Source organism: Polyodon spathula, chromosome 4 (assembly GCF_017654505.1).
Source record: "Polyodon spathula isolate WHYD16114869_AA chromosome 4, ASM1765450v1, whole genome shotgun sequence".
Taxonomy (NCBI): Eukaryota; Metazoa; Chordata; class Actinopteri; order Acipenseriformes; family Polyodontidae; genus Polyodon; species Polyodon spathula.
In genome coordinates, this window is record NC_054537.1 from 61,294,980 (window position 1) to 61,367,068 (window position 72,089).

Here is a 72,089-nt window from a genome sequence, read left to right on the forward strand (position 1 = left end):
AGCAGGGAGAATGGATGAGATGTGGAACAATGCAAGATCGGCTGGCAAGACCTATGGAGAATGGAACAGAGCAGGATCAGTTTCCCCGTCAGATCAACATATGATGTTCTCCCATCACCACAGAACCTAAACCTCTGGTTGGGTGAGGATCCCTCATGTCCTTTGTGTTCATTACCTGCAACATTAAGGCACATTTTGACAGGATGTAAGGTGGGTCTTAGCCAAGGATGGTTTATTTGGTGCCATGATTAGGTGCTGCGATGTTTGACCTTAGCATTGGAAGACAAGCGTAACCTGTCCAATAAGTTGCCACCAGTTCCATCAAAGCATTACACAAAAAAGACAATATTCCTCCATCCAGGAGAACAACCACAAAGAAAAGGTGTTAAAACCAAGCCTCGCCCAGGACAATTGGAAGCTGCTAGAGACTGGAAGATGCTGGCAGATTTTGGTCAATGGCTTATTTTTCCAATGGAGATTGCCACCACTAACCTTCAACCAGAAATTGTCTTGTGGTCTGGATCAGCATGCCTCGTTCACCTGGTAGAGTTAACAGTGCCATGGGAGGATGAGGCGTATGAGAGGAAGAAACTTTGATACGCTCAACTAGCTGCTGAAGCAGAACAGTGAGGATGGAGAGTCTAGGTTTACCCAGTGGAGGTGGGTTGTCAAGGGCACACTCTACAACCCGGTTTCTCAGAGACGTCGGAGTCAGTGGCAAAGAGTTGCGTCGCACAGTGAAAAACTTATCTGAAGCAGCAGAAAGGAGAAGCAACTGGCTGTGGTGGAGACAGAAAGATTCTGGATGGGGATCTCAAGCACAATAGAAAGAAAGCAACGCTGATGTACAGGTAAGTAAGCTGGGCTGAGTTGAGTGGGGGATGGAGGGGGGTGATGCTGGGACGCCAGAATCACTGTTGAGCCCTCTTGAGGTATCGTGGGCTAGTTGACGAAACACAGAGGACAGAAGATGCCCACTTGAGGACCCCGGAGATGTACCCTATTTAGCTCAATCCATACAGTTGTCTTGCTAATGCGCTGGTGACACCGCACTATGGTTGATCCCCGCAGCCAGCATCACAGCCGTTGTGTGTGCTGATGCGCTGGGGAAGCAAAATAAGCTGATCCCTGGAGCCAGCATTACACTTCAGCCATCAACAACAGACAGAAGGATATGTACATCAACAGATGGAAAGAAACGCAAATGGATAGAGATGCAGATGGATCACATTAGTTTACTGTAAAGCTACATCTTAGTTGGTGCTTATCTTGGCAAGAGCCGAGTTCAAATCAGCATGAAGTTTTAACATCTACTCTCATGTAATGGAAATCAATCTTGTTAATGCCTGTGCATTTCCAGTTTAAGTCAAAGTCCACAACACAATGAAAATACCCAAACAGCTTGGAGAATAAAATTTGTTTTTTACTGTTCTGTCACGTAAGAAACTAGGCTAGGCAACCCGGATTATTTGTCTATGTGACAATGTCATAAGGTTAGCAGATGCCCTTGATTGTGAACTGTTCCTGTTCTAACATACTTCTGCACACACAAAAAATAATATGTATTATTCAAGGAAGCCTGCTAGTTTTCCTTATAAAATCAATAGTTGTCTTATTACCAAGTTTCAAGAACAATGCTACATGATAGAGCTGAAGACAAGCATCGTGGTCTGGCCTTATTAACACTCAACATTTCAGCTAGGATGTCTCTAAATAGAGGGAGGCTGATTTTATTTTTTCATGATCCTGCACTCCAGCATATCTTTATGAACTATGGTTTGTCTACAGGAAGAAAAATAAAGAGAGTGAAAAAGCATCACGGTAGAAATAGTGGTGATCCTTTAGATTACTGTCAGACAATTAGCCCCTATAATAGGATTTTTGCGATTTTTTTTTCAGTATGATGAACAATCAAGACTAAACAGATTATAGATAATATTAAGTTATTTGATTATTGTTCCATAGGTATTCCTGGAATAACCATGGATAGGTTAACAGCATCCTGGGGGATACCCTTAAGTCAGGTAAGCACTAGCCAAGCAAAACTGTTAACTTTAATAAAAGAGTTTAAAAACACGGCCTCACGGTTATACTGTTGTTTATATTCATATTGTATATAAAACTATATGCAAAGTAATTCTTAACAAGAAAAAAAAATGCATAAAATAACTGTGATGTTCAGACCCTTATCAATACAAATTTTCAAGGAGACACCAATTCAGATGCATTGTTTTGTTATCAATGGGATGTCTTTCGACCTAAATGTATATCTGCATGGAGCTTAGTCGCATTTAAGTCAAGTGATGTACCCACACACTGTGGCAGTTTATTCTATACAATAGAAGAAAGTAACTGTATCAGAGAGACAGACTTGGCTTAGGGGCTGTGTTCATCATTGTCATGTCCATTCCTGGTAAACTTTAAGATTTGGTACATTGCTGTACATTGCTGAACATTGTTGCATTAGGCAAATTAATGTGAATGGTAAAATATGACACCTGCCAAATTCTGATGTTTATACATGTCAAGTTTTGGCACCTTGTACTAGAATCTGACAGTGTACGATATTCTGACCTGATAAAGCTCCAATAAGGTGGAGGGTTAGGATATTTTCTGACAGTCATTTAGAAGCTTTCAGATTCCGTCAAGACTTCTTGGAAGTATAGCAATAGGGTTCTGAAAAGGTTCTGCTAAGGCTCCAATACACCAGAGTGTTTGTCATGTACAGTCTCAAAACCACAGAACTTGTCAATAATAAAACAATGCATTGAAAGGCATCCTGACTGCACTAAGGACACATTTCTTAAGATTTAAAGTTAGGGATGAATTCATTGTGTTCTACGCAATTTGAACCAATGGAACTATGGACACATTACTTCTCCCTAACAGAACTTGAGAAGCTGAATATTGAAATTTAAAATTAAATATATTGTGTTCATATTTCCCAAACCACAGATTTATACACTCTTGTTGTAGAATACAGTATAATGGTAAATGTTATTGTAAAAAAAGATTTACAAGTATGTTATGATGTGGGTGTTTGTAACGTAAAGGTTAGGGTTAGAGTTAGGGTGAAAGTTTTAAAGAACATAGGTATACTGTTTAATGGTAAATAAAATCGACATAAGGATAACAGGTATTCTATAAAGTTGTAGTGGTGCTTGGTTACTAAGCACGTGTACTTTTCTTGGTTTACAAATTATTGCCTTTTTAAATTTAATGGGGACAGATATCTGAAATTGCAGTTTATTATAGAATTATTGTAGATAATGGAATGGCTAAAGGTATTTTAAAAGATGTTAAAACTATTTTGATTTCAGTCAGGAATAATGGCAAATGGATATTGGCACATGATACACAAAACCCGTCTGTTTCAACGCAATTGCATAAGCAGTATAGGATAATGTAAATGTTGTTAAACCAGACAGATACATCTGTATCTTTATTCTAAAGGGACTTCCCTATACAGAAGTAAGCACCTGTCTTGTGTAGACCACCCTTAATCGACTACAACTGGTACGATCTCAAATCCCCATTGTTGGCTACTGGCAGTGGTGGTCTGTAGCGTATCATCTATTGACACGGCAAGAAACGTGCCATTGTCTGCTGTAAAGTCGGGCGCTGGATAAAAAGGTTGCAAAATGCCTTGTGTGAGTGCAGAAAACTAAGCAATGTTAGGCTGGAACGAGGAAGTGGAGAGAAGAGGGGAGGGACTGAGGGCTGATTTCCATCATGCAGCCGCGGCGCTGAGAACAGCAGCACATGGAGCTGGGGAGGGCTGGAAGAGCTTCATCTTACAAACCCAGGGAATAGCAGGTAGAGTAACATTCACGCGCTTTTTATGTGCACAGCGACTGTCAATAACTTTTGAAAAGGGTCACTGGCAAAACTATTGGAAAAATATGTTAGGGGTTCCACTGCAAGGGTAAGGGTCCCGGAATTTAAGACAGGTGCAGAAAGAAACAAGACTTCTATATCCAGCCGTGAGGAGAAGTGTCAGCCGGGACCGCTACTTCGTCTTGCATTAGTTATCCATAAAGGTTAAATGTCGCGTTTGGGTTACTAGTTAAGGGGGTTTAATTACATGATCAGTAAATAAATAAATGTGGGTAGAAGTGCATTGTTGAAAATTACAGGAATATGTCCTAGTTTTTTTTTTTTTTTTTTTTTTTTTCCAAATGGACTTCGTTTGGAGTGCAGGTAGATTTTCCATCTTTAGCCTATTTGTTAGATTTATCATTGATCAGGGTGATATGCATAAACAAAAACACGAGGCAAACATATAATCACCATTACTGTAAATCAAAAAAAGTTAAAGCAAGGATTGCACTAGTTTCTCTTTCAAAGGAAGACACCTGTTACGAGTCTATTGCACAAGTGCACACTGCCGCGTTACCGTGGGTAGGCTTTTTTTATTTTCTGTGTGAGCAATTTATAGAATGTATCATTTAAGAATATTGTTTTGCCATATTTTGTTATTAAAGTTTACTAATTTTTGTTTCAGAAGTGAAAATAAGTCGTTGTTTTTTTCAGGAACTAGTTACATTTATTCGAACATATTTTTCGACTATAAAAGATATCTTAGAATATTCGAAAATGTATAAGGTAATTTAAATTCGGAAAAAAAAAAAAAAAAAAAAAAAACGAGGAGTATCGTTCTGAATTGTATATGTTGGAAATACGACAAAGGGGTTACTGTGGTCATTTGAAAACGGAACAAAAGAAAGTTCATTATAAGGAAGTACTTAAAAAAAGGTTTTAAAATGAGTTGATCAGTTTAAGTAAATGTTAATTAGATAAATGCCTCAATAATTAACAGAAATATGTTGGTCTAATGAATGTTCTAACATAAACAGACTGATAAGGAACAACATACCACACTGAACTACAACCGATTGTAGGGTCATAATTGCTTATCTTATCTTAGCTTATCTCTGATTTGGCAGATTGCATGTCCGGAACGATTGCAGAGTACACAGAAGCGTACAGAACTTCGATACCTTCTAAGCTTTTGATCTATTAATACGCCTAAATAGATTAAGGCCGTTATAGTATACCCTTTATCCAAATGATTTGTGAATTGCATATATATATATATATATATATATATATATATATATAGAGAGAGAGAGAGAGAGAGAGAGAGAGAGAGAGAGAGAGAGAGAGAGAGATAGAGAGATAGATAGATAGATAGATAGATAGATAAATATTAATGACTATTTTTGCATTTATTTTCACTTAAGCATTTACTACAGGTACCGATATTGCATCTTTTCTTTCAGGAATAATACTTTTTTATATCAGTAAAACTTTGAAAAAGCTGCAGATATTTTTTTTTCTTTCGTTTTTTGTAGACTAACGATTAAACAAGCGCATTTCCCTTTTTGTAAGTTTCAGTAAACACATTCTAAAACGCTATCTGCGGCGGGGGCATTGCCTCCACGTTTTGAGTCAGTCGTCTGAAGGGAAAGGACTTACTGACTAGTTAAAGTAGTCAGGTCATCCACAAACAAGCCTGTTATTCTCGGAGACTAATTTTAGGATCTAGTGTAGGCTATATACTAAAAACACCAACACCTTTTCTAAGTCCTGAATGACTAAACTAAATCATTAAAAGTTTTAATAATGTTGAAACCTGATGGGTGGGCGCTGGTGTGGGGGCTACTTAACACAGTATTCTAGAATTAGCCCACACTGCACATCCCGATTGTTTTTCATCATACATGCAACCTTGTATGAGTAAGGTTCTACTTTTAACTTTTATTTTCCGTTGCACATTAACTGTAAATAATAACTTTCTGTGTAAGGTCTGAACAATCTGTCAGTAACTTGTCAGCAAAATGAGGATTTTTTTGCAAGCTATCTTTAAAAATAATATATCTATCAGTAGATATATAGATAGACATATATACATTGACCTGTGTGCATTTATAGTGTACAATGTTTTGGCCAGTATTTACCACATATCTAAAAGTATTGCATAAGGAAGATGGCAAAATAACAAGTTTTCCCTATACAAACGAGGTAATATTATAGCAATTATATGACATTGTTAAAAATAAAAACACCTGTATATTGTAGTATGTAATACTGCCTCACACAAACCCGTCAGTTACTGGTGAAATATTATCAAAATGAGCACAGATAGGCGGGATGCAACATTACATTGCAACAACAGTTAAGCGCTCAGACCTATTTTACTGCTGTAAATGCTTGGCGTTACTAGGTTACACTGTCCCCTACAGATGCGCTCATGTTCTTCATCCAACGAAATATCGTTATGGTTGCATTTAACATTCCCAGTTATAACACGCCCAAATAAAACACTGCTGCACTACTGTATAATACAAAATAAGAGCTTTGTCTTTGGGACTATATAATGTCTAGCTTTCTATCCAAATAACCAATATCCAAAGAATATTCTATTATTTGTTGAAATGTTGAGTCTGTACTGTATTAATTTATATATATATATATATATATATATATATATATATATATATATATATATATATATATATATATATATATAGTTGGTGCCGTTTCCACTTGTTCCAGCTGTATATACTGCTAGGGACCTTGCAGGTCGATATGATTGCTAATGATTAATTTGAAGCTTTATGAAAAACATTTTTTACAAGCTTTAAATACTGATGTTCCCCTTACTAATGATGTGCTTGTAAATTTTTAAGAAGTATGTGAATCGACAAAACCTGTAGTACTGATCTTCTATAAATATCCTTGATAGAGACCTACTCCACATGCTAGCACGGCCCATAATATCCTTGATAATGTTCCCTTCAGTGGGCTCATTCTAATCAGACCGGGTGGGCTGTAGAAAGCATGTCAAAACTATGTTGCTCCAATCCAGTCTCTTGCCCAATAGATACTATACTCTGTACATCAGTCTACACAGGCAACATCATACTTTGTTTTTAGTTGAAGCCAAATTAGCCACATGCTTCCACCTGCCCTAGTATACAGTATATTGTTTTAGTTTTATGAAAACAATACTTACCTAAAATAGATCTTAACTAATTATCTTAGAGCAGTATATTTAGACATCTGATATGTAGTCACGTTCATCTTTGCAAAGACCTTATATTTATTGGCAAAAACTATTTATGTATGAGATAGATTTCTGATGCGTTGATTTAATTCTGGTATGTTGTGATCTGTTATAGTCATGTGCATTCATTTGTGCTGTAATGCTCAAGTAGCTTAACCTGCTGTGCTACAGTAATGTGTATTCATTTTTGGTTTTTGATTGATCTATTAATTTGTTTGTAAATATTTACCAAGATATATTTACTCACGAAAACTGGAGCTTCGTTTATAAATTTAACAAAACCATACAACAGTAGTCCTTTATGGTTTATTGTTTTCTAGTTTTAAAAATATAGGCCGACATTTAAATTTAAAAAAATGGTGTCAGTTTTTGCACAATCCGATTATGTAGCCCGTTATCCATTTTATATTTCACAGAAGCTAAGAAAATCCACAACCGTATACATCTTTTAGAAAGTTCCCTTTTAATAAATACAGAACATAACAACAGGGAAGTTTTAAAAATTCACACGATAATTCTGCTTTGCTAAACTTACTGTTGAATGCATAAACTGTTACCCGTTTTTTATGTGTGTTAAATTTCTCCACTCCACTGTGTCTCACTCCCCATCCTTTATTGATTCCTCAGTCATTTTGCCTTGCTACAGCAGCGACGCAAGTACTGTGTGGTAGGACTGGTGCAGCTGCAAGTTACCCACAGCTTCCTGTCTCTTTCTGCGCCTATCTGCAGTAGCATGCCTTTTCTCACACCCTGCTTTTCCTGCCTCTGGGGAAATCCCCTTATCCCCTTCATCCCCTCACCTCCATTAGCAGTGGAAGCAAGCTGACCTCTCAGAAAAACAAGCCTGAGACCCCAAGTGTTTTACATGGCAGCCCTTAGGAGCCATAATAGTACAAGGTCTTGATAACATGTTACAGTAGGAATACAAATACAATTCCACATGATTTATTGAATTCAATTTTACCCTGGATACCACTGTTGTTTCTAGGGTTATCTTGGGTGTACAAATCTCTTCATAGGTTTGGCATCACCTTTTGTTTCCAATTCCCCCTTTGGTAGTTCCACTGTAACAAAAAAAGGAGGTTGGGGTTTTACCTGAGATACAACAAAGTTGCATGATACACCACCATTTTTTAAAACAAGTTTTCTAGCCTGACATAAATATGGCTTTTTTAAAGAGCACTGGAAAGCAACTTAAACCAGAGGCTCAGTGCAGATCAGTTTAGGGTCACTGTTGGGGATGGAAAAGTGAGTTTTGAGAAGCAGAGCTGATGATCACACTTTGATAAATTGTGCTTGTGGGTATTGTGACAATAACTTAAACCATTAAACCTCATAAGAAGCTTGAGTCCCATTCCGTGTTAGGTGGCTGACTTCACCCTGAGCTTTTTGCTCATTTTTGTCTTGATATGGGAATACCTTTTTCTTTTTTCTTCTTCTTCTTTCTTCTTTTTATTCTTATGCAACCCCTACCTCACCCTTTTGAAATAATTCACCAGCTGCCTGGCAAGGGTCACCTGAGACTTTGTCTTTTGGCTCTTATTTTAATTCCTAGCTAGAGAAAACATACACAACTGATGCATACAGCACAAAACTTTTTCTTCTCTATAATTCTTCTGTGCCACTAACCTTCCGTTCGACTCCCTGGCGTTGTGGTTTAACTTCTAAAGATACCCTTTAGAGCACTATGTGTTGCAACAGAAGGGGCTGTTGCTTCCCACTATTTGTTCCAAATCTGTGGAGCCATCTGTCAGCAAAACAGGAAGGCCTAGGTTCCCTTTCTCTCCTGGGCTTGTTTCACTATTTTAGGGAGCTGTGTGGCACGGAGAGCTGGACAAGTTCTATGCTAGGAACTTCTTGAAGTGAAGGTTTTAAGGCTTGGAGCTGCTGTTCTGCCCATCTGTCATATGCTAGAGGTGTATGTATTATTAATGGAAGCAGAACTCACTGGTGGCTACTCAGATATGCTGTCCAGCTTGGCTTAATGAGACATTCTTTAGTAAATTGCTTCTTCTTATTTTTCATCATCTTCTTTTCTTACCTCGTTTTTTTTTGATTGCCACGATTGTAACACATTGTCACAACACAGACTCCACAGTTCATCGAAGCATGTTCAGTAAATTAGAAAGAACATAACTACGGATCAGCCAGGGGAATGAATTTCAGTGTCTGAGGCGACCCAGGGCCATTTAATTTTCTGCTTAATTTTGTGGCTGTCGGTTTGCATTTTTTGGATTATTATGCAGTGGGAAATTAACAATAAATAACAAATGGGCTTATATACATTTATTTATTTATTTATTTTTAAAAATATATATATAACTGGAGGGTTGCACAGTGGCTCGGTGGTTAGTACTGCTGCCTCCCAGCGCCAGGGTCTTAGGTTCAATTCCAGCCTGGGGGGTCTGTCTGTCTGTGTGGAGTTTGCATGTTCTCCCTGTGTTTGCGTGGGTTTCCTCCCACAGTCCAAAGACATGCTGTTCAGGTTGATTGGTCACTCTAAAGTGTGTGTGGTGCCCAGCAATAGACTGGCATCCTATTCAGGGTGTAGTCCCACCTTGCACCCTGTGTCTGCCAAGTTAGGCTCTGGCTCACTGCATCCCTGTAAAGGATTATAGAGTGGAGATATATATATATATATATATATATATATATATATATTGGATGGATGGAATAGTTACTACTCTCCCCCCTCCTCCAACACTCCCTCAACCTCTCATACCCATTGTAAGGCATGTTTCATATTACAGAGGTTAGGAAACTTTAAAGGAAAGGCCACTCCACTTATTCATCAGTTATCTTTACATTATTGCATTTCAGCCTCAATTTAATTAAACTCCTTTCTTCCTACTAGAATACCTGCAAAGAATGGAGACAGAGGAGGCTCAGGACATGTCGCAGGGTTCAGGTGAGATGCATTTTCACTCACTCTAGTGGTAGACTCCTGGTCCATCAAATTGATTGTGGCCAGAAAAATGACAGTTGCCTGTCTCTGGACAGTGCTTGGGGAAGTGGAAGCACAAGCCAGTTTTGTGCTGGTGCACAAAAAATCAATTTGTTTGTACGCTGTTTCAGTCTGGCTGCTGTCCTGCTACAGTTTCAAAAGTATAAAAAACAAATCACTTTTTTTTTCTATGGCTCCATTCTGTGCTATAAAAACAAGGTTCCAGTTGAGAATAGCATTGAATTATGCCATCCCTGGTATTTACAGCACATTAAACAACTGAACTGGAGATTTCCTGATTGAGAAAATCATATGAACAATTTTACAGCGATAATCTGATTATTCCAACAATTTGAATGTGTCATTCGTGGCATTTTGCTTAAAGGGTCTTGACTTACCTTTTAAGAGAAAGATTCAGCAACATTTCAAAGGAAAAGTAATTGATCTACCCATATTTCAAAGTGAATCAGCCATTGATGTGTCTGCATTTTGAACTAATGATAGGGTTGAAGGACAGAAAGATCCTCAGCAGTCTGTACAATACAGCTTTTCCATTAGTGGCATTAGTTCAAAATTTTAAAAATATAAAAATTTAAGGGTTGATTCACACCTCAAACAGAGTTACCCATTGTGTCCTAGTTTACATAAACTAACAGTAAAGCATGCAACAGGACGAGATGATGGGGATAGAGATCACAGAGGAATGGTATTCAGGAAGCAGAATGAAGAATACAGCATGCACACCACTGCCACTAAGGCTTTGTGCACTGCGAGCGAGTTGTAAGAGACCAAAAAGAACAAGACAAAACAACAACAAAAAGCACAATGTTTACCACACTATATTAAGCGTATCAGAAGATGGGGATGTAATGAGGAACATACCTGTTCATCCATACATACACTATTTCATACTTACATTCTTACATGCAAACTCTATGTAATCTAGGTTACAGGGATTTAATTTCATTACACTAATAGCTCTATATACAGCTGTGAAGGGGCATATGTGTTACGAACTTCCACAAACATTATGGTCTTTTTTGGTAAATTTCAATAACTAATAACAAATAATAAATTGTTTTGGATAAAATAGAGCAATACAAAAAATGAAAATGAATATGGATACTAAATTTGTATGCCTTATTATTAAAAAATACACTGTCCATTATTAAAAATGCATTGTAATTTATTGTCTGTCTATTAATTAATAGCAACTGCTTCATTTGAAAAGATGGATTCTTTTAAGAACCTTGTCATAGGTTGAAGTCATATCCTTTCTCCTTATACTGTATATATTGTTTACGCATTATTAAAAGTGTCTGTTATTAAAAATACATTGTCTATTATTGAAAATAGTGTATATTATAAACAATACTGTGCATATCTATGTCTTGTTAATTAAAGCAACTCCTTAATTTAAAAAGATGCACATTTACGTCTCTTTTTTTAAATGAGCAGCTTGTATTTATATTCTTAGCTCGGTTCTTAGTTACTGTTGCAATTCATGACTGAAGTTTTGAATACTCTAACAATAGTAGTTCCTAATGTATTTTATGTATGTTTTATATCCTCTTTATATTTGATTTATGGATATCAAAAGATCATCCCACAGGAAAATGAAAAGAGAGATATTACAATTTTTTTTCAATATTTCCACAACCTCTGAGGCATTATACTGTAGTAATATACTAGTTATTGTCTATCCTTGACACCCAAACAATGGCCAGTCTTGACAGCTTATGAATATGCATGACAGTGGAAATTTCTGATAGCACTTCAGCAATAAAAACCTCTTGTCAGGCCATTGATTATAGAAATAATAACACATATGTGTTAAGGAGGGGTGGGGTGTCTCTCGAATCGCGTTTAAAAATGCTATCGTTTTAAAAAGAGAAGGTTTGGAATACGAAATGAGGCACATGTTACATTATACAGATAGGAGTTATGCCGCTAATGGAACTCTTTGGATTCCCATGATGCACCGGTTTGACAGGGATGGAAGAAAAGGAAGAGTTGACTATCTTGTGTATATAGGTCTATGACGATAATTGCAATTACTGTGCACATTTCTGTATTTACTATTACAATTTTATTCATTATCTCAAGAAATAGTGGGCCTATTATGGGGCATACTCATTTTATTGTGCCATACTATGGTAATCAGAATGAATATGTGGTTTGTATGGTAATGCATGCTAATGAATTTAAATGAGCATCCAGCTCATCATAATAAGATGAGCTGTATTCACATGGTATTTACTAAAGAACATTAATTTTAGTGCAAGCATTAAAGTGATCATTTATTAGTGCTATAGGAACCTGGCTTTTTTCTGGCCTGAAAACTAGTGATGTGCAATTCGATTTGTTTGATTCACTAATGGGAAATAACTGTCTTGCTGAATTATCGTAACGTACGTGAAAATTTTATGTAGGCTAATATACTCAAAATATACTACTCAAAACACATTGCCCCTACTGTATGATTCCTTGTCAATAAGTATGTTGGCATGGTTTCAATCAATTAATCAATATATTACTTAATGTATTTTATAGTACAGAAATAGGCAGATATAACTAGAAGCATCTTTTCTAAACACTGACACAAAAATTCAATATCACAAATGTGATATAATGGAGGAAATAGAAGACTATTTTATTTCAATGGAAATCCCAAACAGTATATAATTTATACAATGCTCAGTCTCAATATTTAACTAACTTATATTCCAAAATATAACGTTTTTAACAGCACTGAAAAAAAAAAAGATACTGACAAGCTGTGAAAATGCAAAATAGTAAATAATACCACAATGAAATATTTCTATGTATGACTTCTGGCCGGACTCTTGGCACTTCATTTTCAGAAAAAACCTGTCTTTGAGAATCCATGGATTCTTTCATTTCCAGTAAACTCAAAATATGTTGCTTTGTGCTTCATATCATAGTGACGTTGTATGTTATAATCTTTCAGAATTGCAACCATTGCACTGCAAATCAGAGATATTGCTTTGCCGTCAAATTTATTCATTGAACAAATAATCATCTGGTTAACGATTTTGAAATCTTCTGGGTTCCGCCTCCACCTTTTGCGTCTGTGACATCTCCAACTACTTTTTGGCTACTGATTTAAAATTTTACACAAAGTAAAATAAATAGTTAAACAAGTCTTTGCTTCGCTAGCCTAACCAAAATTAATGTGAGCTGTGAGTGTGATTAAACAGATCCTGTTCATAGGCGCCTAACCTATGGGGCATGCTCCCCCCACACTTTGAATATGTTGGGGTCAAACTATATATTTTGCCCCTCCACTTTTTTTGCTCATTATTTATGTATTACGCCTTGTTGTGTTTGGCTTTAAAAGCTTTAAAATAAAATATAAAAAATGGAAAAGTATTCAGAGGATGGGCCACATTTATAAACAATGACAATAAATTCTTCCTACACGCAGGAACACATTGGTTTGACCCAAGGTCTGCACCCTGGCTAACGTTAGCTAACAGCACGAAAAAACGTCAGTAAGTGAATGTGAACTTGGTAGGCAGTCGGAGAGACTACTAGAGATGAAATATTAACACATAAATATAGGCTTTTTTAAAATGTGTTTATTACTCGTAAAAATATCTGAAGGAAGAGAGAGTATAAGACCATTATTAAAAGAAAAAAGGTAAGGAAGAGAGAGTATCAGACCGTTATTAAAAATTAAATAATGTTGAGTTTTAAAATTAAACGTTAGGGTAATATTTCCGCAGGGCCATGAACAAGTTCCCCACCAACATCTTTTATTTTTAACTTAGATTAAGCAGTAGTAAATATATCAAAAAGTGCCATTTTACAATCACACAAGCCTGATTTTACATTAGTGAAAACGTTGACTACAGTTGTTTTTTTCATATAAAACGTGTAACTTAGTTGTTCTTTTTAGGTATGTTATGTCTCTGAATGAGTAAAAAACTTAGAAATAAATGCTGATTGATAAAAAGGGCGACTCAATATTTACTGTAGCTCATGATCACTAGCGCAGCTACACTGTGGCCGCCTGGGCTGTTGCCCCAGTAACCACATCAGGATGAGTCATGCAATTTTATTTTTATTTTTTTAATTATTATTATTATTTTTTTTTTTTTTTTTTTTTTGGGGGGGGGGGGGGGGGGGGGAATAGCAGCGATCCCACTGGCTAGATATCCCCATTTCAGCCAGGGAAATCGTACACTGTAAAATACAATTCCTTAAAAATAGTGCCTAATAAGTGCTAATCTGATTGGCTGGATGTACGTGGAATATTCGTTCAGTGCGAGTTCACCCAGCTTAAAAACACATATTTACACAAAGTACAGTATGGATGAGGTTAAATGTGCATGTTTAGAATTTTTTTTTAATGTGATCCAGTGCCAAAAGATCGCCTCCTTCAAGAACATTATAAACGTGGCATCCATAGTTCCTATAACTTATTTTACGATAACAGAACTGCTGTACATCGCAAGGAAAGACAAATTGGTCCCGTTATCACTGTTGCTTTGCAAGCAGTGCTGCTTATTGGATACTTGCTACCGTGGTCTTCTTTTTCATGTCTTGTCTTTAGGGCTACATATTTTTGGATCATTATTGACAAAAAAAAAAATTGTAATTAAAGACTAATTAACATTCTAGCTTTTTGTTACCCAGTGGCTTAAGTTTGCCTGAAACTGTAATACAACTGAATGTATTGTTTATTATGTGCTTTCAAATAGGGTAGGATGGGGTAAGATGCAGTTTTGTCACTCATACAATGTCACTCATACAATGCAGACTGCACATGTTGAGTACGCGTGTGATATTAAAGAGGCGGGCTGTTTTAAAGAATTCCAAAACGATACAGTACAATCATGACCGTAACTAGCTATGAGGACTCAGAGGTCGTATCCTCGGTTGTTTTTTTGCGCCATCAATGCTGATGCTCAAGTATAAATTCTGGTAAAGTACAAAATACTCCTTAGTTTTCTTGTTGGTTTGCTTTGTAACATAGATTTGGAAGCATAGTAAATGCCAAGTCAAATACTGCCAGCTATAGCGTGAAACCTAAGTTTGACCTTGGTAGAATGTCAGCTATAGTTACAACGCTGAGTACAATGCAATTTTAGAAACTAATGGGCAAACTTAGATTTCAGTCTATAGCTGGCAGTATTTGACCGCTTGGTGTTTACTCTTCAACCCCTGTATGCATTAAAGGAGAAAGGAAAAAGGCATTAGCGATTTTTTTTACATCGGTCAAGGAATACATGTTAAAATTAAAAGGTAAGCAGTGCAGTTTCACTTTATGTTGCCACTGCCTGTCCCTGCTGAGTGCTGTGTCTGTCGATCGCTCAGTTACGGTCAATGTAAGCCAACTCCACCTTCACAATAAGCTCCTGACTAAAAGATACTCCTAGACTACTGGGGCTTTTGATTTCTTGGTAGTCATGGGTAAGTAGTGTGCACGGTATGGTATGTAAATTAGCTAAATACTGTGCACGTAAATTAATGCGTGCTCTGTTAGTAAATGGGGGGGGTAAATTTTGATTTATCGCTCATGTTAGGCTCACTACTTTACGTGTGTGCTAACTAAATGAGGCCCCCTGTCTCCACTCTGCTGCAGTGCTCAATAGACTCAAATCTATGCATCTTTGGCTTTATTTAACCTAGCAGCTTGAGATTCCTTTTTTATTGAATGCTTGTCAAAAGTAATGACTGATGTGATGGGAAAATTATAGTGTCGCGAGTTAGAAAGAAAATTAATCACCAGATTACTGACTTTAAAAGCGTCCCTTGAATTGTGTATGATAGTCATCAAAAGGGACAACGCTTCTGCCTCTTCCTGTATGAGATACACACAGTTACTGGAACCCTGTCTCGTTTTCTTCTTTTTGGGAATAACATGCAAAGTTAACCACAGCAGCCTCGCAGAGCCAGATTCAAAGCTCGTTTTCTATTTTAGCGCTAAAACCATAAAAGATCTGACACATGTTCAGTCAAACAATATCCGGTACAAAAGTGTCTGAACTAGAGATTCTTATCTATACTGCTAACTGGCAGATGTCTTCCTGTCTAACTAGGAGCTTTCAGCCTAAAACTGCACATATAAAAAAAAGAGAGAGAAAAACCGTGAGCAAGACCTCCAATGCAACAACACTCAACATGCCTTTTACAGAGGTTTGAAAGTAATGTTAAAGGAAATGCTTCTTCTGTTTAATTATTAGTTATGGTATTATACTTACCAATGAAAATCAATTGCTCTTTAATCGAAAACTGACAGTACATTCAGTTTTAACAGGTAATGGTATATGGGGCGATCTCAGCAGACCACCTTTGTTCTAACTACTTCTTTGGGATATTTAATGCTTTACCTGTTTAATATTTATATAATTCTCTACTGATGTTTCTTCTTAGATTACTGTTTTCCAGGCTTACTGACTAATGTCATTTTTAAACCACGTGGGCTGTTTCTGAAGTGACGCCTCAATTATGGTTGTTTGAAAATGACCTCTAGGGATGTGTAACTTCTGCAACTATGGCAATTGTGCGTTATTAAACAGAAATTTCTCGATAAAAAATCATAGAGGGGGCAGGAATTACATTAACTTTTGTAGGCGTTCTAGAAGCAGACCTTGTTGTTAACAAAGCAATGAACAGTAAGCATTCTGGTCTTGATCTAAACAGGCACAATATTAGGAACATGTACATGACAGCCCTTCAACAAGAACTTTTAAGAAATATGTTGTTTTCTAATGAATGTGCATTACTCATTCAGGCTTCCATTCCAATCTTTTGATTTAAAATGCTAACTGCTACTGAAATTAAAGAGCTTCTTCAGCGAGCATTAGCTATTTTGAAAACATGGCTCTTCTTCTTGAATGCTGCTAACTTGATCACTGTTATGGGTAATATTTGGTTCCATTTGTTGAAAATATTCAGTCACACTAAACCCAAGTGCCTGATCAATTCCTTCATTTAACCTGGATAAGTGTGACATTGAAATCCATATTTACTTCATACAAAGGGAAATACAATTAACATGTTTTTATACTAGCAAGGGAGACTGTTGTCACCAAGTACATTCAATGTGCCCTCTTCTAATAGCTGCAGACTTTGGTCTTTCCTTTATTAAGATCCTGGCTTTCATTCAAAAAAAGTCTGTTTTTTTTCTGTTCCACTGTGATTTTTACTTTTAATTTTACCTTTCTGATGTTTGTTTATTCAGACTGTACCATGTCATGTGATCGCTAGATATCAGGGTTTGGAAAGTAAAAGTGAATAGCAGGGAGAATAGACTAAGAATAGCACACTGCCCTTAGCCCTGTACCATTATCACTCCTTGTGTCTACAGGACAGGACAGTCCAACTGCAAACGATGTCCCTGAAGAGACAGATGAGACGATGCCTGTCCCTGAAGACCTCTCCGCGACCTCTGGACAGCAACAGACCCCCAAGAATGAGAAAGTGTTAGGTGAGTATCTGAGCAGGTTTACAGCAGAACTCAGCTTGAAGTCATTCTCAGTGTCACCAAACCCTGTATGTTTTATAGCAAAGGATGAACTCAACGACACCTGTCACCACTGCCTCACATCACACCATACACCATGTAACATGCCATACAGTTGACGTGAAGATAGCAAAACCATATGTACGCTGTGCTGTTTTTAACACAAATTAAATTATATTTGCATACCACTTTTCTACTTTATAATTGCGCAAATACTGTAGATGTTGTTCTATGAACCTCATTTTAAGGAAAGCTATTATTGGGCTTTAGTGATTTTGGGCTGTAGGTCTTAAAGAGTAAGTAGCAGGTTCTGAAAAATACACTGTTACACATCCTGACAGCTTTTTACAATTATAACTTTAAAGTCTATTTTCAAAATGTCTGCTCTAGTGCACTGATAGTGTAAGTATTATTACCCACATTGTTACATAGGTAACACAGCAATAACAATCCATGTGATATGAAACAGAAAAGCCAGATCACTTGTTATCTTCCTGCAGTGATTTAGAGGACAGATCTCAAACCCCAGTGCACTAGGGCAGCCATTTTGAAAAGAGCTTTGAAACAGACTTTAAAGTTGTAAGTGTAAAATGTTGTCAGGTTGTTAACAATGAAAAGAAAAATTACAGGTACATTATTTAAACAGTTGTAGCAACACGTGGGGATGTGTAACACTATATTTTTTGGAACCCCGCTAGTTGCTCTTTAATGGAAAAATAGAATAACACTACGTTCCATACCGTAATTATGTTTCTACAGATTTTCAGTGTTCTCAAAATACTATGTTTAGTGTAGTTAACTAGTTCTTGAGATTAGATATGTTTACTTTACTGGTGCTTTATTCTATCACAAGAAACCATTATCCTTTTAAAACCACTAATTTACATAAAATGTTCATTATCTTTTCATTTTAAACAGGGATGTAAAAACATGGTAACAGGTGTTAGTAGTATCAGTAAACATTTATAGAAACACAATGCTCATGGAAACTGTGACACCTGAACAATACTAAGGGCTAAGGGCTAGGGTGAAAACAACATGTACTTGAGCATATCTGATATCAAAAAAATAAATAAATAAAAATACCTGTGAACCTGAATTCACTTTAGAAGATAAAAAAGACCTACAAATTAGGAGTCGATAAATCATTATCAAAATATGAAGGATTAAGCTTTTGCTCCAGTGCAAAGTATTCAGTACATGGCTTCTTTCTAAAGAAAGACTTTGTAGGAAGCTGCATGGAAGGTGGTGCATGGGCATCCTGACAGCAGCAGTTCATGGAGGTAATGTGATGATTGAACCCCAGGGTTAGACACCAACATATCAGAAGAGGCGGGCTTTATCTGAGGAGCAGATATAGAGCTTGTTGTATTACTCAACTTGCTTACTCAAATCCACTATCAGAGAGAAATCATTACAACTTTACTGGCCAACATACTATTCACCATTGAATTTCAGTGAAATGTGTTAATTCATATGTAAGCCTAATTCAAAATCCTATTTAAGACCCGTCCCACCCCACCCCCAACAGGATGAGGCACACAAGATATACCAGTATCTGGGGGTTTCAGCAAAATAATTAAATTAACCTAATTAATCCAATAATCTGGGAATTAATACAACTTGTTAAATTTAGTATTACTGGGACTTAATGTGGGCATTAGGAAGCAGTTTGTAAAAGCTTAGAATCTAAACGAAATGCTAAATCTGTTGGTCAACAAAGCCTATAATCCAGCCATGCCAAGTCTCATTTGGAGTGACACCCATTCATTTTCAGAAATTTTGGTGTCAATTATAACAGCCTCCCTTAAAAAAAGTGGGTGTTCATGCATTTCCACATTTGATCTTGCCATCTCTGAATATCAACAGAAACATATTGTAGTGTTGCGTGGAAATGAAGGCTGACGCACACAGGTTTTTCAGATTCTCGAATACAGTGGTTTATTAAGCCTGGGACTCTATACTTAATAGGTAAAGTGTATTGTGTAGTGCTACTCAGACTGTGACAAAATAATACAACAAAACACTGTTTTGGCCGTGTGCTACAGCCAACTAAGTGCAGTCTCCGGTTTCTAGTCCTGCTTCTCTCTGGCTGTTTTTTGCTGTTTCTTCTCATATACAGCTCTTTAATGCTTTCATCACTGACACTCACCGCCTTAGAGTTGGTTGCTACCTGGTTCCAAACAACATGGCGCTTTCAATGTTTCTGACGCTCACTTTTTTAAAGGGAAGAACAATTTATTAAAAATAGAGAAAACTCTCTCATATGAGGGAAATTTCAATCATTCTTATATGGCGGTACACTTGGTGTATTGAAAGTTAATGCCAGGATAAAGGCTAACACACGATGCTGAGGTAAGTTACCCGCTAAATTGACTCTCAGACTTTATCGTTTGGTATAAAATGATTTAAAAAAAACTATTTTTAAACAAGAATACTAATAATAGTAGATCATATTAATGAAAAAGACTTGGAATAGCTGACACCGATTTATTATTCTGCTACACAGTTTCACTTTGTTGTTCTCCGTATGGACACATTACCTCAGAATATTGTAAATACATGTTCTGTATCTTGTTTAAATAAAAAGCAAAAGCCTTTTTTCTACAAAAGTTGAAATGTCTTTTTATTTAAAGGTGTAGTGCCCCATAAAGTGGTTACCGTTAAGCTCACTGCACCATGCTGTTTACTAACTGTAATTTGATTTATATTAAAAAACAACCTCTTATACAATTTTACAGATGTTTTAAAACACACTAATTACTTTACTATAGACTCACCTGTTTGTTTGGAACCACCTAGCAACAATAATGTGACGACGCGAAAGTGACGTCACACTAAGGAAGTGCATTCTCTTTGTTCTTCAGCTCTCTTTCCTCCCTTCCAAGGCTTCCCGCTGTCGATCCCTTGATTGTTGCAACATCTTCTCCCCTGATTTGTAACAACAATGTTGCAAGCGGGTCCTGCTCGCGCAACAAGCCGAGCTTCTGATTGGTGGCGATTCTTTCGTCTCTGCTGTCCCTGAGCACTTCCTGCAGTTGAACCTTTGACTCGGTCGAAAAACCTTCCCAACGCAGTTACAGCAGACCCAGGGTCGTTACACAGCTCACCCCTTGAAGTCCCTCATCCCAGAGGGAACCAACAGTCCCGAGAACGATGTGGAAGTCTGTGTTGGTGTCTGTGTCTGCAGGTGGCAGTCTGGTGAGTCCATGTCAAGGGGGACTGTCAGGAAGGTCAGGGCCAAGGATGAAGGGTGGCAAAGCAGGACTATCAGGTAAGGGGGAATCAGGTACTGCCATGTCAGACTGCATGGTGTCCCGTCATCGGTAGGGAGCGAGCCAATCCCTGTGGAGTACTATCCGCCGAGTGGTAGCTGGATCCTATATACGACCTTCCCAATGCTCTCCAAGACATGGCAAAGGTCCTAGTCAGTGGCTGTCCAGCTTGGGGAAGTGGCCCCACTTCCGTTGGGGGCTGTATACACAGACCAGCTCCCCTGCTGTGAAGTGTCTCCCTCATGCCTGGTGCCATAGTTTCTCTTCTGCCAGCAGCCCACAGCCTGCAACTGGTTCCTGGCGAAGCGGTCCTGCAGCAGACTGGCATACTTCGGTCTGGGTGGTTCAGTGGTGGCCAGCGAAACACCATCTCTGGAGTCCTGAACTGTGGAGCGACAGGATAGGAGAATAAGGCACAGTTGGGCATCCCAGTCACGTTGGTGAGTGGCGGTGGTGATGGCTAGCTGGACCATGAGCGTGCAGTTTAATCGCTCAACTAAGACATCGCTCTGCAGGTAAAAGGAGCTTCATCTGCATCTTGCCGTTGGCACATCCCTTCAACCACCCTTGATTCTAAGTTCCGTCCCTGGTCGCTGTGGAGCTCCTGAGGGACCCTGAATCGGCTGAAGAACCCCATCTAGCAGTGCTTCAGCCACCGTCTACGCCTCCTGGTCAGGCAGCGCATAGGCTTCAGGCCACTTTGTAAAGAAGTCGAGGGCTACCAGGAAGTATCAGTTACCCTTGTCTGAGCGGGAGAACGGGCCGAAGACATCAACCCCAAGCTTTCCATGTGGTGTGACCGATCCGTGGGTCCTTTGCCGGTGGTGCAGCTGTCGCTGTGGCAGCCTGAGGGACCACCACCACCCGCCTCTGCTCTCCTGTAGCTGGCTCCTTCCATTGACGCTGCAGAATCCCAGTCCAGTCCAGCCCACTGCGACCACAGGCACTTCAGTTCAGAGTCTGAACTGAAAAAAAATGGTCTTGTAATTCTTATTAGGAGTCAGTAACACTGAAATCAATTTTCAATTGCAGTACAATGAATATTATTATACATTTAAAAATACTGTGCTTTTTTTTTTTTTTTTTGCACAGTTGTAAGGGAAAAGTATACATTGCAGATGAACGGCTCTAGAATGTCCCATGCTGATTACAACGACAAAAAAACATCAGGGTTACGACTGGCTGAACGTAGTTGTCAAAACGACAAGCAACCGGACATAATAACATAGGGAAAAAAAAGTCTTAAGGTTCCAAAAGGTTCGCACAAGCGTGAAATTGTATTTTTAACAAAACTCAAACAGTATACATTATTCATTAAATGACATTCTAACTGAAGATTTATAGCAAGTACTATTCGTTTCATGATATAAACCGGACCAAGTAAAATTGTTCTTATAATATATATATATATATATATTATAATAGATATATATATATAGATATATATATATATATATATCTATATATATATCTGAGATATAGCTATAGATATACACACACACACACACACACACACACACACACACACACACACACACACACACACACAGTGACTATAGAAAGTCTACACCTCTTTGAACTTTTTTCACATTTTGTTGTGTCAGTGCCTCAGAGTTTCATTCATTTATATGAGGATTTTTTTTCCACTTATCTACACACCATACTCCACACTGTTAAGGGGAAAAAAGTTTTTATTGAAAAAAAGATATATTAAAAATACAAAACTGAAAGATGATAATTGGATAAGTCTCCACCCCCATTCCATTTTAGTTTCATCAGACCACAAAACTTTTTGCCACATGGCTTTTTTTGCATACTTCAAATGAGTGCCAAGGTGGGCTTTCTTGAGTAATGGTTTCCTTCTTGCCACCCTACCATACAGGCCAGATTTGTAGAGTTCTTGGGATGTTGTTGTCACATGCACGTTTTGACAGGTCTTGATCATAAAAGCCTGAAGCTCTTGCAAAGTTGCCATTGGCCTATTGGTAGCCTCTCTGATCAGTCTCCTTCTTGCTCGGTCATCCAGTTTGGAGGGACGGCTTGATCTAGGCAGGGTCTTGGTGGTGCCATACACCTTCCACTTCTTAACAATCATCTTGACTGTGCTCCAATGGATATTCTAGGCCTTTGATAGTTTTTTATACCTATCAATGATCTATGCCTTTCAACAACTTTGTCACAGAGTTCTTTTGAAAGTGCCTTGGTGCTCAATTGCACTGCAATTTAACACAGGTGGAGGCCACTTAACTTGGTGTGTGATTTTGAAGGCGATTGGTTACACCTGAGTTAATTTAGGATTGCTATTACAAGGGGGGTGTACACTTATTCAACCAAGCTATTTCAGTTTTTATTTTTAATTAATTTTCTAGAATATTTTTTTCACTTGGATGCTATGGGGTAGGATGTGTAGATACATGAAAAAAATATTCATGTCGTGTTAAAATGAACTAGGCTTAATACTCACACATACATGACACCTTACTGTACAACCAAAGAACAATATGAAATACATATTAACAATATTTTAGTGCATTGTTTTTAGCTCTGTGATGTGAAACTTAGTCTTTGCAATTGGCAGGAAGGTACAGTAACTACAGTGCTTGTTTGTATGTTAGTATCCTACACTGTAAAACAAATCAGACTGATCTCCCTTATTCTGTTCTGAGTAGGGGAGGGGACTCTCTCTCTCACCCTGGGATTCAGCTTGTTCATGTCACCAGCTTACATTACCACCTGTATACAACATATAAGCTTCATGCAATTCATTGTAACAAGGGAAAAGTGTGTGTGAGAGAAAGAACTAATGACTACAGAGGAACCTGTAATAATTAAGATAAGTGAGATGATCGTGTTCATTTTCAACCAATAATCAATAGCTAATAATGTACTGTATTCTAGACAGGAGCTACAATGTGTGCCAGGGCTTACCTGTCTGCTAATAAAGCATTGTTTTGGTTCATCTAATACAGTGGTACTCAAAGTAATTTTGGCACGGGCATAAATTGATCTTACTTGGCTGTTTGCAGGCACGCTGACTATTGCATAGGTTCTTATCTTAAATACTGCCTTCTTGAGACATACATAGAGTGTGAGTGTGTATATATATATATATATATATATATATATATATATATATATATATATATATATATATATATATATAAGAGTTTTAGTGGGGTTATTCTTGGCTCACTCTGATAAGGCCAAGTCTCAGGCAATAATTGTGCGTGCTGCTCTTATTCTTTAAATAATTTACATAAAATGCACAATGGAAATATTTTTTAAATAGCATGTTCACACAGATAACAGTGATAAAAATAAAAGAGGATAGATAGCGTCTCGATTTATTTAAATTTGACAAATTTGGCAACACTACTGTTTTAAAGATCGCTCATCTCCAGTACAATTATTCAGAGAAAGTGGATGCGTAGCTAAATATACTACGGTGTTTCTCTTGTCTGGTGAAATTTAAAAAAAAAAAAAAAAAAAAAAAGTAGAGATAGAAAATTAAATTCTACATACTGAAATGTATTATTTTTCTCAGTAACAGTCGGCAAAATTCAGTGCTTACCCAGCATATTAACATCCCGCCTCTGCTCACGAATGATTGGGCAGCTGTCAAAACCTTCTCTTTCCCATTGGCTACTGACTCGCCTTCAATTTTCATGCAGAATACCATGAACGGCCTCTGCTTGGTAATGATTGGACAGCTGCGGAAAACTGGGCAGATATTTGACTCTGCTATTGGTTAAACTTACTCAGTACCTGAGTAGGTTGTCAGTACCTATAACTGAAACAGACACAGTTTATGTCCCACCAAGCTGACTTATGATTGGGCTACCGCAGAGACGATGCAGATTTTCAATTGGCTGATCGTCTCGCAAAAGCCCTTTGGGAAAAAGAAAAAAAAAATGTCACGTGCGTACAAGAGCAGCATAAGCGGGCAGCACTGTCAGCCTGAATGCTGTGGCGCTTTTGTTGGAAAACGTGTTTAAAGCTTTCTTTATTTCCCCACGCTAGAAATGTGTTCACGACCCATAATTTAATAACATTTGCCCGCAGGCACCACTTTGAGGACCACTGATCTAATAGATTGAGTATGTGAAAGGTCCCGTCTGAGTAGAATTGTTGAAACAGTCCCAAGCCAGGTTCCGGAATTTACAACTGCTTTCAAGTGGCACAAACAAAATTGAAACGAAATGAGCCCAGCTCACTACATTTCTGAAGTGTTCCTTTAAAAGGCAGTTGCTATCTTGTTCTCTGTACTGTTGAAACTATTCATATGACAGGGTTTATAGTAAGGAAATTGCTGCACATCATAGAGTTTCCTCTGTAACATATCTACAGTATCTCCTTGGCATGTAGGTTATCAATAATTCATATTCCTTATTTCTACCCCTTTATGAAAACTCCTCATCTTGGAAAGTTGCAGTTGCAGCTTTGGTGATTTAAACCAGTAGTCTATAGGTATGAGTTAAGTGATAAACTGAAAACTTACTTTTCCTGTCTCTGTATATAGAGTGTAATTCTGTTAAATTAGTTTTATAAGAGGACAGCTGGGCTCAGTCATCATCATCACACCTTGGTTTGAAGGGTGAAGATTTATCGGAACATTCCCAAACCTGACACAAAATGCACAGGAATATATGCACTGAGTACTAGTGCCATTAATATGTCAATGTTAATTCTTAAAGTGGAAGTGAATTTAGCTGTAGAAGTACACCATAGTAAGACAACGTGTGTATTGCTATCCTAGGTTTTTAACAATTTTCAAGGATAAATTATCCTAAATGCATATACTTGTATTGACTTTGCATTGCATAATTACTGTATAAGCCATCACTGCTACAGCATATACATAGTGTTAGGGTTTAGGTCTGTCATAGTGAAAGTAATCTCTTAACTTTGTAGTGGACTACAATAACAAATTCTAGGTTAAATTTGGGGAGTGATATCACGACTGAGGAACATTTTACTGTGATTTAATTTTCACAGTATCTATTGACCCTCTTCACACCAATCGGTGAGTGAGTTCAATTAACTCCTAAATCATACCTTCCCCTAGTGGTACCTTTATAAGTTCATAGGAAAAACATAGCAGTGTGTAATAAAGCATAGTGAAAGCATGGTAAAGCATATTGTAGATAAGTCCAGAGAAGTATGGTAAAGCATCTTAAAAACATGGCAAACTATGTTAAATGTATAGTGTAACCATGGGAAAAGCATGGGAAAACTGCAAAATGACAAGTTCAAATTTATTATGCAGAATTACTGTGGTAAACTTTTAAAAGGATAGTTCAGTGTGAAATTAGAAAAACAAATTCTGAAGTATTGAGCGTGCGCAGTAAAAGCACTGCAGATCAGTATCTGAGTTGCACACGCTTGTTCCTTACTTATATATATACAAATCTGCTTCATGCAGCTTGGTTTCTGTTATCTATAGTCATGCAGAGCAATGTTAATAGTTTAGTTTATAACATGTGTAGTGCAGGTCAATGTATTTTTTTATGTACATTTGTAAATTATGTACATATACAGTGCTAAACACAAATACATGTTGCAGTAATTTATAAAAAGTGATAAAAGAATTCTTAAGATGGCTTATGCCTTAAACACTGATGAAATTAAAATGAAACTAACACCCATACATGTCATGCCAAGTGCTTTCTAGTTCCCTGTTACAAAGGAAAGGAGGAGCTACTGGTACTGGTAATGAACTGAATTACAACTTTGGGATTACTATACATCTAAGTGTTTCACCACACTTTTAAATTGTAAATGTTAGACCAAGATGACATGGTTCAGCACTGAATGAAAGCCACATTTTCAAACTTGTATGGAACTACATAAATTAAAACGAGATACCTACCTAGGAACAACCTAGCCTTACACCTCTACCATCTCCTGTGAAAGAACTAACCCTATCTGCCACCATAAATTCTAGCACCACTGCACTCTGATGTAAAAGCCATATACAATGATAGAATGATAGAATGCCTTCATAAGAACACCGATCATTTCCATGCATCTATAAAATTACAAAAGAAAAGTTGAACATTCTGGATAACTTGGCTTTCTGTTTTTAGTGGAGATGAGCTCCCATCCAGGTTTCGAAGAGCTGACAGTTTGGGATTTATGAATGAAGCTGGGGGGGCTAGGGTTGTGCAGTGGAGTATTGGTCATCTTTACATTAGGAATTGTTAGCTTAAAATGGTTCCATAAAATAGCACTGGTTTTAATAAGGTTTAAGAATGATATGCTAGTTTTAATGAGGTGTAATAATTAAAACCACAGAAAGAGGTTTTCTCCACCATTAACTAAGATATGGCTGGCATGTATAGTACAGCACAGGAATTCAGCAGTATTGTAGTTGCAGTCAGGCAGTCCATCTTTTATTAGTGCTCATTATATAAACTATGGTAGATAAACTATGTTTAATTAGCTGCCCCTAGGTGTTTTGTAAGGAAGCAGCAAAAAGTGCTTGAAGAGGGCTGTATTTGAAAATTCAGTTTACCATTCGCTGCCATTAATGTACAGTACTATGCAGTTACAGTAGTTTCTATACACTACATTTTTTTTCCGATGCTTTACCATGCTTTTCTCTTCGCATCACTACACACCTGCAGTAAGCGTTTTTAAGATCTCCTGTTACTGATAGAACCAAAGTTGTTTTTATTGAGCTCAATGGAGCATTGCTTTTGGCTATGCAGGTGTCAGCTGGTACAATGCTACTGGCATGCAGGAAAACGGGTATTGAGCATTCACTTATTTATGTCTGGGGCAGCAGTAAGAAGCAGCAACCCAAGCCGAGGAGCTCTATGTGTATCTTTTTGTATGTGTTTGTGTTCCTTTAGCAGTTTCTGAGTCTGCTGATCTAATCAGCAGCCTTGAGGAAGTTGCTGTTTTATCTGTGACCTGCATCTCCTGTGCTCTCATAAACCCCAAATGTATTGAGGGATTTAAAATTATCTCTCTGGATCTAGCCATGGCTGCAGAAAAGGCTCATATGTACACGGCTAGGGCTCTAGTGCAAGGGTCAGTAATAGCAAACACTCAAGTTCAGAGTGTTTGTACAGTAGTTGTGTACATGTTGTGTGTGTGTGTGTGTGACTTTTTAAGTGTGAGGGATTCACTTTAGTCCTTCAATCAGCAAATAGATCACGTACAGGCTAAAAACAGTATTTTGTTAACGCTTACATAAAGGGCTATGCATGAGAAAACATAATTATAACTTAATTTGGGAGATGTAGATATTGTGGATATTATTAACTAGACTGTACATGTGTTTGTGCTATTCAAGTAATCAGCATTGTGCAGGTTTTTTTTAACAGCTATATCAATTGGAACCACTGTCCTGCTCAATGGTCAGCGCTAATTCTAGACATTGAACTGCTTTTGCTTATTCTGGACATGCTGATACAAAGGATTGCAATGCTGGTTTAATGGATAATAGCAATTATGGTTATTTTTGCTGTTTTGTGATTTACTGTTAAATACATCTAATTGCTGTAAAATTGTGTTGTGACTTTGTAATCTAATTAACCAACAACAGGAACATGTGCGTAACTATAATTCACAAACCATTGAGTACAACTCGGCCACTTCAAATTCTCATGGAGTAGTTCTGATAATAATGGCAGGCTTGTTTTGGAGATAAGAGAAACATTTGTTGAACTTGGTATTTTTTACTTGCCAAAACCACATGTTTTGTAGTTGTAGCGAAGCATGTAAAAAAACAAGTTATGTAGAATGTAAATCCTGGTACATGCAACATTTTAAAGTTGAACTACATACCCTTTTATTCCTGCTAAAAAGGGCTTTAGTTACATTTTTTTTAGCAAAAAAACACTGCAGTTTTTTTTTTTTTTAAAAAACATAAAACAAGTGAAATTGCGTCAGTAAAAAAAAGTTAAGCATATCGAGTTGAGCTGAAGCAGTACCCAGATCTATATGCACTCCCTCCATTAAAATATGACTGTAATTAGTCAAATGAGAGGTTTTAGGCTATTGGAGGGAAGGGAACAAACAAAGAAAAAAAAAACGTGAGTAGAGGTTTATGTATTGTCATGAAACTATCACAAGGCCACAACACAACAGTGAACGAACACCGTTCAGTCCATTAAATGTATACACTATGTTGTTTTACAAAAGATAACCACAACGGTTCAGGTTCACAAAGGTTTGTTCTGCTACCTTTTTGTTTGTTTGCCCAGTTTAGTTAAAAATATGTTTTAACTAATAAAATGAAGAAAATCTTTTTTAAAAGTCTCTTAGAAAAAATTTTCAGATATCATTTAGCACAGGACGAAACTCACACGGCTGTTAACCAGAAAACCTGAAGTCAGATATTTAGTTCCAACTACCTAGCTCCAAACTCTTCACTCACCTTTCGGGTGTTTTAATGTACAATAACCTTATATGGTCGCACCTCATTGGTGTTTAAACATTGTCAGTTGTTCACGTCACGTGTCTCAAGAAAAAAAGAAGATAATATATATATATATATATATATATATATATAATATATATATATAATATATATAATATATATATATATATATATAAAATATTTGTTTTCGTAAGAAAATCAAGCGAGACAGTGTAGTTCGCTCTGTCATTCAGCCTCATTAGGCTTCAAAAAACTAACAAATGGAAACTACTTTGTTTAAAACTGAAATGTTCCTAATAAAATTGCCCATACTTACTTTAAAATCTGCCTAACATTTGTCTGGATTTGTTGCAGTAATTTTGCCTTCGTGACCAGCATGTTGCTTATAGGATTGCCTATCTGGTTACGTTGTACGCATGGTTGAGTGATTGCATACTTCCAGCTAAAAATGGGTTGTTCGGTTGACTGGTCAGTTTGTAAGTTTGGGGGGTAATGTCTATGTTACCATGACAAAAAGCCCATAAACTGGAAAAAAAGAAATTCTGATATTAGTTAGGCCATCACCTTCTTCAGTGTGCAGTGGCTGTCAACAGCTGCCACTGTAAAGCACTGTACAAGCACTGTAAAGTGGAGAACACTTTCAAATTTCATCTTATCGGTAGAAACATAAATAAACAAATGGGGACAACTTTGAACCAAGTTCTGTCCTAAGCATTTTTAGCAGCATTGACCGTTACCTATGCTGACATAGTGAATGCAGCATTTCCCAAAGAAGGTAAAGGCAACCAGGTTTATGAAACATTGAATATATAAGATTATAATATTGCTGTATTATTGTGTAATATGGTAATATATATATATATATATATATATATATATATATATATATATATATATATATATATATATATACACATATATATATATATATATATATATAGTGATGAAATCTGGCACTGATACATATACATATTCCTTCAATAAAACAGGAACTTTTTTTTCACCATAAACAGGCAATTGCTTAATGGCCTACGCTGAAGTGTTGACACAAAAAAAAAATCGGAAACTTGATGTTATCCTGCTTCCATTTTACCTTTGAGTTTTCTGAATCCTGTGCAATTATACGATAACTGAGTCAACTTTAAATTCCTATGGGCCCCACCTGCTCTGTGGTGTAGTAGGCAGATGGGGTCAATAGTGAGTTGAAAAGGTCAAACAAAAGGGTTGTAATAATAGGCCGCTCCCACCCCCCACCTATACCTGGGAGCAAGAAGATGTTGGATCAGTCACTCTCTGGGCTTAACTGTCACTCTAAAGCCAGCAATGACCTTGAGAGATCTGCAAAGTTCTGTGTCTGAGATGGGAGTCAGTGTTCACACATCAACAATAAGCCGTTCCCTACACAGTGAGGGCCTGTATGGATGGCTGGCAAGAAAGAAGCTATTACTCAGAAAGCCTCATCTTAAAGCATGTATGGAGTTTACGAAAAAGCATGTAGATGATACTGCAGCCATGTGGCAAAAAGTTTTGAAGTCTGACGAAACTAAAATGGAACTTTTCGGTCTAAATTCCAAGCATTACGTCTTGCGCAAGCCCAACACTGCACATCATCCAGTCAACACCATCCCAACTATCAAGCATGGTGGTGGCAGCATCATGTTATGGGGATACTGCTCTTCAGGAGGGACTGGGAAGCTTGTCAGGATAGAGAGGAGAATGGATGTTCCTTCTCATATAACAGTGTTCAGTTTAACCTCTACAGCTTTCAATAAAAAAAAAAAGTTTGTTTGAAAAACTGTGCACACATTATTTGTAATTTAACAAAATGTGACATTTTTGGTAGGGGGTGAATACTTCTGCAAACCACTGTATCTTATTCAGGTTTCAGGGTCTTTAGGATGTAAATACCCATACGGTAATGGTTACATTTCTATTTCAGGGAACCAGGTTTATGATAATAACCTAATGTTTTCCATGATTTAACATTCAGCCATACCTTACTTGACACTGAAGAAAATGAAGCCTAATAGAGCTTAATGTACCTAATAGTTGTTATGAATTCCAGGTCAAAGATTATTGTGACTACTGTGATAAAGCCCTTTTTTGCTGGTATTATCAGGGAGAGATTTGAACTTGAGTTTTCAAAACTGCCAAACGTAGAAAAAAGAAAGCGTGGAAGTTCCTGCCTTCGTGTGGTTTGTAACCCCAAGTCCTAATCTGAATATTCCTTATCGCAGCGGTGTTCTTTTCAGAAAACCAGAGAGAACTGTCACATCTACTAGCTTTGAACTGCACTGCTAGGCCCAGATCTGCAAGCAAGCTTTACTGGGGCATATTTGGTACTGATGTAGAGAAAAATTATAATAACAGTATGCAAAATCATCACTCTAGTCCAGTAGCCACTCCTGACTTTAATAAGTGGGGAATCTGCATATATACATAATACATGATATACAGTTATAAAAAAATGCATAATACATAATACATGATAGTAGCATAATACATGAAATAGTACATTAAATACAGTGGAAAGTATATAATACATGATAGTAACATAATACATGAAGTAGTAGCAGCAACACAGCAGCTAATAGCAGATATCATGCTTAAAATAACCTGAATACTATAACTTTAAAACGGCAAAACCAAATATAATTCAACTTAAATCTATATAAATACTAAAATGTATTTATAATTTGTTGTATAAGAATTATGTTTAATCCTTAAACATGTGATTTACAGTGCTGGCTTATAGATACAGTATGAAGTGTTCTGATGGAAACAAGTTGTTTTTAGAAGATTTATAACATACCCTATATATGCTTGCATTAATACATTGAGAAATTGCAATGTTATATTTGCAATTAAAATCAGCACTGTCTTCAAGACAACTTCCTTCATAAGAGTCGTGCCATGTGTCCCCTCTGATATTTTGAAGTACAGTATATCTGATAACATACTTGGTTGACCTGGCCAAATCTAGGTAATTATATGCCTTGGGATTTTTGCATGAAAGGTGCTTTAGAAATACAAATTATTATAATTGTATAGTATTATAAACATTGCTCATTTCAGGAAAATGATCAGATGCAATCATTTTTGACACTTTCCATACGTTGTATTGTGCATACGTGTTTAATTAGTGTTTGAGCTAAATATATCAGAAATGCATTTCTCAGTTAGGAGAGTGAATGGAAGCATTTTGTGGTTATGGTATAGGGGGGAGCGTGAATTAGCCCTTCAGAAACTCAGCAGCAGTAGGGTCGAGGGTATGAAGAGCAGTTTCCTGTTGTGTCTCTTTCTACCTCAAAAAAACAAAAGCAATTATATACTCATAGTGTAATGCAGAATTATACAGACCAAACAGGCTGCAGAGCATTGTTTTTCTTTTGATATATGCTGTGATGTCTGCCTGTGACCCATACTTGCAAGGAAATGACCCAGTCCACACAGTTGTTAGCATTTGAGCAAATTATTCTGGGGTTTTGCTGTATTCTCAGTTCACATGCCTGGATTATGTGAATCAGACAAAGTTAGAAGAAAATAAAATGCTGCACACAGGTTGCATTTATTCCTTAGTATCCTTTGAGGAAAGTTATCTATGTGGGGGCTATTTCTCTTTCAACCAAAATAATGTAATATTTACAACCCTCTTGACAATACAGGTACATACAAAGAGTATACAAAGAATACAGTGGCTGTAATTGAATAAAAAAACTAAAAACTCCTGGTGACAGCTCTCAAAATCATGTCTAACCATAAACTACACAATGGGCTAGGGTTGCAGGGGGACAGGTTAATGGTTACATTCTGGAGCACCAGCTGAACTCAGGGGACAGGGGACAAGGGAGTTTTAGTATGTGATGGCTGAAACCCAAAATGATATAGAGGGATTTTAAACAACAAGAACACATTAGTTAAGATAACGGTGATATACCTGCACCAATTTGCTCTATAAATTTTTTCATAAGAACGAGACTTCATTTACTCTTTGAGACCCAGAATTCCTGGTGATGCATGCGTGTGATGACGCCTTTGTTCTTACTGCTGTTGGATATGAAAAACTAAAATAGCAATTGTTATAAACTCTGCCAGTAGATCATGAGTCTAGGGTTCAAAGTAACAGTGTTAAATATACTGTTATTATCCCTGTTTCTATAAACAGAAAAAAACAACTCAGGACTACAAAAGGCTTGCTTCAGCTGCTGATTTGTATAATTCCTTGTAGTGCTTCCCTTTCTGTCACTTCTCCTTAATTCTTAGTGTTTCAGTTGAGCTGACCTCCTTGTCGAAGCTTCCTCTTTTCCCTGGATTCCTATATTTCAATATTTCTTCTTGTTCCTCTTCGTGAGCCTGTATGGCGATGTGGAAACCTGCTTGCAGTATGACAAGCAAACCGCAGTGTCATCATTGCTGGGATGTTTGTGCAGTTCTGTACCTGAGAAGTGTAGATAAGCAGATGTGAGCAATAACTGGCAGGCCTTGCACCAAGGAAGATTCCATTGGGCTAACCAGACAGCTTTAAAATTCAGACTTTAAGGATACTCCTAAAGCAAGACTAGGAATATGCGTCACAATCATTTGCAAAATGGCCCAAAAAAATTCCTTGGAATCTGTTTACTACTTTATTCCATAGTTTAGCTTTCCATGCACTTTGCTTTATGTTCTCCAAAGTTTAAGCTCTAGGATACATATAAATGCTTTGTGACACCAATGGGAAGCCTTCCAGCCAGCTTGTTCTGACAGTTCTACAAGCAGCACAGTGGCAGAATTGTTAATTTTGGATAGATCCACTAAGATATAGTGTCTATTTACCCAATTACACATCCATGCTGTACCTGGAATCTTCAGTGTACACAAAGGAGACAGAAAACACCAGGTTTATTGGCTAAAAAAAAAAAAACTTTTATTCTTTAACAAGCCTTTCATTGTACGATTGTACACTGTGCCACCTGGTGGCTGCATTTTGTGATTACAGTTCTAAATAGGATCAGTAAGGCTGGAATTGTTTCATAAGAACATAAGAACATAAGAAAGTTTACAAACGAGAGGAGGCCATTCGGCCCATCTTGCTCGTTTGGTTGTTAGTAGCTTATTGATCCCAAAATCTCATCAAGCAGCTTCTTGAAGGATCCCAGGGTGTCAGCTTCAACAACATTACTGGGGAGTTGATTCCAGACCCTCACAATTCTCTGTGTAAAAAAGTGTCTCCTATTTTCTGTTCTGAATGCCCCTTTTTCTAAACTCCATTTGTGACCCCTGGTCCTTGTTTCTTTTTTCAGGCTGAAAAAGTCCCTTGGGTCGACACTGTCAATACCTTTTTCAGAGGGGAATATACCAATACTTTATATTACCCTAGTCTCCACAGTACACAATCGCAAATACAGTGTGTGTGTGTGTGTGTGTATGTGTGTGTGTGTGTGTGTGTGTGTGTGTGATATGATAATATATATATAATATATATATATATATATATATATATATATATATATATATATATATATATATATTATATATAACAATACTGATATGTTTATATATATATTAATATCTGTTATATAATTATAGAATTATATATAAAAATATGACATATATAGTTATTTTAACAAACAGGTGTAGCACGCATAATGCAACCATGTTATACTGATAGTGTTAACGCAAAAACGTTTTGTTTTGCTAAAAAGAATAAAACAGCAGGAGAATGCGTATTATATTTACCTTCCTTGCTTACTTTTGGGTAAAGCATATTAGTCAGTGGCGTAGAAGCCACACAGAATGCTGCTAATTGACATTAAAGCTGGGTTTGTTTTTGTCTTTCTGGTTGGTTTTATTTGCAGTACACCCTCTTCAGTTTCAGTTTGTTTCCTGTTTATGTGAGGTGGAGAGACTTTACAGTATATTGGAAATTCCCTATTCCTGAATTTAAAAAACAAAACAAAGACCTAATAAAAAAAAGGAAGTGTCACATGAGATGGAAGTCTGCTCTGCCACGTGGATGCTATAGATTTAATGGCGCTTGTTACAAAATAAAGCACTACATCTTCATTTGAACTCTGTCCCACACACCACATGGCTCCCTGTAATCCCAGCAATGGCCCACGCTGGTGTATACTGGTATGAGCTGGTGAGTTGCTGGTTTCCAGCTGGCCGTGCTGGTTAAAGAGTCCTATACAATGGTCAAGCTTGTTCAAATACTGAAAATTAGTCAATTGTTGTTCATACATTCATATATAAATCTATGTGTGTACCAATTTTAGATATCTGTTCAATATACAGTAATAACCCAGTATGTATTACCATTCTATCACTTGCTGCTCACCAGCATACCAGCAGTTGCTGGATATTTTCTTCCATTCTCTATTAAGCCAGAGAAGTGGATATTTCTCTTTATATTGTTCACTTGGCGGAGCTGCACTTTTGAAGTATTTAAGTTGTTTTTTAACACAAGAAACATGTAATAAAGTAACTTTGGTGTATCTCCTAGGCATTGAGACACTCTCACAGTGTGTTGTATTGCCAGAAAAGTGCAATAATAATAATTAAAAAACAAAAGACAAGACCTTATTTAAAAAAAAAAAAGTGTCATTCGTCACATGAGATGGAATTTGCCATTATTTTTATTATTATTCTATTGACGCATGGTTTCATTGTATAATTTTAATATCTAATCTATATCTAATTATCGGTAATGATGCTCGTCTAGAATAGTTAGTACATATTCTCTTCGTCTGCACATTGAAAACAGACCTGTAACTATCTTTTCAGAGTTTCTGTAAGTGAACAAGAGCTTCTTCTGGAACAGCAGGGAGGGTGAAAACAGAGTTTTAAAAACCCTGCATTCTCCCAGCAATCAACTTTTGGTTTTAAAATGAAAACATGTTCTCGTTGTGGATATACTTGCAGTATATATTTTAAATATTAAAATATAACATATCTTATTCAGCTGGTAAAAGATGGCTCCGGGTTTTTAAATGACTATAAAATTGCATAAGACCTGCTCTCACAAGTTATAACGTCACCCAAAAGCCCTTGCTATTTTTTCCTATCTTAAAGTGGAGTCCAAGCCATCCATCACCCTACCAGCGCTGTTGCAACTGGGGTTCCAATGGTTCCAATGGAACTTGGCTGTTTTTTTTTAGTTTTTTTTTTTTTTTACTTCTCGCTATTTTCTTCTGTTGTGGGGCCCTAGGCTCCTGCTATTTGTATCTTTAACAGATATCGCTTTTTTAGTGTTGATTGTTTTTTAATTTGTTGTGGGGAGAGAGGTTCAATCTGCGAACCGGACCTGGAGCACTCTTGGTACGGCACTACACCGTATAGCATGTTTTATCATTATGGGGCTGCAAAATCGGTGACGCTTATTCACTTCTATTGTCATTCACTTATCACGTAAAAGACTTTTGCCTATCCTCAAAGAGGAACACCCTTACAGTATAAATTACTTTCAAAGAAAAATACACAGCCCTATATCCCTATTAATTCCTCATAGTATCCTACGATTTTTCAGGCACACATGCTGTAATAATTGTGTATTTTCATTTTGATTGTAAAGAGATAGTATAGTGCCTAACATCATGTAAAATGTACCGTAAAATAACATGTACCGTAAAATGCTAACAGGTAAAATTCATGACATTATTTTGTTCAGCGACTTTAATTGGACACTACAAGAAATTTTAACAGGAGTAAAAAAAATATATATATATATATATATATATATATATATATATATATATATATATATATATATATATATGTGACAAAATGATTCATTTAGTAAGGCAGTTTATTCTTTAAAGGAATGGTCACTACATGTAAAATGAGAGCAAGCTGTAGAACGACATGCTAATACTAAACGGCATACTACTGCGATTTCTTTCAGCCAGTAATATTAAAGTAGAGAATCAGAATGATGAAGAGAATGGGCGTGCCTGTGAGGTGAATGGGGAAGAATGTGCAGAGGATTTGCGAGTGCTTGATGCTTCAGGAGTGAAATTGAATGGCTCCCACGCAGGCCAAGGCAGCAAAGCCTACTCGTCAGTAGGTGGCATTCGTCTCCCCAATGGGAAACTAAAGTGTGATATCTGTGGAATCGTTTGCATCGGTCCAAATGTTCTCATGGTACACAAACGAAGCCACACCGGTAAGACATGGCTACATTTATTACCATTGTTTTGGGGTTGTGGGTTGTATAACATCTATGTTGCATTGTATATATTGTACATACTATACAAATATATACTGTTTATGACTGGTTTCTCTATATGATGTACCCATACCTAGTTTGCTTAAGTAGTACAAAATCAACTAAATGTAAAATATCTCAATAAGGATTGCCCATGTATGGTCCATACATTTGTGCATATTCTGTAACGTAGATGTTTTAATATTGTTGTAAATCCTCAGTCTCGTGTCCTGTAATAGTTTGCACTTCCTAAGCATCTGAAGCCTATGCCAATAAATATTAGTGTGCTTACTGGTTGGCTCTTAAGAAGGTACAGGATTTCCTGTGATGTCATTCTCACCCAGATACATACATACAAAGCTCTTCAACAGAAACAACGAATTCATATTGTTGGTTCCACTGAGGAAGACTATATATTTACAAATAGCTGCATGTGACAATAATACCAGAAGGAGTTAGTAAAGAAACTCTGGGTAGGCATGCATTCTACTGGGACGAGTGTGTAACAGCTGAATTTGTCTGTAATTTGAAATCTATCTCCTTATCTACCTCTATCTTTCAGTATGCCCTTGTGTCATTTGTTTATGACCAGTACAGTCCTGCTTTAGTTTAATAATGTATATTTCTACTTGCTAATATGTCATGTTACTCATATTAGAATTGGGAAGCCTTCCAGTTACAGGGCACGTTCATATTCCTTAGTAGGTGTTTCTATTATGTAATGCACATCTTCCTTACCCCCATGGCCACTGTAACTTCAATTGCTAATATTTCATAAACCATTTGAAATGCCAGTTTCATATTTTCAATGCTATGGAAGCTCATTGGGTACACTCTTACAGCACCCTTCACTTTAACTTGTGAACTAAGATGGCTGACAAAGTGTGGTCAAGGGAATAGATACTCGGTACACAACTGTATTTTATGATTCTCTGTCAACTTTAGTCATGGGCATCATGCAAGAAGAATTGACCCTATTTGTACAGTAATATTATATATCTTCCACCACCATACTGTAAAACCTTTTTTTCAGGGTTATATAAATACTATATGCAAAACGTGCTGATGACTGTGACATTGACTGAGATAAAAGGGGGAAAAGATACTGTCCCATATCCAGTGGAGGCCATGTATCAATGGAAACATATTTCCAAAAAAATGGTAGGCAGCTTATCATACCCACAATAAGTAAGGTTATCCTCTGAAAATACAAATCCGCTCGGTTTCAGGCAGAGAACCATGTCATTGTGTAACCTACATATTTTCTATATTTCTGAATAAATTATTATTAAACAATGAATTGAGTATCAAAAAAACACATCCTGCCAATAAGGCACTTGAATGGCTTTTTAATTTAAACTCTTCACCTGGGTTGCCTTCTCGTGTAACGGCAGACTTGTTTCAGATTGAACCATTCCCTCTTTGTACCGTGTTTCACTTATTATATGCATATTAAAGAATCAAGTTTGACTGGACAGGTAGTAATTGCTATTCATGGGTAGTTCTGGTTGTACAGAATACAGATAGCTCAGGTTTCTTTGAAGAGTACACAAACCTTTCAAAACATACTCATATGGCAATCAGATAATCGAGAGTACTGTATATTGAATATACTGCATGTTCGACTTCAGAATTGTTTGGTTAATCCACTATTTTATAATGATGTAATTTTTTATATAGTATGTCTTTAATTTGTAAAGGTTTGTAACTAATGATAAAGATGTTTTTTGATTCCTGCATTGGGATTTGATTGTTGGTAGTTCAGAAGCTAATAAAACCAACAAAAAAAAAACCAAACAAACAAAAACATCAGGTAAATGTAAATGCAATTAAGTTATTATAACGTCTATAATTAAGTGACTCATTTAAATACAAAATATGCTGAGGTGAAACTGTGATCCTGAAGTGCATTTTTAATGAGCCTCTTTTATGTAGTATATAGTCTTATTTTATTGTTTGAATTTGCATTGTGATATGCCATTCTGATTTTAGAGGGAAAAAAAAGGATTTTCACATCAGATTGACCCAAGGCAGAGAAGCATTAAGAAACTAGCAGGTTTAATCTGAAAGCCTCTTGTTCTATCACACCAGCCTGCTTGCACAAGTCACACACTACACCAGGGAAGTAAACTTTTTCTTGCTGAAATCTTCATGGTTATTAGGTTTAATTTTTTTCTAATTTCGGGGCTAATGATTTCTCATGAAAGGTAAGGGACAGTAGTTTCTGGAACAGTTCAGTCAGAGCCTACAGGAGCTTCCACCCACTTTTCAAATTCTAATGTATTTACTTAACCAAGATACAAGCCTTGCAACATGCATCTCATTTACAAACAGGGCCCTGGCAACAAAGGTGAAAAAAACATACGTATAAATTTTAAAACAATCAAACAAACACATTACTCAATATCCTACTGTACAGAATAAGCAATATTTACAGCCTTGGTCAGATTTCAGATATGCATTCACGTTTAAAAAGTAATTGTGTAGTGGCAAGGCAGACAAAATGCCTGATACACAAAGGTTCGTCGACCTGTATAAGTCCTTAGGGATTTCAAAAGCAGGCACCTCATTAGAACTGTCCACAAGCGTAGTTACAAGGCGCAAATGCAGATCTAAGACAACAAAGAGCTCAATAACCAGAGGACCAGCCCCTGCAATTCAATCCTGAGCCTCTCAAATAGACACTGTCAGCAGCTGAGTTGTGGTTTTGTGAAGCTGAGTCCACCAAACTTACTTCTGACCAGAGCCCAATACAAAATTACTGTAGGCCTTCAGAGGCGAAAGGCGTCTGGCACTACCTGAACATTTCACCCCCACCCCCGACACCCCCTCTGTTAATGAAGCTCGGATGTGTTCTTTGTTTTTCACAGGTGAACGGCCGTTTCAGTGTAATCAGTGCGGCGCCTCCTTCACACAGAAGGGCAACCTACTACGCCACAAAAAGCTACACTCCGGTGAAAAGCCATTCAAGTGCCACCTATGTAACTATGCCTGTCGCCGTAGAGACGCCCTCACAGGTCACTTGCGCACTCACTCCGGTAGGTCAAACAAAAACATAACATTTCAAAGACATAACAAAACAATAAAATGATTGCACAAAATTAAGCAAGCAAACAAGCAAATATGTAGTTCACAATTTGTTAGTGTTAATGATCTTTTCCTAATTCAGTACAGTATTTGAACCAGTAGCTCCTAAGTTATCTTCATTGGCAATGCACATGCACTACATTGGCAATGCAATGGTTCTGTATGAAGCTGGCAGTCAAATAGTTAGCTCCAGAGATAGAATGGTGTGCTCTGAACCAATACACACTGGAAATGGAGTGTAATTGTCAGTAATTAGGTTCTACCATATAATATCTCTACCCGGTATTGTGTAGCCTTTGCTGACGATGCTGTCGCCTGTTAATGGTTCTGCTAGGCTTTCTTCAATTTGTATACACACGTATTATAATAGTACCTCAGTGGTGGTAATAAAAATTGTTCCCTAATGGAGTTTCAATTGAAGCTGCAGAAAAATGCCTCTCCTTTTTGTGGTATTTTAAAAGCTAGTTGTTTTTAGTCACAACAAGTTTGCAACATCAGAAGTTGTGCTTTACATGCTGATCAGAGATGTAGTTTGTCTGGTTGTACTGTGTCTGAACAGAATACGGCTATGTGTATTAAAGTAGAACTGTTCTCAATTGTTTTTGTTCTACAGAAGTTATTCAGTGGCATAGCTCAGCAAATTACCATACATGGATTAAAAAAATAAAAAAAAACAACTTACCTAGTTTCAAAACTGCTTTGCTGAAGCAGTGAAACTGATGACTGAACTTGTCTTTTCAAGTATGACAATGCAGTGGTCCTTGTAACGCATGACACATTCCCAGCAGCAGTGCCCTAGAAGTTACAACTGTTCTACATTTTACCAGTATTTGACTTGAAACAATTATTTGGGTTTTTCCTTTGGTTATCTCAATTCATGTAAAATCCCTGCAGTCATTTTTTTTTTTTTTGTTTGAGTGGCTCCAATGTTCTTTGATCTAAATTCACAGCTGGCTGTGGACTATTTGATCGGACAGTCTTTCACTGATACAGTTGTTGACAGGTGACACTTTCATGACAAATTAATAGATATTAACATTGCAACAACAGAATGAAACCTATTTGGTCTTTAAACAATTCTTTCATCGTGCAAAGATAATATATAACAGAAATGAAGAACTTAAGTTACAATCATTTGTGCACAAATTCACGTTTTCACTGGGAAACAGGGATTTCGGAAAATGAGAAGATTTATTTTAGACAAACAAAATACAGTTTGCACTTGTACTGTATATCTGAATTATCATCACACACAGATCTCAAAAAGAACGGCAAGGAACAGACATGAGTGATATGAATTAGGTTTCTAATAGTGGTTGCTTTATGTTTTACGTGGACAGAAGTTGCAGAACCTTCCAAAAGCAACCAGTTTGGAGTCTAGAGGACTTTGTTTTAGTGTCTGTGTGCTGCACTGTGTAGAAATTAGTATGCCCTTTTTATTTCTTTAATGCACATTTATATTCTCGGCAGTTGGGAAACCTCACAAATGTGGATACTGTGGCCGAAGCTACAAACAGCGCAGCTCATTAGAGGAACACAAAGAGCGCTGTCACAACTACTTGCAAAGCATGGGGCTGCCAAACACCATCTACTCAGGTAAGAGTGTTGCTAGGAAGCTATAAGGGGCAGCAGAGATAGCAGGCCAGAGCATGCTGTCCTTCATCAGAGGGACTGGTAAAGCTGTAGAATCAAAGCCATGTTACATGACTATGAAACTCCATTATCGGAAGACTTGAGGAAATAGTAAACACACCTTTTAAAGTTACTAGTCAAACATGAGACACTGATAAATTGGCAGGTGTACATTAGAAATGTGGATGACCTTTTTTTCTAACAGGTGTAGTGCTGATTTTACATGGAGACACATATTTTCACATGAGTAGTGCTAGTTATTGTCTACAGAATTGTCCTGTTTGTGATCATACATTGAAACTCCAACACTGTCAACCATTGTGGTAGTAATTTTCCCAGGTCCACTTCTTCAAGTCAGTCAGTAAACTTTCCAGCATAGGAGTGTATAGTTTCTGGTATTAGTTTTCATCAGATTAGCTGAGAAAACCTGTTCAGCTTCTGCAGTTCTGTGTGGAAGTGCTAACATTTGCAAAATCGCAGCTGGCGTGACATAGCGGGCAGCGCAGTTTCCAGATTGATTAAAAGTAACACCAGATTTGAAACAGAGAGTACCTTTTTGGCTTAATTAATTAATCAATCAATCAATCTTTATTTCATATAGCGCCTTTCATAGTGGAACACCATCACAAAGCGCTTTACTAGATGCAGTAAATACAAGAAAGTCCATAATACTTCAATAATAATAATAATAATAACAATAATAATAATAATAATAACATTATTATTATTATTATTATTATTATTATTATTATTATTATTATTATTATTATTATTTCACGTGCAATTCTTAGTTTTTTACAGACTTTATGGACAGGTAATTTTGGCTGTTTTTTAGGGACTGTCCATAAATTTAGGGACGGTTGGCAACCGTGGTATCAAGTAACCTTCCGCAGTATGTAAAACAGACTTTTGTTTTTTAAATCAAATGTTGCACCACATATTTTAATAATTATGTTCAGTAATAAATGTACCCTTACCCAATCAGAACATTACCATGATGTTTAATACTCTGTAATTTCCAGTTTGGTATTATTGTATACAGTAGAATAATATGTACTATAACAACATTATAAAATGGGTATTATGAATGCTCTATCCTGATTGATCAATTCACAAATCAGAGGAGGTTGATATTACAGCACATCACCATGGGTCGGCACTTCTTTTCATAAAGGGGCAAATCACTGGTAGATATCCACACTCTACTTAATAATACAAAAATTTAAAAAAGGTAGACATATTGGAATTTATAACAATAAACATTACTATTTATGTAAATGCTGACCTTTTGGGAAACCGAAGTGTACATGAGATATTGAATGAGTCTTTATCGGACACACGATTAATTACTGAAAAAAAAAGCAAAAGTATTCAAATCAATTGAAAACTCACCATTCTAGGAGGCAGTGTTGTCCAGTGTTTAAAGAAATGGGCTTGTAACCACGAGGTACCTTGTTCAAATCCCAGCACAGCTACTCTCGTTGTGTGCAAGTCACTTAACCTCCTTGTGCTCTGTGTTTTGGGTGAGTCGTTCTTGTAAGTGACTCTGCAGCTGATGTGCACACACCCTAGTCTCGTGTCTTGTAAAGCGCTTTGTGATGGTGCTATATAAAGATTAAAAAAAATAATAATAATAAGTTCAGTGTGGTTTATTGCTGTAGATAATTTCTACCAGTCTAATTTGATTATTAGTCTCATCCAACACCTGTGCAAGAATCCTTGCAGATAACTGTGTGTTCTGATGGACTAGCTGAATTAATCACTGCTGTTAACAAGATGGGTAGAATCTGGTGTTTTTTGTAAATATTTGGGAAGATAATTGCCGTCATTATATTTATGTAGAAAGTATTGGTTGGTTGGTATTAATATCCCATTCGGGATTATTTAATTAAACATTTTAAAAACGCATTACAGATTGGGTGGATTAAGTAGTTTTGTACGCATAAAAATAGTTTTGTGAAACAAGCTGACATGACGATATACACACCAGCATCACCCAATTTATATTTTTCCATGTTAGATTTTTTCAAATAAATAATACTGCAGTGCAGTTGGATTAACCTCATAATCACAGATTTACATTATGATTAAGATCAAATGAAATCAAATTTTATTTATAAAGCGTCTTTCATGGCAAGCCATCCCAAGACTCTCAACAAAAAAAAAAAAGAAACATTCGGAAGTACATTTAGTAGAATAAAAACAATATAAAACAATAAAAACAGCAAGAGAAAACAACATTTTAAAATTATAGAAAATAAAAGCAACAGATGAGGAACTAAAACTGAATAAATAGGAATAAAACTATATATATATATAAAGATATAAAGGCCCTATTATAAAAGTATGTTTTCAATTTATTTTTAAAAATTGCCAATGCAGGTGTGTCTCTCACTGTGCATGGTAGAGCATTCCACAGTTCAGGTGCACTATGACTGAATGCTCTACCACCTGTCCTTTGCTTTAAAATCCTTGGAACAGATAGCAGCCCTGCATCTTGGGATCAGAGTGTCCGGAGAGGGGCATACAGGACTAAAAAATCCTTCAAATAGGCTGGAGCCAAACTGTTTAGGGCTTAATAATCAATAAGAAGGACCTTAAAGTCAATCCTGGACAGCACCGGGAGCCAGTGGAGAGCTGTTAACACTGGGGTAATGTGCTCGTTTGTTTTGTTTTGGTTAGCACCCTGGCTGCAGCATTTTGTACAAGCTGCAATCGTGACAAAACACAGTTTGGAATTCCAGAGAACAGGGCATTGCAGTAATCAATCCCAGAAGATATGAAAACATACATCAGTCTCTCAGCATCATGTTGTGAAAGAAAGCACCTCACCTTGATAATATTTTTAAGGTGAAAGAAAGATACATTAATTATATTCCAAATGTGTGGCTCAAAGGAGAGGTCAGGGTCAAAAATTACACCCGGATTCCTCTGCTCAGTTTTCTGAGAGTATGGGAAACTATCCTCTGTGAAGGCAGACAGATCTGTTTCTTTTTTTTTGATCTTTTGATCCCCAAATCATTATCTCTGTTTTAGACATCCATACCTTGATATCAGCAAGACAGCTTATCACGTTTTTTTTATTGAAGAGACACCACCTGGTTTTAGAGACAGATATAGCTGGGTATCATTAGCATAGCAGTGAAAGTTGACCCCATTGTCTACGGACAATGTCACCCAATTGGTAGTTACAGCAGAAATTGATTTGTGTAAATTAATAATCTGTAAAGGTATAATACACCCATGAGATACCATCACAGTCACAGCTACAATTCTCCGACTATAATGTTTATTTATAAAACTGAATGTTTGGATGCTGCACGCTGATTGGCTGTTGAGGATTTTTTTTACCATGCAAAATAGTACAATGCACGGCAAAATTAATTTATTAATTGAACGTGCTTCAGCAAAAATTATCAATACACAACATGTAAAACTTGCATTAAATATACACATTGTTTTTAGAAATGAAGGCATGACAGTGTACAAGTGCATAGAACTGCAAGAAGCAAAACCTCCATTGTAAAAAAACCCCAAAAAACAAGACACACAAAGATTTAACAAGTCAACAACTTCATGAAATCGAAGAAAACAAAAATGCTTGGGCAGCTGGTGTTTTTATTGATTTGATGAAACATAAAGAAATGGTAATCGACTTAAAAACTGTCTTAAATCTAACGGTCTGCTACGATAATGATATGCTTCAGTGCATAATTCGGCTGGTCAAGAGTACTCAGTTTTATTATGTTAGCCTTCAAGCTGATCTCAATTGATCTGTAAACAATGCTGACACAAACCGCAAATGTCTGCGGACCAAAATTGCCAATAATATATTTTTCTGTTAACTTCTCCAGGTCAATGGTAGTAATGCTTGGATAGTGAACTTTGTCTTTGCCTCCTTTTCTGTATTCTCATTAACAAAAATACGTGATTGGCATTTTTAAATGCTTGGTCACTAACAAGGCTAACGTTGTGGGTTATGCCAGCTCTGTTTATGGAGTGATTGAGACCAGTACGGAGGTTTCATTCATTTTAATTAATTACAAACCACCAGTTTAATGTTTACAACAAATATACGGCTTCGCTTCGTGCGTCCAACCAAACTCCAGCCATATATTAATGTAACACAACACACACCCTGTCGTGTGTTACTTTACAAGCTGCAAGTGAGCGCAATCCACGAAAGCTCTCTAATAACGAGTAAATTTTAGACCCTCCAAAGCTATAAATGACAGAGATATATATATATATTATATATTTTTGTACTTGGCGATATTCTCCATGCATGCATTGTCTTCCTACATCTGTAGCTGAGTTTTTACCGTCTTACTTTCCAGGGATCACTTGAAAGGAGCTGGCGGACCACCAATGGTCTGCGGACCACAGATTAAGAACCACTGTTCTAGAGTATTTTACAATCACCCTAGGTTGTATCACACCCCCTATTTAATGGCTTATCCAGGGACACATAGGATAGGGGGTTGATGAAATCCAGGACTCCCCGGTGCTTTAAAATGCTCTAAATAATCCAGCTGTGGCTGAAAGGCTGAAGTATGAGAAGGCAGATATTTTAGGCAGGTATCTTATTCACCACGTAGACTGTAACGGACAGATTCTTATCAATGCATCAGGGTCAACATTTTAAATATGGCTTAAAAATCCTAGAAGGGAATAGCACAGCGCTAAATACCTGCTAGAGAATTGTGAGGGTCTGCTTGGGCAGTTTTTCTTTGTTTAAACCCTGTTCCTATCATACAAGATATTTAACACTTTAAATCAAAGTCTGAGAAATCACTCGTTAAGGATTTATCAAAATCATATCTTGTCTATAAATGTCATCCTGTGCATAGAACATAGGGTATTGTTTTGAAGTTAAAAAAAACAACACTTTTTTATGTTTAATAGTCGTTCATGAGTACACTCTTCTTCTTTTGTGATTAAAAATAAGTTAATATGCTGTGTGTAGGGTGTTTATAGTATAATATAAATCATTTTGCTCAGTTTGAGCAGCCAGTAGCAGCCTTAAGTGATAAGGGATGAAATTTCTTATAACAATAAGACACTCTATACACAACAACTTATAAATACAGTAACTCGCAGCAGAGGTTGTTGGAAAAGGAGACGCATGAGCAGTCAAGAGTTATCTTGCAGCTGGGTTCACATGTTGCATGTCTTTATTTAGGGTGGGTTTGATTTCCCCTGAAGTTGTATTATTACTCTGTTTTACTCTGTTTTATTACTCTAAGTGTCCTTCTTGAAAACTCCATCGGCACTATTTCCAAGATGTTTCTAACCTAATTAAAAAGAAAAACATCAGTATTACAGAAAGTGATGACACTATAATTATAATTAAGGTTAATCTTTAAAGGCTGCAGTATATTTTCTGTATAATATTTCAGCTTTGTATGGCGTCTTATTATGAAAGAAATTATTTTTTTATACATTTCTTATAACAATGTATTAACTTATAGTACAAATATACATGTTCTGGTCACTATACTCACTAGTGTATATTTTTTACATTATAAATGGGAAGCCATTTTATAAGCAAAACACCACACTCCAGTGTGGCTGGTTAAGTCCCTCAACTGTATATCTCAGTACAATTGAGTTGTTTACATTACATTTTATAAATTGGATGAACAAAGTTAACATGCAGGTAATGTACTCCAGAATGTGGAGCACCTGGTTCTGGGACTGCAAATGTATTTTTAAATTAGTTTACCAAACAGACTTCTGATGGCTATTTTGCTGTTTTGCAGTTGAGAACTATTAGATCTTTGTAGACAATTGTTTTAGCAATTCATAGGGAAGGAGCAGAGCTAAGCAATTTGTGAAGCCTTATTATTACTTTAATTCTAAACTGCACATTTCTATTTTGCTTTCCAGTAGTAAAGGAAGAAAGCAACCACAATGAGATGAGTGAAGACTTAAGCAAGATGGGATCAGAAAGAGCCCTGGTGCTAGACAGACTAGCTAGTAACGTAGCCAAACGTAAGAGTTCTATGCCTCAGAAGTTTGTGGGTAAGGGTTAAAAGTCTGCTTTCTTTAGTATATCTACGTTAGTCATAGGAATTTGTGTTTGTCTCATTCTTTTTAATTTTAATAACTTGATATACTAGTCAACGCAGCAGTTCTGCAAACTGTAGTATCAAACATATTGGTGCATTTGGTGTGCTGAACAGGACACAGTAGGGGGGGGGGGGTCAAATAAGGAGTGGCTGCAGTTCGGAGTTTCTACTTTTTTACAGGCCTGTGATACATTATAAAACACCCCTACACCCCCTTGTAGTTAATTCTAGTGCTTGCTTCCCATAATGCTCCCACACCAGTGACTCTTAAAGCTCTTTTCTCCAAAAGCATCAAGCCCAAACACCACTGTCCTACCATGAATAATGTTGAAACTAGCTTGATGAAATCACCCCATACTTAAATTAAACAGTACAACATGATACATTTTCAGATAGCCAAACTAGCATTGCAAGAAGTTCTGCACCCTGCCTGTTGTTCTCAAACTGGGGTAAAAGTCAGCTTTAGGCATGAACTACGCCAAACAAGGTATACTGACACCGAAATGTAACCTGCTCCCATTTAAGGCGTTGTTGTCTGCATTTAATTATAATAATGGCTGAATATTATAACACTGTGTACATTTGGTTTAAATAGTATTGCTCAAAGTATATAGTGATTCCCAAATAAATTAATGTATTTATTTTTCATACAATGTAAAGTATAAATAATCAGTTTTATCCTTTGTAATGTTAAAACCTTTTTTTTTGTATAAAGTCCAGCCCTGGCGCGTTGAGCTGCAGTTTTCTCTTTACTAACCCACTGTAGAAGTGTAGTTTTGCTTTTTAGAGTTCCTTCACAAATACTTTATGGTTATCACCATCACAAAAGAAGAACCCTTGAGACTAGGCCAAACTCCAACTGCAGACAGGTTCAGCCTCTCAATCCACAACAGCCATCCTTAATTAGCTAGTACAGAAAAACAGTATTTCCATTGTGTCATAGTACTTGTTTAGTTTGTAACTGATTTATTTCAACCAATGTATGTTTGTTTTTTTGTTGTTTTTTTTTTTTTTTTAATATATACCTTTAATGTGAATTATGGCAGTTTTTCAAATCTACTCCTAACCCACACAGTGCAAAACATCTTTAAATATATTTCAAAGTGAAAAAGGTCTTGTCTGTAGTAGTCAGCAAGACATTTCAGAATCTTCAGTTTCATTGATATTTAGAAATGTTTGTCACTTGTGGGGGTTTATATATATATATATATATATATATATATATATATATATATATATATATATATATATATATATATATATAAATAAAAAAAAAACAGCTTAATACTACTTAAAAGCACATGTATGCAATCGCTGTGTTTATTTCTGGTTTGATAACGTTATAGTGTGCTTTTCAAAAGAAAATGTGCTCATGATTTGAAGTAAAAAAACAAACCTTGAGAATCTAGTCCTATGTCAAATTAAGTTGTAGGGTAGTTTGTAAAATGGCAGCCAGTGTTGATTTTATACTTCTTGTAGACTATGCAACCAGTGATCAAACGTGGCATCCAAATCAGCATGAAAATATACAAAACAAATTTAATATCTGCAGAGTGTTCTCATCTGTTTAATATTTGTATTAATAGTGGCTTATAAAAATGTAAATCATGTAAACATAATCATATCTCATCTGTTTAATATTTGTATTAATAGTGGCTTATGAAAATGTAAATCATGTAAACATAATCATATCGAACAATTTAGGGGTTAAGTACATCCAATTTAATGTATCAAGCATTTTTTCAGTAAAAGCTTTAGAAACTGAAACTAAAACATCACATCAAACGAGACTTCTTACTGGGCCGCATTTTCAAATCTTTAACTCCAGTCTTTAATTAACTCCTACGTTTCGAAGGAGAAAAAACATCTGTTAATTTAACAAAACTAGAACCGAACAAGTTATACATTTCAGATCACTTTAGCCGTCTATTGTAGTATTTGGTGAATCTGTGGAAGACTGAATTCCACGGAGCCTGTAAATTCCGCCATTTCTAAGAGATTCTGTTACCCACAGATTTGGACGGCCTCTACCCATTGTCTCAAATATCAAAGGCAGCTATGATACCGCAGCCAATGCAGTGAGTTTAGAAATAAAACACTGCTTCGTTAAAAATAAAAACCCTCTATGAAAATGAAAAAGAAATCCAGTTATATTGCAGTGTAGTCTTTATAACAATTTACATTAATATGTTTGTCATGTGTTTTCTTATTCTGTTTGGCTAACCATTGTCTTTTTGTGAAAACAGGAGAGAAGAGGCTGTTGGACCTCTCCTATGATGGCAACTCGAACAACTATGACAAGGACAGCGAGATAATGCAGCCCCATGTCATGGACCAGGCCATAAACAGTGCCATCAGTTACCTGGGGGCCGAGTCCCTGCGTCCCCTAGTCCAGACTCCCCCTGCCTCCTCTGACGTGGTAATCAACCCCATATATCCTCTTCGTAAACCCAACAACGGCAACAACCACATCCACTCGGTCCAGGACAGTGCTGCTGAGAACTTGCTCCTGCTCTCCAAGGCCAAGTCTGTTTCCACAGAGAGGGATGTGTCACCTAGCAACAGCTGCCAAGATTCCACTGACACTGAGAGTAACGAGGAGAGGGCTGGGGGTGGTGGCCTCATCTACCTGACCAATCACATCATGCCGCAGGCTCGGAATGGCATTCCCGCTGTCAAGGAGGAGCATGGCAGGCAGTACGATCTCCTGAGGGCGATAGCGGAGTTCAGGGTGGTCACTAGCGAGGGTGAGCAGGTCAAGGCGTATTTCTGCGAACACTGCAGAGTTCTCTTCCTGGACCACGTCATGTATACCATCCACATGGGTTGCCATGGCTTCCGAGACCCCTTCGAGTGCAATTTATGCGGCTACCGCAGCCAGGACAGGTATGAGTTCTCCTCCCACATGACTCGAGGGGAGCACCGCTTTTAATGCACACACACTGGGAAAATCTGAGGGACCATTTATATGGATTTATGTATATATAATATTTCCATAGTACATGGGCGAATAAAAACAACACATTTTAGACAGCATTTTATATACTAAAAAGTGAAATGGAATAGCAAATTCATTTTTTTTTTGTTTATTTGGTTTTATTTTAATAAAAAAAATTTTCCCCATGCGTTTGTTACGACATCCTTTTAGAAAATAGGAGAGTTTAGTTGAGAGGCTTATGAAGGGAATCTACAAACTACAATAGAACTTCCCCTTTAGCTTGAACTGCTTTTTTAGGTTTCAGATAAAATAAAGTGGAAATTGTGTTAACTACAGAAAGGATGCATTTGATGTAGCATATGTGGAAATCCTGAAAATACTAATAATTAAAAATAAATCCTACTGCATTTGAAAAATTAAACCCTTGTGTATTTTAAAAAGTCATGGTTGGGTTGTATTGTTCAAAGTATTCCATATTTGGCCAAATAACTAAACTAATATTATCCTACATACACAACAAAAGGGTTCTTACAGTATTTGATGATTATATATTGTAAAACTGTGCATCTGCTTTGTAACAGATGTTTGCAAAATTAAATTGTGCCACCCTTGGTGATTGTACTTAAAATGTGAATTTTGGGCTAGTCTTCCTGGTTACAATTCCATGTAGTTTAACCCTATAAGCAGTGTTCTAGCCAGTTAGCTTGTAGTTATAGTCTACCTACCAAAACATTCTGTTAAACAAGAAATTTTACATTACAGTGAATGAAGCTCTAATTTTTTTTTTTTTTTTCTGAAATAAAGTGAACATAAACAGCTAGTTTCACAGACCCTGATTAGCTCTAGTCTTGGATTACTTTACCTAAATTAACATAATCCAAGATTAGTGCTAATCTGGGTCTGTGAATCTAGTCGTCAAACTTCAGACAGGTCTGGAAGTATACTGTAGGTAACCCAACAAAAGAGCAGACCATCAACCTAATCTTATATATCTATGCACATTTTTTGTTACTAAACATGTACTTGTGCAGCTAATAAATTAATCTTTTAATTGATTAAACCCGACATTGAAAATAGAAAAATAGCTTTTTTTATTTCTACATTTCCAATTCCAGTTTCCATATAGAGACAGGATTCTAATTATGCATGTTACATGAAGCAAAAATGCAACAGTTGAAACAGTGCCATACATGCAGAACTGCATTCACTACAGAAGTGATTATGCAAACTAGATCTCAAGTGTTATAGCTGAGACACATTAACATTAGCTTTTTCGTTTAAATCTAGCTGTTTCAACTTTTAGAGTCATTGAATTCTTTAGAGTACTGTTGGTCTGCAATAAAGAAAGGGTTCAGAAATATTTAGTATTGAAATGGGAACCGTTGTATGTGGGGGTCTATAATGCAGGACCATCAGTGACATTGTTTTTATGTAAAGTATTTATGTTCATTTGCCAAATGTATTTCATGTTTTTTGGTTTTTTTTATTTATTCTAGAATGCTTTCCGCTTGCATACATTTTAATAGTACATTCATACATACTGTATTTCTTCTGTATTGAGTTTTGTTTACAGCAAATTAAATGAGTGAATGTTCAAAAGTTGTTGTTTTTTTCTTTCAGCATTCTCAATCTGCAGTTGTATAATGACTTAGCGCACTAGTTTGGTATTTTTTTATATATACAGTATATACTTCAGGAAGTTATACTGAATTAATTATTTTATTTTGTGTTTTTGCCTTAGAGGATGTTGAAAAAATATGCTTGCAAAATGTCCAATAAAAGAAAAAAAATTGTTTTAAATATACATACAGTATATGGATTGTTTGTGTTTCAATGGTGAAGTCTGTTTCATTTGCTCTATCCTCTATGGCTTTGCACTACACAACTTCCGCATTGGTATCAGAACCCCAGACCATTTCTGAAGTTCTAATTCCCATCCCGTGCTTCTCCACGGAAAGGAAAATCAACCAAATAACTATAAATACAAATGTAGGTTTTACTTGCCCTGGGTATCAATTTATTTCTTTCCCTTTCTTTCTTTCTTTCTTATTGCCAAATTATTTTACCACCATTTTCTTCCCAATTTAGAATGCTTAATTATGTTTCCACATCACGTTAACTTCACACAATAGCTCAGGAGAACTGAAGGTAAGCGTGCACGCTCTGATCCCACCACCAAGCCAATCGTCTCTTCACAGCCAAGAGCTTGACAGTGAATGTCTGCAAGCAAACCGTCCCTTCCAGGACAGCCCTGTGGGTGTCAGTTTGAGTCAACCGGGAGCCTGGCTTGTAGGGCCCATTGTAGGGTGGTGTGAGGCCTCCTTAACCCTACTTGATTATATTTGAATTACTCTGTTCAGTGCTTTACAGATCAGGTGGTAATGACCTGCTTTGCTCTTCTGCATTTGGAAAATTGATTTTAAAAGCACTGGAGGGGTACACCCAAGGATCCAGATTCACTGCATCACAGTAGAAATGTACAGAAATAAGAGTGTGCACAGTCCCCAGTATAACAATCCCACACTTCTGACTTTAGAAGGAAACATCTCTTAATTTGCCACATCTCTCACACCGTTTAGAGCTTCACTTTTTAGCTCCACAGTCTATATTATTAGTCAGCAACAAGTCTGGGCTGTATGTATTTTAACCTCTGCTGGCCAGATGGCTTGCGATCAACTAACCGAGTTCAGGAAGTACACCTCCATTTAGAGCAGCTTTTTATATTATGCTGTGCATGACGTGAAACAGACATTTTTGAAACACATTACAGTACAAAAAGTGACATTCATATCACACCCCTAAAGCCAGACTGCTGCACCACGCACACGTACAAAAATGAGCAGTACGTAGATCTGTCTGTCCAAGTGCAATATGATTGCAATGCTAGTCATAGGAACACTATAAATTAACCGTCACCACTGCCCACTCCAATCAGTTTCATATGGCGTCACTATTTATGCTCTTATCTCTAACCCCTTAATGACCAGCTTTTGACCAGCATCACTGCCTAGACACCAATGCCGCTCGGCCCCTAAATCTCTCCGCACACCTGCTGACATGTGAGTGAAACCCAGGTCAATGCAAAGCGCAGGGATACATTTAGCAAGCCTCCCTCCCTCCACAATTCTACAAGACCTGAGAACCTCTCCAACTTGCTGGCAATTCTTCCGTGTACCAGGCTGTGCCTCAATAACAGGTACTAGTGTGATTGGTTATCCCTAAAATCAGTCAGGTAGTTCTATAGGGGCTACCTGCAGGAATGCTACACGATTTGACTTGAAGTAGGCAGACATGACATCTGGTAAAACTTTAGGTCAAAGAAACTTCTCAATGTTCTTGCCTTATTTTTCAAGAGCCATTGGGTGGAGTTATCTCCAAAGTAAAATAGGACTATGAAAGCAACTATGTAGCTTTGCCCTAGCAGTTTAAACTAAAATCACACATAAACGTGAGTCAATAAATCTTCCTGCCTGTTTTTGTTTATTTGTTTGTTTTTTGAAAAGAAAGCAGGCCCAGATCCTGAAAAAAGGAACTGCCAAGTTAGAGGAAATGAAAACTGAAATGAAATTCAGCTGCAAAAGCATCAGGAATGACTCAAAACCATCAACAAAATATTACTGGCAAATACCAGTTACATTCTCTGTACGTGCCACACTATGAGGTTGTGTGACACCCTGTGCGTATGTACTCCCCTGGTCACTTGTAAGCTTTTTGTATATGCTTCTATAACTGCCTGAGGTAAGGTGATCAGACAGATGAATCTGTTCTTTTTTTTTTTAAATAACCTTTCCTTCTGGACCCTTATAGTAAAGGCTGGATGTGCGTGCCACATCAATGAGGAATCCTATAGTGTGAATCCTTGGTCTATGAAAGATCAAAAAATCAACCACGGCCAGGAGCTGGACTTTCTTCACGTGTGCCCCAGTTACAGCAAAGGAAAGCAGCCTAAATCCCTATCCCATTCCTTGGCTTAGCATGCTGGACATCTTCTCTGCAGTCTAAGCTTATTCTTAGTTCTCAATTTTTTTTGCCAGTTCTCAGAATCTTTAGATATTTTTTTTTTTCAAATTCTCTGCTCCTATTTAGTCAGCATATTAAAAGGGTTAATCTTTCATGTCTACATTTTATTAAATTATCAAGTTATTTTTAACCGTTCTGGTTTACTTTCCGGAGGCCTTTTGGGGTGTCACAGTCAGTAATTAATTAATTAAATGAAATATAAAATTATATATATATATATATATATATATATATATATATATATGTGTGTGGTGTGTGTGTGTGTGTGTGTGTGTGTGTGTGTGTGTGTGTGTGTGTGTGTGTGTGTGTGTGTGTGTGTGTGTGTGTGTGTGTGTGTGTATATATTTATCTAAGTTACTTATAAAGTCATCAATTCCCTAAACTTGTAAATAGCATGTCCTGCTGTATAGAACCATGTTGCCATGACTTACGTTTGAGCAAAAAATAAGACCAGTCATTCTGACAAAAAAAAAATTAAAAATCACCTATTCCACTGGCAAGTGAGCAGGCAGTCAGAAAAAATGGCCAACAGCATTATTCCTTTTCAGTAACAAATAGTAAGTTAAGCAAATTAAATGTTGATGAAAGATAATGGCAGTATATAATAAAGAGTAACAAAACTTCTCAACTTTTACTACATTTAGCAAACTTCAGTCAGTTTATTTTAGTTTATTTTTATATATACACAATAAGGTGACATTTCAACTCTGCTGGCCCTACTCTTGGCATGAAGGTGGGACCAGTAGAGGTGAAAGGTAACAGCATGATGTGATTCATTTAGAACAAGAAATTAAGGTGCAAGCAACAAGGATTCTGTTGGTGCAGATAATGCAGAGGGATATAATGATTAAAATTCAGTATTGGAGCGACAAAACTGTAAGGAGATGGTCAAAAAGTTATTAAAATTTAATTTAAACCAACAGCCTTTCACTTTATGGTGTCCAAACTGGTGTACTCAAGATATGTCAGCTCATTAAGATATGTAATCACGTTATTTAAAGAAAGACAAACAAGGTAAACTGCGTAACAATAACCCAGTTCCTTTCCTCATAATGATTAGCAAACACATGAAAACCACACATGAAATATGTTAGATCAGTCCAAGACATGAGTAGGCTGCTGGTCTCTGCCTGTCTAACTCCTTCCTGTGCCCTCTTGGGGTGTGCTGGGAAGGTTTTGGTTCACAGGTTGTTGGACACAAGGCCTTAGTGGTTGTGGCTGAGGAAGTTAAACCAGCACTGAGCAGGTTAGTCGGGATGAGGGTAAGCAGATGGTTGTTCTCTGATTCGACAAAAACGGGAAGCAGATGTGGTCACCGCTTCTCCCTCATGCTTCACTGGGAGGCAGCCAGTGAGCAAGGAAATTTGCATAGCAGGGATAATCTGGTATACAAACTGTCCCTGTTAGACATCTTGGCCTGGATCTGGGCAAAGATTCTGATTTCACTTCTTGTTTCCTCGGCACAGAAAATAAACCAAATGCTAATCTTCTCAGTGTTCTCTTAAACATAATTTCTGCTAGAAAAAATGTGTAAGCAGATACTGTAAGCAGGTGATCAAAGCACTAGTTACAGTATTACTTTTGATAAAGCTGCAAGCAGCATATTCTTACCTGCAGACTTTATTGACTGCTAGTGACTAGATTATTAGACTCAATAACAGCAGAACAGAACAACACTATTTAGTTCAATATGTTACATTCAATATCCCCTTCAGTCACTGCAAGTATGATTGTACCAGTATCTCATTCTGCATTTTGTAATGTTTAAATATTTGGCAGGGGAACATCTTATACCCCATGGAGTTCACATAAACAGTTTTAAAATTACCAAAAAAGTTATTTATAAAAATTCAATTTAAAAAATGTGACCAAAGGGGGAAATTACATCTAACTTTTCAATAACATTTCAGTTGTTTTGTTTCCATTGTTGATTTTGTGTGAATTACGTGGAAATGGTAAAACAATCTAATCTCATCCTGACTTTTTCTGTATTGTACTGAGTTATTGATGATACTAGACATGGAATCATAAAGCACTGTAAAGCTAGGGAATGGGTCTAATCAATTGATGTACTGAAAAGATCTACACTGAGAATTAAAAGTTGTGTATCAAGGTCAATGAAAATAAAACACTTCACACATGCATATATGTATATATATATATATATATATATATATATATTATATATATATATATATATATATATATATAACACACACACACACACACACACAAAACCAGATGAGGAGATATCTAGAGATGTAAAAGAAGATTAGGTCCACAAAGTTTAGATCAAGTACTGTACTAATAAAACCCAAATAAAGTTAATGAGAAACTTTACTTTTTTCTAATAGAAATTACATGATGGGGAAATTTGCCTGTGATTTACCAACTGGAAGATGATGTGTGGAAAGTTGTTTGTGGGAGATTCTCGCCCTGTCATGAGACCTGGATACAGCAGCTGTATTAAGTAACTTCCCTTGTAAAACGAAAAGCAGATAATCCTGTAGTATGTCTGCTCCCACAAAACCCTTGCAACACATCCTTGTAAATTAACAACAGAATAACAGACAGCAAAGTTATACAGTGTTAACTGCTGCACAGACATTGTTACTGTCTTAAGATAAAGGTGCTTTTGGTAAGGTGTGGACTCAAATTCCAGCTAAAGCATTGATGAACCTCATTTAACAAGCTGCTACACTACACAAGCTGAAAAACCACAATACATAATAAAACTGCCAAATAATCAAAATATGGACCTAGACACTTTTATTTATTGTTAGCTATCTTGTTGACCATGACAAAACAAATATAGACATACACTCACCTTTATCCTACTAGATTAGGACTACCTTACCAAAGTTCACATTTACATTAATTAGTGTTACATTGGTGCTAATCAAAGACTGTGAATCCATATTATAAAGTTTAGAAGTATCGCTATAGTTTTTTATATATAAATGGAGGTTTCAGATCACATTTCCCCCGTAAGCCAATTTATACTTTATTTAAATACACAGGCAGGAAATCCAAAAATTAGGAAGGACCTGTTGCACCCCACTGTCGTTCTTTTTCTGGATTGCTTGTGTTTTTCTGGGGAGAAAAGGGAAGAGAACAGACTGTTTTCCTTTTATGCTTCTGCTTCTCCTTATTAAAAAAGCTTGCCTAATTTCCTCTGCAACTAAAGCAACAGAAGCCATTCTGAGAACAAGCATGCTTCCCAAAGTGCTCATTTATATGGTACGTGCAAACTTTTCCACAGCACTGTAAAATTCATGGTATTGCAATGCATTGCATTATATTTGCCATATATCTCAATATGTTTTGCAATATAGTCCCTATATACAAATTACTGGAAAATTAGTATATCGCATTATAATTAGGGCTGCTCTGATTATCAGATTAAACAGACCAATTAATCAACTAAAGAGTTGATCGCAGATAAACTTTTTAAAAAAATTTTAATCATGCAGAATTTTATTTTTGTATATATAATGAAATTAACCAATAGAAGATCTGCATTTTCTCTGCGGCAGTCCAATCATAAGTGAGCAGAGGCAGGACAAACAGTTGAAGGTATTCATTGCCTCAGCTGAGGATCTTGAGTAAGTTTAACCCTTAGCGGTCCATTTGTTTAGCACTTGCCAGGCGTGTCAGGTCCAATTTATTTTCACACACGCTGTTTATTTTACACGCACCATTTCAAATATTTTTTTTCAGAGTAAAACAGGTTTAAAAGGCCCTGCATAGCAAAAAGACATCAGTACTGCATCTCCAGCCAAGCCCCATCCCTTGTTCGCTGTATTTTTCACATACCTCTTTATATCGTGCATACTGATAAATCCTCTCCTGAGCACTTGTTTTATCACCAAACTCTTCAATAATGTTATCCAAGTCATTATTTTATTACACTAACATCTCAAAAAGCTCTGCATATGTCGATGATATTCTTTGAGCACTGGACGAGGAAGCAGCTATCTCCTTTGTTTGTGTCATGTTATCTCTGTGGTGCGTGGAGCTACTGTATTGCTCAGATAACATGCCACAGTATCCATGGGTAACTTTAACAAGATTCAAAACAACTTACTGTCTTCGGTGCTTCAGGTTTTGCTAGATGCAATAAAAAGAAAACAGGAAGCCAAGTACATAGCTGTAAAGGTAAACGCAGTTCAGCTGTCTTGTGTCTTGTGTTTTCAGGTATGTAACTGACAGTGGCCCGAATGAACGATTGTTCTGTGAAAGTTTGTTACATTTACTACTACTACTAATAATAATAATAATAATAATAATAATAATAATAATAATAATAATGCTTTTAGAAGTATTACCATGCAGGACAGCCGCTATTAATCTACTGATTAATCAACTAATGCTCATATATTAACCAATCAAATTTTTGAGTGACAGTCCTAATTATAATGTCTTCATTACAGTATATTATATTTTGTTGAGATATATTGAAAATGCAAGGTTAAAAAATATACTTCAACAGCATGTATGGGAATACATGCCAGTATTTCAAAAATATACTGTACATTTGTAGTATAAAACAGTATTTTATATCTGTATGCATATACACATTCTGAAACTGTAAATATAATGCTAGTATGTACATGCTATGCGTATATTTGAGATGCATCAGAAATATATACTATAACCACTTTTACATATACCATTGTGCATCATACATTTAATTAGAGTAATGCATCCAAAGCAATCACTCTCCACACTAATTTCAGATCCTGCAGTTCCCGTGGCTGAACTGGTGAGCTACAGGGTCTTCTGGTTTTCGTTTCAACTGAGTTCTTAGTTACTGAATTGAACCAATTGACTTAATTAGTCAAGATTAACAAGTGCTCCAGACCTTTAGTCACTGACGACGTAAAGACACCTATAAAACTTGCAGCACTGGGTCTCTCCAGTACCATGGTTGGAGACTCCTGGTCTACTATGTTAAATATTAAGGTGCAAAGCTTGCAATAACTACTTGTGCAAACCAACCACATAATTATATAGAAACTGTTGTGTGGTCTCGTCTAACAAAAACACTTATTAATTAGTAGCTACTACTTACTGGTGTTTTGGTGTGGAAAACAATTATATTTAAGCTTAAAATTATTTGGCATCTTATTCTTGAGAATTTCAGAAACAAGGCACAGATGTTGGTGGAATACCCCACTTATCTGTTGTTCTAAGCAAATTCATTCAGCTGAAGCTCATAGTAACATTTTCCTATGATCATACAAATTATCTCATAGTAGCATTTTCCCATGATACAAATAATTTCTCCCCAACATACTCTAATATAACTCATTGAGGTTCATGCTCAGCAAATTGTCACTCTTGTTATATTTTAATCACAAAAGGAAGTTCTTCCCTTTTTTAGAAACTCATTATTTAATTAGTATCAGGTTGCCAAATATAATTATGGAACATGTCACAAGTTCACTTTCCTGTATTGCTGAAGACAGTCAGCAACCTTAAATTTAGTAGCAATGCATTATGTTTAAAAGTCTGAAGAAGGGTATAGTAGTGATTAAAGGGCTGAATTAGAGACAACTAAAAAAAGTACAACTGGAACCACTTTACACACTGATTTTAAAATAAATGCAAATTGTTCTGTAGCGCTCGGTATGATCTCAGATGAATAATTAAATCAGTCAGATGTTCCAGACATGAAATAGGGGGAACACGTTTTTCAATTAAATGTACAGATCATATGTTTAGCTTTTGTAGCCCACACCTAGCACACACACACACACACACACACACACACACACACACACACACACACAAAAAGAAATACCTAATTCCCAGTTCTGGCTCGTAATTTATGGTTCTGATCAGAGTTGTGATTTACAACCTGATTTAACGGATTTTGTCAACAAACGCTTTCTTCATGAATTGAAAAAATCTCTTATTGGATTAACCCCAATACAATAAATAAACAAAGTTACAATTGGTTCTTCTTAGCGTGTGCTGTTCTTGCGCAGCCAAACAACTGCTGAATCAACAGCTGTGTGTAAAACACGGAGTCCACCCGGGAAACTTGTCAGCTGGTAGTCCTCCACAATGTGAAGCATTGTCTGTTTCTGCCCACATGAGCAGAGTGGGCTGTCTTCGAGGCCCCAGTCATAAAGACACTCTGCACACCGACTGTGACCAGTACGATAGCGATTGAGTAAAGTCCAATCTTGGCATGGCAGGTCGAAGCCGGGCGGACGGTCTGTTGGGTCAGCGATGAGAATTGGTTGCGAGTGTCACTCTGGAACCACTCCTCTTGCCATTGGGTTGTTGATGACCAATCAGGGTCAGGAAGTGACAGCCAGACTGGACGTCTAGATTCCAGACGCACCTTTGGTGGATGGAGGATAAAGTCATGCAATGGTAGTGCCGGGTTATCCTGGATCTTGTTGACGATTTTGACCACTGCTTCCTTGCGCCGAATGTGTGGAGGTGTGATGTTGCTCAGCACTGGTAGCCACTGGACCGGAGTTGAGCGAAAAGTGCCGGAGATGGTCTGCGTTGCAGAGTTCAGCTGAGTGTCAATTTTCTTTGCATGCGAACTGCGACACCAGACTGGGGTGGTTCAGCTGTTGAGGTACAAGAGCAAGCTGTGGAACCGGTGTTCGTTGCCACCCATGATATGCTGGCACTCTCAGATTTTATCTGCGCGGCACTTTGCGGCGTGTCTTTATCGGTGGTTGTAAACGTAGTGTGATCCGGGCAGGGTAATCACAAAAGGAAGTTCTTCCCTTTTTTAGAAACTCATTATTTAATTAGTATCAGGTTGCCAAATATAATTATGGAACATGTCACAAGTTCACTTTCCTGTATTGCTGAAGACAGTCAGCAACCTTAAATTTAGTAGCAATGCATTATGTTTAAAAGTCTGAAGAAGGGTATAGTAGTGATTAAAGGGCTGAATTAGAGACAACTAAAAAAAGTACAACTGGAACCACTTTACACACTGATTTTAAAATAAATGCAAATTGTTCTGTAGCGCTCGGTATGATCTCAGATGAATAATTAAATCAGTCAGATGTTCCAGACATGAAATAGGGGGAACACGTTTTTCAATTAAATGTACAGATCATATGTTTAGCTTTTGTAGCCCACACCTAGCACACACACACACACACACACACACACACACACACACACACACACACACACAAAAAGAAATACCTAATTCCCAGTTCTGGCTCGTAATTTATGGTTCTGATCAGAGTTGTGATTTACAACCTGATTTAACGGATTTTGTCAACAAACGCTTTCTTCATGAATTGAAAAAATCTCTTATTGGATTAACCCCAATACAATAAATAAACAAAGTTACAATTGGTTCTTCTTAGCGTGTGCTGTTCTTGCGCAGCCAAACAACTGCTGAATCAACAGCTGTGTGTAAAACACGGAGTCCACCCGGGAAACTTGTCAGCTGGTAGTCCTCCACAAAGTGAAGCATTGTCTGTTTCTGCCCACATGAGCAGAGTGGGCTGTCTACGAGGCCCCAGTCATAAAGACATGCTGCACACCGACCGTGACCAGTACGATAGCGATTGAGTAAAGTCCAATCTTGGCATGGCAGGTCGAAGCCGGGCGGACGGTCTGTTGGGTCAGCGATGAGGAATTGGTTGCGAGTGTCACTCTGGAACCACTCCTCTTGCCATTGGGTTGTTGATGACCAGTTAGGGTCAGGAAGTGACAGCCAGACTGGACGTCTAGATTCCAGACGCACCTTTGGTGGATGGAGGATAAAGTCATACCATGGTAGTGCCGGGTTATCCTGGATCTTGTTGACAATTTTGACCACTGCTTCCTTGCGCCGAATGTGTGGAGGTGTGATGTTGCTCAGCACTGGTAGCCACTGGACCGGAGTTGAGCGAAAAGTGCCGGAGATGGTCTGCGTTGCAGAGTTCAGCTGAGTGTCAATTTTCTTTGCATGCGAACTGCGACACCAGACTGGGGCACAGTACTCAGCTGTTGAGTAGCAGAGAGCAAGGGCTGTGGACCGGTGTTCGTGCTCCCCATGATATGCTGGCCAACATACTCAGCAATGTGTTTCATGCGCGGACTTTTGCGGCTGTCTTTATCAGGTGGTTGTGAAACGTCAGTGAATGATCCAGGGTAACATCGAGGTAAATTGGACTGTGATCGCACTTAAGCCGTTTACCATCTAGGACTACATTCAGTTCCCGTGAAGCACTTGCATTGTGCAGATGAAGATTGCCATATCGATGTTGAGACGCTCTTCGATGTTCTTCGAAAGCTTGGGCTTGAGTGGCACTGCAGATGTCGTCCACATACATGAACTTGCTGGATCTTGTACGAGGAAGGTCCGAGACATACACATTGAAGAGAGTGGGTGCGAGAACAGATCCTTGTGGGAGACTGTTCTGCTGAATCTGCCACCTGCTCACTTCTTCACCCGTGTGTACTTCGTATCCTCTGGTCTCGCAGCAGGAACTCCACGAAATGAACCGAGCATCGGCGATGTTGCTGCGGACGTACGTTGCACGGCCGTGCTTCGGGTGGGTTGCGTGACACAGCAGGTCAAAGCCGTCAATGGCATAGCGACTGGCCTCTTCAACCGCAATGTGCATCTCTTGTAGACAGACAATGTCAATCTTGAGCTGATGGGCAAGACTGCTGATCAGTGTGCGCTTGGCTGGTGATAAGCCTTCGACGTTGAGTTGAAAAACTCGGAGTGCGAATCCAACAGCTTGAAAGTCGGAGGATCCTGCCACGTCGTGGCTTACATGTCGCAAGTGACCGGGATCCATGAAAAACTGATTGGATTCGGTCAGCAGGGTTGGATCAATTAGCAGTACCAAGGTACTGACAGGGAGCGCCACGTGGAGGCTGATCCAGTGCTCCCCACAATTGGTTAAACAGGTTCAAATAAACATCCAAAAACAGCACTTAAAATCCCAATACAATCCTAATTCTTACAATAAGCACAACCACCAGAGTTCATTTTGCATCCCAAAAGTCAGGTAAACACATTCACGATTGGTGGCAGTCAATTTCTGAAGGTGCAACATGATCTTAAGAAATTGCAATTTGTTTTATATATCGTGGATTATTCATTTGGCTGTAAAGGGCACACACACAAAGGCACTGTACAAGCCATTCTGTAAACAATTGTGCATTCGAATCACATAATGCCAGGAACTGTTCTGTAGGGTTTTTTAAACTATTAAGAAACTGTGAATATTAGTTGTACTACTGAATGAATGAGAAAATTGTTCCTAACACATAAAGAGATACACAAGATCCAAGAATGGAAATGCTAACTTTTCTGCAAATTACCTGACAGTATATTTAAATGAGAAAGATCTGCAGTTATAGAAAATCTGGGGAAGGTATGCGTTGACTAAAAGGGAAGTTTTTCACTGGGGAGGGGGGTGGGGGTGGGGGGATTATATAATATGGATGGACCATCTTGCAGATTCTTTATTGAAAACAATATGGGCTCCTTACTGACAACCATCAACTCTATTTGTTCAAACAGAAATCCACATTTCTGAGGAGTGGCATTAGTAGCAATTAAGATAAGGCTTAATGAGTAAATAACTCCACCTTGTGGTTTGTGTGAACAAATCCCGAGAAACAACAATTGCTTCCAAGCTGCCAAATAGGAAACAAATATATGTGAACGCCACATGAAAACTGGGGAGCATCCTATTAAAAAGCAAACATGTATTATGTATTTAATTCATGATCACATACAAGAATTAAGGACATGAAACACCTGCAGTATGTAACACACACTTTTCATGACTGGTTAATTTGGTATACACAGCCTACATGTTTTTTGCAAAATGTAACAAACAGCATATCCCGCTTTACCATTATTTGTATGATCAAGACAGCATATCTGCCACATTTTGAAAGATGGTTTATAGTATGTGCTTGGATGGAAGGTGCTTCCATCAACAGGACTGCAAAAATACAATATACACCACCCACTCGATATATTTCAGGTGTCGGGTCCAATACAAATCTGCTATATATATCGAGGACCGTGATATAGCAAGAGACCCATAGAAAAACAAATAAGCTAATAACAAGTACTGTACAAGCACTCACTCATTTTAATCAGGGGCGTCAGGCTCCAATACAAATCCTCTACGCAACCCACTTTTTCTCATTTATCGTATAAAAAGCAGCACACTGTTTAAATTCATACTGCAGATGGTAATTGCTTCTCATCAACTTAAGTCTCCAATTAATTTCATGAATCTTCCCCTCCTTTCTCAAATCCCCAAACCGCTGCATTGAAAGAATCCATTCCCCCAGTATAGGAGGCTTGCTGCTAGGGAGCTGACGTCACTGCCCTGTGACTTTTGGTAGTGCATTGCTTAAAAAAAATGCTTCAGCAAATAGATATCTCATTTGCTTTGTGTTATTGTGCAATGCGTGTGTATAAGATAAGAGCACGACATTAATGCTTTTTTTTAAATTGTTTTGTATATTTTAGTTTGTGATGTGCAGTAAAAAAAAAATAAAACAAATATCAATTCTAAGTGCAATTGTCTATATATAGTGCAACTAAGGCATGCATTGTTCGAATGTAAAAATGGGGAGCAACTCCAGGACCACGATATACCTAAATCCGCAGTACAGTGAGGGGCAATACAATGAGGGGTGGGTGTACTACTAAAAAATAATGAAATAAGAAAAGTTTCAAGCCTACGGTTTAGGAAATATTGACAGAAATAAAGAAGAAAGCTTACAAGTGCCTGAAACAGTTGTATTGAAATGTAAATGTTTCAAATCTATTTGGTGGTATTCTATGTTTGTACTGTAAGCATACATAAAAGTCAGGTTTTAGTTATATGTATTCTATGCATTAACCGACATGTTAATGTTTAATGAATATAGCCAAACATTATTTTATATGATGTACAGGAAAGTAGTGCTTATTTTACTCCCAAAAGGTTTCTCTAATATGGTACTAAATACAATATATGGTCATGGAAGGCATTACTGTTCTTGGTTCAGCAGCTGCAGGTAAGTTATAAAATGTCTTTATTACATTTATTTTATTCATACATCAGAGATTAACAATCAAGAGCTTGTTATATTAAGAACTTAAATGTAGGTCCAGATGTATTGTGCTTGTTTTACATAAAAGTAAGCTTCAGGTTGCTCCCCCTTGCAATCTGGTATGTGTATGTTTCTATCTCCAGTCTTCCACAACTTGAATTAAATAGAAAATGAAGAATACTTTGCATTCTATAAGTGAGTCAAGCATCAAGGAGCAGAGTAAGACAAATACCTTGACATGTACATTTGCATGCCAGCAACAACTCTATTATACCGCTGGAAACTGATTCTCCTACTGGTTAATATGGTGCTGGCTATTTCAGCTTTGGGTCAGGACAACATGTATTAAACTGCTAATGGAAACAAGGAACTACTAGTGTACTACTGTAGTCATACAGTATTCAACTATAAATATATAGTATATATTGAGCAAAAACTGGTATAAACTATGTTGGTTTTCAGGCTTGTTTCTCTTAACAGCTGCAGCCAAATGTTTTGTTCCAGTCCTCGTACAGCTTCAAGTCCTTGGAAGACAAGCTTGGGCGCACGGTCTGGAGGGCGTCCTTGAAATCTGTGTAAACAACGGCCCGCACTTGGTCCGAAGGGATGGTGGAGATGTCGGCGATCTGGATAGGCCCCAGGGCAGCCTCCTGCACAGCTGCATCATTTCCGCCCCAGAGAAACCATCCGAATGCTGGATCATCAGCTTGAGTTCCTCATCCCCAAGCCGACAGTTCTCCTGAGACATTAGGTTGACAACTATTTGAATCCTTGCTAAAGCTTCAGGCAGGGGAATGTACAGCCTTTTAGCCAGCCTCCTGTGTGCTGCCTGATTAATCTCTTGGGGCCGACTGGTGGCCAACAACAAGAATCCGGTCATCAGCAGAGGTGGTGGCCCATCCAGCTACACCAAAAATTCTGTTTTAATCCTGTGGGAGGAGTCATGCTCACCATCCACCCTCTGGAACAAGAGGGAGTCAATCTCATCAACGAAGATTACTGTGGCGAACAGGGCGTGTACCATCTTTTCCCCCTCCCCTACCCATTTGGAGGTAAGAGAGGAGGCGCTGATGCTGTAGAACGTCGCCCGACTGGGACGCAATGCACTTCCCGATAAGCGTCTTGCCAGTACCTGGGGGGCCAAAAAGGAGGTTCCCCTTAGGAAGTCCTATCAATCCTGTGAAGATGTCTGGCCTAAGCATTGGCCAAACCACAATTTCCTTGATGGTGGCCTTGGCAAACTCTAGCCCAGCAATATCATCCCAATATCATTTTGGGCTCAAAGTTTTTCAAACGCTCGTCCACAGGCAGCTTGTGCTCAGAAAAAGGACCTGTGGATCTTGTGGACATCTTCCCATATTCATCCTCATCTTGTTTTGCCACAGGTAGGACAAACTTTCCAAATGCACCTCGAAACCTGCTGGCTCCTAAGGACTTTTAGCAACTACAGCATTTGGTTGTCTGTCATTAAACAAGGAGGATATATTGGTAATAACAGTGTGACAAGTACCTAACGGTATAGCATTCATTTTTTTAGATGGCCTATTGGTTGAAGAGGAACCAGCAAATCTAGGATGGCTGTCATCTGCATTACCACAGATTTCATTCACATCAGCCGTGGCCACCAGAGCATTCCTGCTTTTTGTACCAGCTCCACTCACCTCTTGAACGCATTTTAACTTTAATATGCTCTCTGTTGTAAGGGACGACTCCCACTTGTCACTGTCATTCCTCTGACACCTGGCCAGATGCAATATGTTAACTGCATAGTTATTCAACCTGGTCTCTGCAATGTCAGAGTCAATAATGGCTGACTATTTCTCTGTGTACTTCCTGAACAAGCTCTCAGTGCAGGCCTCAGAGAGGTCAGAGTTCGCCCATGCATACTGAATGTCTAGAATATGTGTGCTGTAGACATCAGCCTTCTGTTCAGGTGTGTAGGTGCCAGATGTAACGTCAAAGGACCGTTTTTGCCATTCGTTCAGGTGTACTGAACTCATGTTAGCTGAATTTGCCTTCTGTAACTCCTAAATGGAACAAGAAAAAAAGTTTAATGGAACAAATTTATAGTATTTCAAAAATAAAGTTGTCAAACAAAATCTAGTTTAATGTAATATATATAATATTAACACAAGACATAAAAAGTGCACTGTATAAATTAGCCCTGACAATTCAGGGGCTATTTGGAGTTGCATGCTTTTATAAACACAGTCAATCCATAAATAGTAGTATAAACAACAGAGAAAATGATTTAAAAATTCTACATCTGTTGTCTCTCACTCTTTAGCTTGGTGTGGTGTTCAAAGGTTCAATTGTTTTTAATTGACATTTTTAAAAACTGAAAAATCACAGTTAAGAATGATTAAATAGGTGCAGTATATTTAATCCGGTGGTCTGACGAGTCTAGTTTTGCCCGGGCCAATACAGGTTCGCCAAGGGCTTCTGAGTGAATCTCGAAGTTGCCACCTTTTTTCGGCACTTCCAAATTGAGCCAATCTAGATTGGCCCAGAACTTGAAAAATATCATTGGGCAAAACTTATTTGTTCAACAGTTTTCACTGAATTTCAGGACTAGCCCAGGACGAGTCTAGTTTCGAAATCGATGCCGGGCGAATCTGGTTCGCCCATGCCATTCATTTGGGCGAATCTAGTTTTGCATTTCTATACTCCCCCCCCCACCAGCTTCGGTTTATTTAAATGATGAAGATTATCTGTAATATGGTTTCTTCGTAGTTAATGAACTCCACACACCGAGTGAACTCCCAGTCTCCATGGTGCTTGGGTCAGGAGAAAAAAATCCAAATCTCTTTCCCAGAGATCCTAGAAATAGTCCTGCCAGATGCCAATTAGATGGCACGCCTCTATGAAGCTCCCCCTACATTTAGGGTCATTGTCTAATTTTTCAAAAAATAAGGAAATAAGCACAAGGAAAAGGGGAAAGGAGGGAGGGATATAGGTGTGTGGATTTCATTGACTATGAAGAAACCATAATACAGGTAATCTTCGTCTTCTTACCTAGATGAACTCCACACACCGAGTGAACTGTAGCAAAGAAGCAAATGAATGGTGGGGGTTAGATGTTAGACCTAGAAACTACAGATAAAACAGAGTGAGCAAAGTTTGGGTGAGATTTTGAAAGATCCAGGTTATAATGCTTTAAGAATATGTCAAATGATGACCATGTAGCTGCACTGCAGATGTCTTGAAATCGGAACAGATTTTAATTTTGCCAAAGTAGTAGCAATTCCCCTCACTGAGTGTGCTTTAATGGATCCAGGAACAGGTTTCTTATTGAGATTATGGCAGAATTTGATGCAGTATGTGATGCACACAGCAATTGTTTGCTTACAAACTGGTTTGCCCTGATTGAGGGAATCAAATGACATGAATAGCCTTCTTCTGATAGTTCTATGGATATAGAAATTTAAAGTTCTTCTTATATCGAGCAGGTGAAGTTGAGCCTCTTCCCTTGATTTGTGTGGTTTTGGGGGGAAAAAAAATCAGGCAAAACAATGACTTGATCCAGATGAAACCGAGTTGCCACTTTAGGCAGAAACTGAGGATTGAGTCTACATACAATCCTGTCTCTAAAAGATTGGTTGGTGCATCAATGACCAGTGCTTGGATCTCACTTAACATTCTTGCTCATGTGACTGCTATCTAGAATGCTGTTTTCCATCTGAAGAACTTTTCTGTACATGTTGCCATGGGTTCAAATGGTGGTTCCATAAGTTTTTTTTCAATACAGTGTTAAGGCTCCACTGTAAAAAAATATGTTTCCTTGGGGGTCTTAGGTTGTTTACACCTTTAAGGAATATGGAAAGTACAGGATGGGAGAACCTTTGTGACCCTCCCATCCATAAAATATTAGATATTGTAAAATATTAGATATTGCAGCAATCTGAACCTTTACAGAGGATAATGTGAGACTTTAGATGAACAAGATATTGAGGTAAGACAGAAAAAACTGGTAAGGTGCTATCTTTGAGTTGCAAAGATTTTGAGTTGTACCATGCGACAAATTCTTTCCATTTACCTGTACAGGTCTAGAAAGTGGACACATCTTAGAATCAAGCATAATGTTAACACTCTGTTCAGATAGCCTTTGCTTTAACAGTTGTTGCCGTTCAATCTCCATGCAGTTAGTTTCAGCAATGCTGTATCGTAGTGCAACATCCTCCCCTGTTCCTGAGATACATGGTCCAGCAGGGAGCCACTAAAATGAGCTGGGATCTGTCTCTTTTTACCTTCCTGAGTACAGCTGGAATCAATGGCAGGGGAGCATATGCATACATCAGGGTGTCTGACAAGGGAATGGACAACCCATCTGTTGCTATGGCTGCTTCTTGATATCGGCAGAACCTTGGTAGTTGTGTGTTTTCTGATGAAGCAAATAGGTCTATGTCTGGGAGATCCAGTTTGTGGAAAATCTATTGTACCACCTCTGGCTTGATTCTTCATTCGTGAGGCAATCTTTCTCTGCTCAGCCAGTCTGCAAAGTCTTTGTCCAATCCTGCTGCACCCAGAGATACCTTGATGCAATGAGAATCTGGAAGGGTTATATATTTTTAAGTGTCTCATGTGTAGTCCTGTGTCTTTTACCAGGTAGACTGCTGCTGCTATGTGACCCAGGAATTGCTGGAATAATTTTACAGATAGCCTTTTCTCCTACAATGAAACGACCTGCAAGATGACGAATGAGTGCTATTCTCTTCGTTTAGGCACATAGATAGTGTTGAACTGTGAACCCTAGGAAAACCAAGGATTGTGTTGGAATGAGAGCTGATTTTTCTTTGTTCCCTAGGAGACCCAGTTCCTGGAATAAGTAAATAGTTTTGTTTCTGTGTACTATTGCCTTCTCTTTGGATGGAGCCTGTATCAACCAGTTGTCTATATAAGGGAATAAATGGTTGCCTAAGCTTCTGAGGTGTGTAGCCACTTCAGCCATAACCTTAGTGAACACCTGGTGGATCTTCCAAATGGCAGTACTTTGAATTGATACTCACCTCCCCTGATGGTGAATCAGAGATATTCCCTGTAATCCTTGTGAATGGGGATATGAAAATATGCATCCTTGAAGTCTATGGATATCAGCCAATCTCCTGGTTGAACTTCCTTGGTGACTGTGTCCGGTGATACCATCGTGAATGTCTCTGTAAGAATAGATTTGTTTAGATCCCTGAAGTCTAGAATGGGTCTGAGCTTCCCGTTCTTTTTGGGAGTCAAAAAATACCTTGAGTAGTGGCCCTGCTCTTAAGATGTAGGGACTTGTTATAAGGCAAGGGAAAGGAGCATAGCCCCTATTTCTTCTTGTAAGAAGATCCCTTTTCGGCTTGACCAATCCAGTAAAGTGTAGACAATTCCCGTTGGTGTTGTAATGGTATCCTGTATCAGTTTTGTATGAGCTCCAGGGTCCTCTGATTTTGTGTTATTTTCTGCTAGCTTGTCAAGAAATGTGATATCCTTCTCCCTACAGGCAGAGATGGGACATATATATATATATGGGGGATGTCAGGAGGATGAAGCAGGTTTACCTCTCCCTCTGCTATAGCCACAAAAAGACCCCTCTGGTCTGACAGCCTGGCCACTTTGGAAACGGCCCTGTCCACTTGAGAAGGATTGAGCAGGTTGGTGTCGAAAAAATGCTTGTTTGTTAGGATAGGGTCTGCTAAAATATGACCCTCTAGTCAGCTTTGAGCAAGTTCGTATTGCTTGTCTAGCCTCCTTCATGTGTTGCCAGTGAATTCCGTGCCGAACAATAGCTCACCCTGAAAAGGGAGCTCAAGCATCTTGGACTGCGTGTCAGCATTGAGAGAGGAAGAGTTCATCTTCTTGCAGAGAATAACATTAACCACTGCTCTAGTATTAGTGTTGATGTTGTCACATGCAGCTTGTAGTTGTAGCTTAGATGTTTTTTTCCCACCTTCTGCCA

At 37.6% G+C, this 72,089-nt stretch overlaps 1 protein-coding gene and 1 pseudogene across 6 annotated transcripts; one reads left to right on the plus strand and one right to left on the minus strand.

Annotated features, from left to right (window-relative positions):
* Window positions 1-3,631: 3,631 nt before the first annotated feature.
* Window positions 3,632-51,924, plus strand: LOC121314704 (DNA-binding protein Ikaros-like). Of its 6 annotated transcripts, none has more exons than XM_041248240.1 (8): window positions 3,632-3,816; window positions 9,924-9,977; window positions 17,353-17,472; window positions 37,055-37,315; window positions 40,228-40,395; window positions 41,915-42,040; window positions 47,966-48,100; window positions 50,394-51,924. In XM_041248240.1, the coding sequence occupies exons 1-8, from the start codon at window positions 3,672-3,674 to the stop codon at window positions 51,077-51,079; spliced, it is 1,695 nt and encodes a 564-aa protein (XP_041104174.1). In that variant the 5' UTR covers window positions 3,632-3,671; the 3' UTR covers window positions 51,080-51,924. The 6 variants fall into 6 exon arrangements, with proteins under 6 accessions (XP_041104174.1, XP_041104175.1, XP_041104177.1 ...); XM_041248241.1 differs by having other exon boundaries at window positions 47,966-48,070; XM_041248243.1 differs by lacking the exon at window positions 47,966-48,100 and having other exon boundaries at window positions 3,640-3,816.
* Window positions 51,925-66,105: 14,181 nt separating this feature from the next.
* LOC121313851 lies at window positions 66,106-68,180 on the minus strand (annotated as a pseudogene).
* Between the last annotated feature and the right edge of the window lie 3,909 nt (window positions 68,181-72,089).

Coding starts and splice junctions, on each gene's coding strand:
- LOC121314704 (XM_041248240.1), top strand. CDS start 3,672: ATGTTAGGCTGGAACGAGGAAGTGGAGAGAAGAGGGGAGGGACTGAGG. Junction 37,316..40,227: donor ACACAAACGAAGCCACACCG/GTAAGACATGGC, acceptor TGTTTTTCACAG/GTGAACGGCCGTTTCAGTGT. Junction 42,041..47,965: donor GCCAAACACCATCTACTCAG/GTAAGAGTGTTG, acceptor TTTGCTTTCCAG/TAGTAAAGGAAGAAAGCAAC.